Source organism: Dama dama, chromosome 32 (genome assembly GCF_033118175.1).
Source record: "Dama dama isolate Ldn47 chromosome 32, ASM3311817v1, whole genome shotgun sequence".
NCBI classification, from domain to species: domain Eukaryota; kingdom Metazoa; phylum Chordata; class Mammalia; order Artiodactyla; family Cervidae; genus Dama; species Dama dama.
This window is the reverse complement of record NC_083712.1, coordinates 35,976,369-36,048,457: the sequence shown is the minus strand read 5'-3', so window position 1 is coordinate 36,048,457 and position 72,089 is coordinate 35,976,369. Positions and strand designations below refer to the sequence as shown.

General features: G+C 38.0%; 1 pseudogene; it reads left to right on the top strand.

Annotated features, from left to right (window-relative positions):
- Positions 1-12,772: 12,772 nt before the first annotated feature.
- Positions 12,773-68,726, top strand: LOC133050538 (mediator of RNA polymerase II transcription subunit 6-like; annotated as a pseudogene).
- The last annotated feature ends 3,363 nt before the right edge of the window (positions 68,727-72,089 follow it).

Sequence of the window (72,089 nt, the reverse complement as noted above, 5' to 3'; positions counted from 1 at the left end):
GTATTCTGTTCCCAAATAGAAATGAGTCATACTTCACATGAAACTAATAATTCGAGGACTTCCCCAGTAGTCCAGTGGTTAAGACTCCATGCTTCCAATGCAGGGGGCTCAGGTTCAGTCCCTGGTCGAGGAACTAAGATTGTATATGCTGCATTAAATAAATAGTATTATAAAAGGGTTATTTAAAATCAGTAATTTGTTAATTTTCTTAGGCTTTATAAGTTGGCTTTCAAAGAATTACATTACTGTATAGTATGTCTTTCTCTCATGTAATTGGAGAAACGGTACCTGCATATAACCATAGGTAAGTGGTTTCTAGAAACAATATAACAATGTTTCTAAAGGTGTATTATTAATATGATTATAATATTGTATGCCATAAACGTTTTATAATGATTCTTTCATTACTGTTTGAGGTAGGTTACCATGAAGCAATTGTATCAATTGTATTGATAATACTACGTTACCCTAGAGTAGTCATATTGCTGCTTCTTTATTATCAATGCATGAATAATTAGAGCTGCAAATATATATGAATTTCTTTTTCATATTATTGTTTCCATTTTTGATGTCTAATGTAAGTAGTGTATATATAACATACTCTACAGTGTTCTATGTGAGACAACATTGCCTGGGATAAATCATAATGGAAAAGAATATCAAAAAAGAATGTATATGTGCATAAAACTGAGTCACTTTGCTGAACGGTAGAGATTGGCACAACATTGCAAATCAACTATACTTCAGTTTAAAAAAAGACAGTACTGATGTAGGCACTAACAGACCATCCCACAAGCAGAATATGAAACGTATGATTATTGATAAATATAGTACAGAACTGTAAATGTGGGGCTTCCCTTGTGGCTCAGCTGGTAAATATATTTTTTCTTATGATTTTCTTAGCAACACTTTTTTTTATTTTTAGTTTTTATTGTAAGAATACAGCATATAATGTATGTAACATACAAAACATGGTGTTAACCAACCATTTATCATATTGATAAAGCTTCCAACCAACAGTAGTTTATTAGTAGTTAAGTTTTGAGGGAGTCCAAAGATATTCATAAATTTTCAACCATTGGAGGTTTGGCCCCCTTAACTACTGTATTGTTCAAGGATCAAGTATACATCAAAAATAACATGAATTAAATAAAATTCATTCAAAAGTCAGAGTTTGTCAGACTGAACTAAAAAAACACAATCCAACTATATGCTATCACACTTCAGATTAAAAGGTAGAGGTAGGTGAATGTAAAAAGGCAGAAAAATTATTTCATGCAGTCAGTAATCACAGAAAGAAGTGGCTATACTAATATGAAACAAAATAGACTTTAAAATAAGAATTGTAGCAAGAGATAAATAGGGATGTTTGTAATGATAAGAGGATCAACCCAGAAAGCTAGAACAGTTATAAACATGTTGGCACTGAATTACAAAGCATCAAAATACATGAAGCAGAAGTCTCACAGAAATGAAGGGAAAGGAACTTCCCTGGTGGTCCAGTGCTTAAGACTCTGTGCTCCCAAAGCAGGGGGTGCAGGTTTGATCCCTGATCAGGGAACTAAGATTCCACGTGCTGTGCATTGCAGCAAAAAAAAAAAAAAAAAAAAAAAAGAAAGATGACAATATACAGTCCTAATAGGTGTAAGGAGATACCTCATTATAATTGTGATTTGCATTGCCCTCATGATTAGTGATGTTGAGGATCTCCTTATGTATCTGTTGGTTATTTGTCTGTCTTTGGAAAAATGTTTCTTCAGCTCCTCTAGCAATTTTTTTCTATTGATTTATGTGAGTTCTTTATATATTTAGATATTAACCCCCTTATTTGAAATATGCTTTGCAAACATTTTCTCCCACTTTTTATACTGGTGACTTCTATGGCATATGAATTATATATATATGAATAAAACTGTTTTAAAAAAAGAAAAAATATATTTTAAAATGGTAAAAAGAGTTAATACTGATCTTGATGAAAATTTAGTTCTAATCTTTAAGACTGTATAAAAATGTATTTTAAAAAGTAAAAATCCTTAAAAATGACACAACAACTATAATTTATTCCAACTATTCCACCTTATATGTATTGCTTTGAACCTATCCACTATATGGATCTTCTATTTTAAATGACCTCTGCATTATTGCTTTAAATAGCTGGTACCCCACAGTGAACATAATGATCATGGTGAAATAGGACTCTCCGTTTTCTTGTCCAAGGCAGTAATAGAATTCTAAGCTAACTGACAACTACATCCCAATTTATGGCCATGAAGCTTAAACTACAATGGAGTCAGAAACAATTGCGGTAAACCGAAGACCTTGAATGGACATAACCATCGTACCAGAACACCCCATTCATCACTACATCTTTTGTCTATCACTTTTCGCCTAGCTTATCATCTCTCTAACTGAAACGTCTGTTGTCTCTGTATATCTTTAAATACTTTAAAAGTGATACAAAATAAAACTCAAGCAGAAAGCCCCTCAAACCATATTAGGATGTTAAATAGCTACTCAGTTTGTAATTAAGCCCACCTCTAACTATGGTTTCATGTATGGAATTGGTCGGGGGGCGGGGGTGTGCAGCTGAAAAACTCTGACAGTTGGGCAAATTTGAAATTGATTGATCATGAAATGAAAGAATAGCAAGGATGCTTTCTGCTATGGAATGAATAGTGTGAAGGGTAAGAGAAGGGACATAGAAAAGGTAAATGAAAAACATGGAAAGAAACATAAAAACATAAATGTTATTCTATTGCAATAAGCTCTCCAGCAGATTCTCAGTCCCTAAACACAAGGGGTAATTAATAACTGTGTTTACAATGCTTTGTACAGTATTTGGCATATCATAGGCTCTCAATCAATATCTTTCAAATGAGTGGCACTTACGCATTCCCAGGGTCTGTAGCTTCTCAGGGTTTTCTCTCCATGGAATTCTCCAGGCAAGAATACTGGAGTGGACACCCATTCCCTTCTCCAGGGGATCGTCCTTACCCAGGGGTCGAACCTGGGTCTCCTGCATTGCAGATTCTTTACTATCTGAGCCACCAGGGATGCCCCAGGCTCTCAATGAATATCTTTCAAATGAATGCAGTAATGGTGGCTTTGGCTTGGTAAGAAGCAAGCCATTTTGGAGCTGGAAGGCATCTTAAAGTCTGTCTAGCACAACCCCTTTATTTTATACTCAGAAAATTGGTCTCAGAAAGATGATGTAATTTTTTCAATACTATTAATATCTAGTTACAGTTATTTTTATCAAAATACAGTTGACATCCTATAATATTATGATAAATTTCAGTTCAGTTCAGTTCAGTTCAGTCACTCAGTCATGTCTGACTCTTTGTGACCCCATGAACTGCAGCACACCAGGCCTCCCTGTCCATCACCAACTCCTGGAGTTTACTCAAACTCATGTCCATTGAGTTGGTGAAGCCATCCAACCATCTCATCCTCTGTCATCCCCTTCTCCTCCTGCCTTCAATCTTTCCCAGCATCAGGGTCTTTTCAAATGAGTCAACTCTTTGCATCAGGTGGCCAAACTATTGGAGTTTCAGCTTCAACATCAGTCCTTCCAATGAACACCCAGGACTGATCTCCTTTAGAATGGACTGGTTGGATCTCCTTGCAGTCCAAGGGACTCTCAAGAGTCTTCTCCAACACCACAGTTCAAAAGCATCAATTCTTCAGCACTCAGCTTTCTTTATGATCCAACTCTCACATCCATACATGACTACTGGAAAAACCATAGCCTTGACTAGACGGACCTTAGTTGACAAAGTAATGTCTCTGCTTTTTAATATGCTGTCTAGGTTGGTCATAACTTTCCTTCCAAGGAGTAAGCATCAAATTTAGATGTACTTAAATCTACTTCTGGTGATGTTAAAAGCAAACAAACTTCATAAAATCTTTGGCTCCAGAGATGGATCAGCTGTTCATCAACAAGTATTAGAAGAATTTAAATTTAATATGTGATAATTGAAAAAGGGTCTCCTTAAATTTTGAATTGATTCAGCTCAAAATGAACAAATCAGGATGTGAAACCTGTCTTTCAGATGAAAGACCTGAGCAATTTGAATTAAAAGAGGCTTTCAAGGAATATTTTTGCTAATAAAAAATAAGGATGGGGAAGGAGATAAGTTATTTGTACCATTCTGCACAAGAAGAGGAATTAACACAGTTAATTTATTAGATGTTATAACATTAAGTGTGGATAAATACTGTTTGATAGCAGTTATATGAGATATCTATAATAGTCTAATTCTTAGAGTCAGAAACTATATAGGCAGATGCCAGGGGCTGAAGGGTGGAGAGGGGTCATGGGGACAGAGTTTCAATTTAGGAAGGTGAAAAATTTGGGAGATGGGTGATGGTGAAAGTTATACAACGATGTGAATGTACTTAGTGAACTGTATAGTTAAATATGGTTAAAATAGTATATTTTATGTTGTGTGACTCTTACCATAATTAAAAAAACATTAAAAAGTTAACAGTGTTATAGAAAATCAGTAGAGGTTGGAAAGAAAGCATTTTTGGCAATTGTGACTCAGTATGGTACCAGTTAGGGTCTTTATTGTAAGTTCCAAAACATACTTTCCATGTGTGTACCCATTTTATCTCTCCCTGCCATAAACCAGCTATGTGTTGTTAGTCAGACAACTAAATATTTAAACTTCAGGATCTCTATCCGAAAATTGGGGAAAATAAAGATAGCTCCTAACTAGGGCTAAATGTGATAATCCATGTGAAATTCTTCTATTTTTTTAGGGCTCACTTTAGATAACAATGTGAATAATAAGCAGCAAGGCAAAAGCAACATACTTTTCTGGGAGAAATGTGTGCACAGACTCTGGTGACCTACAGCCTTGGGTCCTTTGCTTTTCTTTTCTACCAGGGACTGTAGATAAATCATTTCATATCTTTGAACTTCAGTTTTGGGGTTTGTTTTTTTTTTTTTTTTTGGTAAGATAATTGAGTTTGGTAATGACTACTTCTCAAATTCTCTGTAAAAACTGAGAAATACATATAAAAGAAAATAGGATTTGGTTATTCTTTGTGTGTGTCACTGGCATTCTGGCACCCTATTTGTGCCTCTGCCTGATCCTAGCAGCCCCGCTTCTTTCTGGTGGATCAATGTGTGACTTATTCCCAAATGACCTTCCTCTTAGGATATCAGTCAAACCTCTTCAAGTATATGGACTTGAAACACTCTAACACGTTATTCCTCCCCTAAGATACATGTTTTAATGGCAATCCTTAAAAACCTAAAAGCCTTAAAAACCAAAAGAAATCAATGTTTAATGGTGGAATCTGAAACATTATGACAGGGGAGAAGAGCTAAAAGGAATTTTAGATTTCACAGAGTGCAACCAATTCATCTTATGGATGAGAAAACTTAGGAGAGAGAAATGACAGGTCACACCCAGTAGACCCTGGTTTTCAGACTCATAACAGGCTAGTCTGCTTGAAGTCACAAGTGCCCTGTGGGAAAGCTTAGGAGCTCCCTCACCATCAGCAATAAAGATTTCCTGTCCTTTCTACCCAACACTCACATCCAACAGCAGCTGAATCAGCTTCCAGGACCCAGAGCTGGTATTCTCTTCCAGGCATTTCATCCTAAAGTACATTAAAACTTTGCATCTAGAAGTGGTGAGGAAAATGGTGAATCCCTTACTTGGAGGATACAGATGAGTCAAGAACTGTTGAACAATTATGCTGTTATTCACAGAGCATTCTGTTACAAGAGGGCATAAATTGTCTTTATATTTATTTCACATCATGCAGAAGCAGCAGCTAAGCCTTAAAAACATAGATGAGAAAACCAGAATGTAACAACTTGTTTATTCCTGTATCTTTTCCCTCCCCCCCCATCCCAAGTTAGCTCATACAGAGGTCGAAGAAAGGACTATCTTCACTTCAAATACAAGCCTTATGTCTGAGTCGGAAACTTGGATTTTAGTTTCTAATGGAGAGAGAGAAAGTAAAAGACACCAGAATCCCACCAGGCAGCTGTGTTTTCTTGGGCTGATATCGAAAACCACTGAATGTATATGATGCAAGAGACCTATAAAATCCTACGCCTTGACCTAATTTGAACTTTGAAGTCATAGATGGCCTCTAGCTCTGTCTCTCAAGTTGTCATCTCTCAGGTCTTGCTTGTTGCTTTAGGTGCTGAGGGATATTGCCAGCCAAAAAAAATGCACAAATGTCAGAGTTGCAAGTTAAGTGTTATTTGGGGCAAGTGAGAACTATAGCTCGGGAGACAGCATCTCAGATAGCTCTGAGAGACTGCTCCAAAGAGGTGGGGGGCAGGCAGGGAAGGTCAGTATGTATGTGATTTTGGTGAAGGGGAAGTGCATGCAATCAAGCACATGTCTTTTTGCAGAAGGTTCTGCTAGTCACAAGGAGCAGAAGTTACTATGAACGATTTTAGTGCTTTTCCAGATATGAGGAGATAAAAGAATTGAGCTCATAAAATCAGCTCCTGAAAATTTCTAACTATCTGAAGACCCGTTCTGCTAGTTTTTCCCAGAGCACAGAGTGTCTCATTCCTGATTTCCACCTTGAACTCCTTTCAGAGGATGTTGAAGGTCAGCAGCTGTAGCAGCTCCTGATTTAGTCCTTGAGGAGGTAGACGGCAAGTGCCAATTTGTAGTTGACAATATCAGTTTGATCCTTTTTAAATAACAAAGAAATCCTGGGAACCAATTGAAGGGATGGATTCTAAACAAGCAGATAAACAGCAATAATGACAACAAAAAACCCAGAAAGGTAGAAGACAGAAATTAACTAAGAGAATAAAGTATTTAAAACTGTAAGATTGAGTAGGGGATGGGACAGATAGGATAGAACCATAGAAACATTAAAAAGAAAGTGGGGGGATCCTATTTCAGAGACATCAAGAAAAAAAAGTAAAGATATCGAGAGAAAACTGTAATAAAATTGTCCAAGGAAGATCAGAGACAGGCAAACAAAGGGCATTAAATAAAAAAGAATTTGCATGAAAAGGGATTAAAAAGAAGTGAAAAAATTACAAAGTAAAAGATCTAATAAAGATTACTGGAAAATGAATGAACACAGCAACAGGAAGCGTTCTGCAAGGAACAAGAAATACATTACAGCACTGGGAGAGGAACACATCAGAGAGACACAGCAGAGTGAGGAAAATAAAAAGAGGAAAAATAATTTAAAGTTCAGCCCACAGAGGAGCTGAGAAGATGGAGATAAAAAGGATAAAAGATGCGAGTAAGTGACAGATATTATTACAATACACAGAAGGCATAAGAGATCTATTCAAAGCATAAAAGAGGGGAGGTAGGTGACAGACACAGGCGTGAAAAGAAATGCATGCAGCACATAGGCAGAGCTTTAAAAAACAAAAAATCTACTGAGGAAAGCGTTCCCAGCTTTACATAACATTGACATAATGATAAAAGTATTTTCAAAACTGCAATTAAGAGTTTATTCATGCATAAAGGCAGCAACTGCAATATTAGAAAAGTCATGGACCCTTATATCTTCATAAACATCTAGAGAGCCAACTGACTGCACATGAAATTTAACAGATTTCTATCACCTGAAGCAAGTATCTTGGAAGTTTGCATTTAAGTATCAAAGGAAAATGGTGTTGAACTTTTTCTTCATACACATGACATGAATTTCAGGACATTTGGAAAAACAAGACTGAGTTCTTAGTGTAGGGCTCTTAACAATGTGGAGATTTTCTTCCTCTGTACCCTTCCTCCAACTTGAAGACCCAGTTGAAAATAGAAGAAGAATCGCTTACTTCCTAGCATCTGGGTAACCGTAGGTACCTAGGTGTCAATACCCAGGTGCCCAGGGTCTCCCACTGGTGTCCTTTATTTTGTACATACCTGAATAAGTGCAACCTTCATACATATATCACAACTGGGTCTTTAATAGTGACTGATAGATATCCAGAGCGGGGAAGAGACAATAAACCACAGATTCAACAGATTTGAGGATCCTTACAATCCTTAAACAAAATGGAAACAGGAAATCATACCCATGTGCTCAGAATGAAACTGTTAAAATGCAGTTTTATTTATTTCTGAAGTATCTAGAAACAATTATTACCTTCAAAATAATAAGAATTAAAGTGAAATGTCACTCTTTAGCCAGACAATGAAAGAAATTAATGTTTTTGTCATTAATATGTCAAATATATGATAATTTTTAAAATATTTTTTCAAACCATAATTCAAAATGATAGATGTACCCCAGTGTTCACTGTAGCACTATTTACAGTAGCAGAACATGTAAACAACTTAAATGTCCACGGGTGGATGAAAGGATAGAGATGTGTGTGTCCTTGGAAGAAAAACTATGATTAACCTAGAGAACATATTGGAAAGCAGAGACATTACTTTGCTGACAAAGGTCCTTATAGTCAAAGCTATGGTTTTTCCAGTAGTCATATATGAATGTGAGAGTTGGACCATAAAGAAAGCTGAACCCCAAAGAATTGATGCTTTGGAACTGCGGTGTTGGAGAAGACTCTTGAGAATCCCTTGGACAACAAGGAGATCCCATCAGTCCATCCTAAAGGAAGTCAACCCTGAATATTCATTGGAAGGACTGATGTTGAAGCTGAAACTCCAATACTTTGGCCACCTGATGCAAAGAACTGACTCATTGGAATAAACCCTGATGCTGGGAAGGGTTGAAGGCAGCAGGAGAAGGGTATGGCAGAGGATGAGATGGTTGGATGGCATCACCAACTGCATGGACATGAGTTTGAGTAAGCTCCTGGAGTTGGTGAAGGACAGGGAAGCCTGGCATGCAGTAGTCCATGGTTTCGCAAAAAGTCGGACACAACTGAGTGACTGAACTGAACTGTGTATATGTGTGTGTGTGTATATATATATATATATGCATATGGATATGTGTACACACACACACGATGGAGTATTACTCAGCCATAAAAAAGCACAACCTAATGCTATTTGAAGGCTTCCCTGGTGGCTCAGATTGTAAAGAATCTGCCTGTAGTGCAGGAGACCCAGGTTTGATCCCTGGGTCAGAAAAACCCCCTGGAGAAGTATTCTTGCCTGGAGAATCCCCATGGGCAGAGGAACATGGCAGGCTGCTGTCCATGGGGTCACAAAGAGTCAGACACAACTGAGTAGCTAAGTACACGATGCCATTTGCAGCAACATGGACCACATAGACTCTCATACCGAGAGGAGTCAGAGAAAGATGGACATCATATGACATCATTCATGTGTAGAATCTAAAATGATGGTACAAGTGAACTGATTTATAAAACAGAGATAGAGTCACAGATGTAGAAAATGAGTTTGTGGTTGCCAAGCAGGGTTGGGGTGGGGGGCGGGAATGCTCCCTCATTGGGTCATTGCTTTTAGACAGATGGATTCTCTTCCACCTGAACTGTGGTGGGGTTGCAGTGGGGTGGGGTTCTCCTCATCCTACCCCCTGGATGACTCTATCATGAGATTTCATTTATAGCACCATATAATACTAGAAAGGACCTGAGGATATAGAATACATGCTTATTTCACAGGTGTGGAGGTCAAGATCAACAGCGGCGATGTGACTATCTTAGTTTAACACTAATACATAAGAACACTGACTGGTCTGCAAGTTGTCCAGGAGGAGCACATGTTAAATATTTTATTATGTTTAGATTGGGTAAAAAATAATTTCTTGAAACCCCCATAAAAGAAGAAGGGAGTTTTACACAAAAATGAATCAACTGTGGAGTACTTAGCTACATAGGAAAATCAAACATTTTATTGCATTAGGCGAGGCTCCCAATTTTTCTTGGTTTTCAGTGTCCTTGATGGCTCAGTAATTTTTCACAGCACTCTTGGATAAAAAGAAGTTGTTCATTAAGAAGATGGGTCCAAACAACTTAGTAAGTATTTATGTCTTAAAAACTTATTAGTTGTCTGAAGAAAACACACACACACATATAAATGATAAGATATATGCTTATTTAATTCTTAACTCCAATACTGAAGGACAGGATGTGTGTACCTCTTGGGCACTACATGACTTCCCAAACCTTGGAATCAGATTGTATATTGCAATTATCATTTCCTGTTCCATGTCAATTTTCACACCATGTTTGCTTTTTTATCACAAGCACCAAAATAAAAGATATATGATATATGCCATTGAAAGGAAGACAGCATGATTTAGTGTTGAAGCTCTGAACTAGTAGTTAACACAGGATCCAATAAAAGTCAACTATTATCATGTTTACCTTGAAAAATTTAAATATCCCACTGGAGTGTCTGTGGGGCACCTTGGCACAAAGATTGGGATCCACAGTTCAAAATTTTTGTTTTGACCTTAGAGGACTATCTTTATTCATGGTAATCAAGGGAAAGAGTTTAAACCTTCAAAACAAAATCAGAACTAGTTCCCTGCTACAGTAGAATATTTTATGCAAAAAAGCTCTTTCTTCTTTCTGTCTTTTAAGTTGCATAACAATTTCCTAACGAGCCTGCAGAGTTGTCTTCACACTGCATTTAGCTCAGATCTGGGAAAAAAACCTCCAAAGTCATCCACTTAGTTGCAAACCATTCAGTGCATATTTGGAATTTGTTTTCTTTGCTTTGATGATATTTCAAAGAAGGAGGCAAGAAAGTATAGCCTATAAAATAAAGAACAATTTCAACTGAATTTGCTGTAATAATCTAATGCACGTCCATAGTAGTAGTGTATCATTGGAGTAATTTTCCTTCTAATGCCTGATCCTCAGGGCACCATATGAGGCAGGCAAAGGCATCATCAGTATTTCAGTTTGGCCTCCCGTGCTCATTTAATACTGGTAGTAAAGAATCGAAGCATTAATTGATAAATCAAAATGCTTTGCTGAGTACTTTCCTTTATCAGCATTATGCCTCAAACTTTGGAATTCAAGAGAAGTATAAAACATGTTTCCTCCCCTCCAAAGAAGAATTTAAGCTAACTGTTGTGAAAGAAGGTACACACACACATAGAACAATTAATGAGTTCTTACAGGAGACAATGACAGACAATGGGTTTACAGAACAATTAAAGTGGAGAACAACATATAATAACCTAGCAGATGTGCAGTGCTGCCAATAAATACAAAGTGAGTTAAACCACAGAGAGGTCAATGTGTCTGCAGTCCTCTGGGGGTTTTATCCTCAGTATAAGGTCACCAGTTGAGAATCTCAAAGACACTCCACCTTCAGTTACCTAATTTATATCTGGAATAATTAGGAAGGCTGAAATGATGATTAAGAGCATCTTTTTAGTTTCAGTTTTGATATTGTCATTAATAGGTAACCTGTAGACAAAGTTGACTGTTGTACAATCTTCACGTGGCAATTAAGAGATTCTGACTCTTAGAAAAATAGAATCCGATAGAAGAATTCTCTGTTATCTACTAAATATGTGTCCAGAGTTTAACATAGCTAAACTGGGGGCAGGATTTTTTTTTTTCCTAATGGAAGATGAAAAATATGAGTGAAAGGTGGGTAAAAGAGAAATCCTGGAATCAGAAGCTACTCCAGCCACACTTAGGAGAAATATCACCTCTCGAAGACCAGAGACAAATACGGTAGAGCAGACAATGAACTGGTTCAGGTACACTATCGTTGGAAGGCAGAGGCCTCACCACTGGACTGCTTGGGAAGTCTCCAGCTATACTTTCAGATGCAACTTGTACCAGTCCCCAGGTGGGAAAGTAGACAGCATGCAGCTGAAGTGTAAGTGAGATGACAGATTTTGGACTCAGCATTAAGTGTCTATGTGGATTAGGGAGGGTACAAGGTCCATAGGCTCATCATGTAATGACAGACAATGCTGTCATTACACACCCCAAACACCTTCCCATCAAATACTCTGAGGTGAGTGGGCATCTTTTTTCACCTCTCAAATGTCATTTTTTCTACAGTTGGGTACACTGTGTCCATTTTTTTTCTTATTCCATATTCTCTTCCTTGGCTATATCACCAACTCCTACGTCTTTCTATCTAAAATTTAAATACTAAAAGAGACAAACACCAACTTTTACCTTTAACCTGCCATCCCAGACTCTGGATATTTGACACCTCTGTCTGGAAACTCAGGTTCAATAAGACAAATTTGAAATGATTGTTTTCCCTAAGTCTGACCCTCTCTGTACACCTGTGTATTTCCACTCGTAGGAAATAAGCATTTTCTTCCCAGTCTCCCCATCAGAAATTCTGGAGTCATTTCTGACTCCTCCCTCTTGCTTATGGCCATGTCCAGTCTGTCTTCCCTGATCATTTCTTTTACTTTTTCTCTATTTCTTCTTTCCGTCCTTCCTTCCCCCCTTGAGTGCACAAGGTAAGGCCATCCAATAACCCCCTGATCACAGTCACAGTGGAAGCTGCTGCTGGGGGAGGGTGCACCCAGGGGGGCTTTCAGCACTGTGGAAGTGGAGAATCCACGCAGAAGGTGGTGCTAACTGTAAAAGGGGATTGAAGCGCCTCTCATCACTGATGAGAACCAACTGCGCAGCCCAGGGAACTCTCCTCAGTGCTCGGTGGTGACCGGAACGGGCAGGTCGGGGAAGAGGGGATACATGTGCACGTGGGGCTGATTCGCTTCGCTGTGCAGCAGAAACTAACACATTGTAAAGCTACTGTCCTCCTGTAAAAGCAAAACGATCAAGTGCCGCTCATCACATCGGAAGCACTGAGAGTGTAGACCCCACAAAAAGAACGTGAGGGCCAGAGGAAACGCAGAGAACTGAGCGTTCCATTTACCAATCAGAGAGTTACAACGTCCCATGGCGGCTCCCAGGGCTTTGGTGGTTATGTTAGAAGAAAGTAACACGTTCCATGCAAATCAAGTGAAGAAAGAGTTGCATCTTAAGAAACTCATCTTAACCAAGTGCATAAGTCCGGCTGGCAGAGGCCTTGATGTAAGAAATTGACTCCCTGCTGCAAGGCCCTAAGAAGAGAGGCAAAAAGACAGAGAGCTCCCAGTAGAGTTCCAGACTGTCGGAGCTGTTCCTGTAGGAACCCCGATTGAACAGCTATTAGTTTCCTGGTTTAAAAAAAAGCATCTGGAAATTGACTAGAAATATAGGATTATGCTCACTTTGTATTATTCCTTTCTATATCACCATTGCAGAATGTGGGATTATTTGTTTCTTGAAACATTTTCTCAGCTTCATAAAATCATAGAGTGCAGAGCCCCTCCTGGAGGAGGACGTAGAGGAATATTGGACATGATGAAAATGTATATTTTTATGAGGGTGGTGGTTACATAGGTGTGTACTCATGTGAATTAATTGCTGCACATTTGGGATTTGTATGTTTAATATAATTTGAGAATACATTTTTAAAAAGATTACTCCCTCTAGATATTGAATGTACAGCTAGTTAGTGTGACTTATTAGAACTTACCTATTAGAGTTAAGATTCTGGGGCTCAAATGTACTAGACAAAGTTCTCCTCTCCAATAATCACTTCAGCATTAGGAGGTTCTTGCTGCAGAAGCCTATTTCTGTCTGTGTGTGCAACAGACTGCCACATACACATGAGAAAAAGCCACGATACAGCCCCACAAGTCTCTAGTTTACATTTGCCTGTGCCCAGGCTGTCAGCATTTATTGAGGGCGGGAAGTAGTCGTTTTTCAAAAAGCCTTTTATTTATATTGGGGTATAGCCAATTAACAAAGTTGCAATGGTTTCAGGTGAAAAGCGAAGGGACTCAGCCATCCATGCACAAGTATCCATTCTCCCCTACATGCCTCTCCCATCCAGGCTGCCGCCTAGCCTTGGGCAGAGTTCCCTGTGCTACACAGTAGGTCCTTGTTGGTTATCCATTTTAAATATAGCCGTGTGTACATGTCCATCCCAAACTTTCAACATCTCATCAGGCTCCCTCCTTTCACCCTGGCCACCTTTCTCTTTCTCTGTCTCTCTGGCCTTGGCCCCTAGGAGAGTCCACACACTTGTGCTTCCGGTTAAGTTGGTGCTACACACACCTTCAAGTCCCAGCAAGCACAGGCAGCCTCTAGGGCCCTTGACTCCTCATGCAAAGCCCTTCACACTTCGTGATGGCGCTTCCTTTTTCCTAGAAATTACTTTTCTCTTTCTATTGCTCTGCTGAGGCCAGCTCAAGGCCAGAGAACACTGAGTGTGCTGATGACAGATTGGATGAGAGAGAAGGTTGGAAGGAGGAATGGCGAAGAAGATGAACTAAGTTCCAAAACAGTGACTTTAATTGCTTTTGCCTGTAAAATAGTGTGGGAGGACAGCTAGGGTAAAAATGAACGAAGCGCTATGCATTACTGAAACCAGCCCAGCAGCCTCTAATAATGGGATCTTTCATGATTTGAATTATTTCAGATTCCTCCATTAACACCCCCAAATTATAATGTTACATTGCATCAATGTTTGTTGCGGTTTTATCATGATAACAACTAACATATTGTACCTACAAGCACCAATGAGTCTCCAGACAGTTCCAGAAAGAAACATAAACTCTAATATATACACTAATTAGAGAAAACCCTTCTGTCTCAACCAGATCTAGAGAAGGAGTAAAAATGTACTATAACTGTGTTAAATTTAATATAGTTGGCAAAAGTGTTAGTTGCTCAGGCTCCACTGTTCATGGAATTCTCCAGGCAAGAATACTGGAGTGGGTTGCCATGCGCTTCTCCAGGAGATCTTCCTGACCCAGGGATCAAACCCACATCTCCCACATAGCAGGCAGATTCTTTACCGTCTGAGCCATCAGGGAAGCCCCAGTAGTTGGTAAGGAAGGTGTAAATGCGAAATAACACCAATACTCATTTAAAAAAAAAAAGAAAAATATGTAGTGCCCACTTTCCATGGATAGTAATGGGACATTTTAGGAATTATCTGGCGGTAGATGTAGAAGTTGCTGCAGAGGGAACTCTTGGGATGTCTTGGATTTGGGTAGCAGAGTTGTTTCTGGTTCTCTTTCTGATGAGCTGACACAAAGTGGCCTTGGAGCAGTGAGCAAAGCATGAGCTTTGGATTTAGAGTGACCAGGCTGGCTGTATTTCTCAGCCTCACTCTTCTCTAGACCACTGAATTTAGAAATGTCACTTGGACATTGTGCTAGATGCTAATCATAGGGTGATGGACATAAAAAATGACATTCCTACTGTTGTAAAAGGGTTTTCCAGGTGGCGCTAGTGATAAAGAATCCACCTGCCAACGCAGGAGACAAAAGAGATGCAGGTTTGATCCCTGGGTCAGGAAGATCCCCTGGAGGAGGAAATGGCAGTCCACTCCAGTATTCTTGCCTGGAGAATCCCATGGACAGAGGAGCCTGGCAAGTCACAGTCCATGGGGTCGCAAAGAGTCAGACATGAATAAGCATCTGAGCAGCTCTTGTAAAACTTACACGCTGATAGTTAGGAAATAGACATCGAACAAAGAAATAAAAAGACAAACAAAATAATATTAAACAATGCTAATTATCAGAAAATAAAACTAAGAATTAGGATAGAAAATGAGGCAGATGTTGCTATTCCTCTGTATCCTAAATATTTGGAAAAGTCTTCTGCAGTCACTGTTTATGCTCATGAATTTTCAGCGAATGATGTAGTTACCTTCCAGAGACCCTATGGAAATTTTATGGAAACATCAATAGTTTCTACCTCTCCCTGGACTCATTTCCCTTATTTACAAAATACTATCAAACACTGGTAGCTCATCTATGACTCATTTCCTGACATTTAATTATTGTTCACTAAATCATTCTCCCAAATAAAGAAAAATCGTGTAAAGGGATTTTAGAAATATTTTCTCATGATTTACTTAGTTTATTGGTAATAACACAGAATCCCTCAGTAAATAAAAGAAACCGGAAAACACACTTGAGAATGGGAAAAGGATAAAAACAAAAATAATTACAGCTACAATTTATTGATCACCTATTAAAGTCAAGGTTTATTTGAGGTTGCGATATATTTGTTCTGAGTTGTACAATAGCCTTCCAAAGGAAGCACCATGCCTAAATGAGGAAACATATTGAGACAATTTTGTGGTTAGCCCAGTTCCACACAGTGGGCAGTTTTCAGGTTTGTATCCTCCTGGATGACAAATACATGCTGTTTTTTTTCCACATCAGCCACTGATTCTTCAGTTCTCTGGCATCCTCTGGGTGTCTAGCAGTTCAGTTCAATTCTGATACTTTCAGAGTTAGCTCAGACCCTGCATCACACCAGACAGCCCTGTTTCAGACACAGCAGCCACAAACAGTTTACCCAGGCTACCCTAGGTGGCGCTAGTGGTAAAGAACCCACCTGTCAATGAAGGAGATCTCTGAGATGGGAGTTCGATCCCTGGGTGGGGAAGATCCCCTGTAGAAGGAAATGGCAACCCACTCCAGTATTCTTACCTGGAGAACCCCATGAACAGAGAATCCTGGTAGGCTATAGTCCGTGGGTTTGCAAAGAGTTGGACACAACTAAAGTGACTTAGCACAGGCTACTGCATATCTCGTTTGAGCATTCTTTGGCATTGCCTTTCTTTGGGATTGGAATGAAAACTGACCTTTTCTAGTCCTGTGGCCACTGCTGACTTTTCCAAATTTACTGACGTATTGAGTGCAGCACTTTCACAGCATCATCTTTTAGGATTGGAAATAGCTCAACTGGAATTCCATCACCTCTACTAGCTTTGTTTGTAGTGATGCTTCCTAAGGCCCACTTGACTTCACATCTCAGGATGTCTGGCTCTAGGTGAGTGATCACACCATCATGATTATCTGGGTCATGAAGATCTTTTTTTGTACAGTTCTTCTGGGTATTCTTGCTACCTCTTCTTAATATCTTCTGCTTCTGAAAGAGATGGGAATACCAGACCACCTGACCTGCCTCTTGAGAAACCTGTATGCAGGTCAGGAAGTAACAGTTAGAACTGGACATGGACCAACAGACTGGTTCCAAATAGGAAAAGGAGTACGTCAAGGCTGTATATTGTCACCCTGCTTATTTAACTTATATGCAGAGTACATCATGAGAAACGCTGGGCTGGAGGAAGCTCAAGCTGGAATCAAGATTGCCAGGAGAAATAACAATAACCTCAGATATGCAGATAACACTACCCTTATGGCAGAAAGTGAAGAAGAACTAAAGAGCCTCTTGATGAAAGTGAAAGAGGAGAGTGAAAAAGTTGGCTTAAAGCTCAACATTCAGAAAACTAAGATCATGGCATCTGGTCCTATCACTTCATTGCAAATAGATGGGGAAACAGTGACTGACTTTATTTTGTGGGGCTCCAGAATCACTGCAGATGGTGATTGCAGTCATGAAATTAAAAGACGCTTACTCCTTGGAAGGAAAGTTATGACCAACCTAATTAAAAAGCAGAAACATTACTTTGTCAACAAAGTAGTCAAGGCTATGGTTTTTCCAGTAGTCATGTATGGATGTGAGAGTTGGATCATAAAGAAAGCTGAGCACCGAAGAATAGATGCTTTTGAACTGTGGTGTTGGAGAAGACTCTTGAGAGTCCCTTGGACTGCAAGGAGATCCAACCAGTCCATTCTAAAGGAGATCAGTCCTGGGTGTTCATTGGAAGGACTGATGTTGAAGCTGAAACTCTAATATTTGGCCATCTGATGCGAAGAGCTGACTCATTTGAAAAGACCTTGATGCTGGGAAAGATTGAGGGCAGGAGGAGAAGGGGACGACAGAGGGAGAGATGGTTGGATGGTATCACGTACTCAATGAACGTGAGTTTGGGCGGACTCCGGGAGTTGGTGATGGACAGGGAGGCCTGACGTGCTGCGGTTCATGGGGTCGCAAAGAGTCAGACATGACTGAGCGACTGAACTGAACTGAACCACATATCTCTGCTCCACTGACTGCAATGTGGGGTTCCCCATGACCACCCCTCAGGCTCAAGACTTTGCTAGAAGGAGTCATAGAACTGAGGAAAACACTTTAATTGTTATTACATTTTTATTATGAAAGATGTAATACAACTCAAAAGTAGTCATGTGAAAGAAATGCATAGGCCAATATGGGGCGGTGGGGGTGGAGGAGGGCTGCCCTGTCCTTGACGAATGAGCCATCCTCCCAGAACCTCAATGTGCTCACCAGCCTGAAGGCTTCTGATCCTGGTCATTTAAGGGCTTTTTATGGAGGTCTCATCATGCAGAGGAAGAGATGGCTGGTTAGCATCACCAACTCAATGGACACAAATTTGAGCAAATGCCAGAAGATAGTGGAGGACAGAGGAGCCTGGTGTGCTGCAGTTCCATGGGGTCACAGAAAGTCAGACTGACTTAGCAATTGAATAACAGCATTATGTAGGTGTGATTGATTAGATTATTGGCCATTGGTGATTGAACTCAGTCTTCAGCTCCTCTTCCCTTCTCAGAAACTAGGAGGTGGGGCAGAAAGTTTCTCTAAACAAGGTTTGTTTTTTCTGGTAACCAGCTCCATCCTGAAACTATCTTGGAGCCCCCTGGGAAGAGTCGGTCTCATTAGCATAAACCCTGGTATCTTTGAAAGGTGCTTCTTATGAATAACAAAAGATGCTTCTATTCCTCTAATGACTCAGGAGGTTCCAGAGGTTTTAGGATTAGGGGATTTTTGCCAGTAACCTGAAATAAAAACCACATCTATATTCCCTATCATGCCCAGTGGTGGAGGTGGAACTAAAGAGGAATGCTTCTTCCACACTCTTTCCTTTGCATTGCAGAAGTCTTCAAAAGGCATCTTTCACACCTAAGTGTGGTGCTGTGCCTACTCCAATTACAAAAAAAGAGATTTACAAACTAGTTGGAAGAAGCTTATTAATCACCTCAGGCAAGGTCCATACAAGTAGCAAAACTCAGTGCTAATGAAGAAGGAATTCATAGGGCCTGGACTCCATCTCAGGCCTGTCTGTGCTGATTGTGCTCGGCCACCTCTCCAGTGGACTCTGAACTCTCTGCTTAGTGCCTGTGAAAACGACAATGGAAGGATAAGACCCCGTCCGGACAGGGGAACCTTGAAGATCATATCCAGGTTACTCATCACCTAAGAAAAAACAGACACTAATCACCCCTGCCTCCAGACACTATTTATCAGAATGTAAGCACAGGCTTATCGGTTATTAACTATTTGGAATGTAACTGCGGGCTTATTGATTATTGACTGTTTGGACACGTACACATGGGGTAGTTGGTGGGTTTAGACACGTACACATGGGGTATAAAAGATTTTCACAAATGCTGGACGGGGTCCTTGGCTAAGAGGAGACTCTGCCTTGGGCCCGCCGGCGTAATAAATTGCACTCCACTATCTGCATTGTCCTTCTGAGTGAGTCTGTTTCCCGGAAAGCATGGCTATAGCACTTAAAACAACATTTATTTTCTTATAGTTTCTATGGGTCAGGACTCCCACACGGCTTAGATGGGTCCTATGTTCAGGGACTTTTCAGCCTGTGATCAGGATGAAGTCAGATCAAATGAAGTCAGCATTTGTTTTCTTCATCTGTGTCTCCATTTCTGCTTTGCAAATAGGTTCATCTGTGTTGTTTTTGTAGATTCTACATATATGTGTTATTATACAAAGTTGTTTTTTTTTTTTTTTTTTCTGACTTACTTCACTTTGTATGACAGTCTCCACTTTTATGAGGTACCTAGAATAGTCAAATTCGTAGAGTCAGAAGGTGCATTGGTAAATGCCTGGGGGTGGGGGTGGGGAGTAGTGGGGGGTGGGATTAGTGTTTAAAGGGATCAGAGTTTCAGTCCAGGAAAGTGAAAAATGTGGGAGGTGGATAATGGTGAGAGTTGCACAGCAACGTGAATGTATTTAGTGCCACTGAGCTGTACAGTTAAATATGGTTAAAATAGTATGTTTTATATTGTGTGACTTTTACTACAATAAAAAAATTTTAAAAAGAAAAGAAAAAAAAAGATGACATCTGGTTCAGCGGTCATTGCAAAGATCCACTGGCGAGGGTCCTCTGATGCTAATTCACCCGGGTGTTGCAGCGAGACTGCAGCCTCTGATTTCATTGGCTGTTGCCTGGAGACCACTCCGAGGCCCCGCCCATGGGGACCTCTCCATAGGGACGCTCTCAACACCACGGCTTTCTTCATCAGAGAAAGAGAGAAGAGCCAGAGAGTGTAAGCAAATGGAGGTAACCGTGTTTCATAACCTAATCTCAGAAGTCATTTTGCCACTTTTGTTGTACTGTATTTGTTAGAAGGAAGTTACGTGGTTCCGCCCACACTCACTACCAGGAAGCCGAGATCATCAGGGGTCGGTCACCTTAGACGTCTGCCGACTGCATCATCCAATTTATGGCCAGGAATTCTGTAGAACTTGATGTGCCATTTTCATTTCCAGACAAAGACAAAGGGGCACGAAGAGAAAGTGTTAGGAAGGTAAAATCAGTAAGACTTCAGGGTGCAAACTGACTTTTCTGCTTCCACACATCCCGCCTACTCAGCTGATAATAAGGCAAAATGTGCCCAGAAATGCCGACCTGACACCATTTGAAAACTTTTCCTTTTCTCCTCAGTTGAAGTCAAATAAGTGAAAATCTCCAACATACTCTCCAAATGCCTCTCAGAGTGGTGGAATTTCACTGATTTCAAAAATCAGTTTGTACAATCATTTTAAGGTTGTATGCTTTTTTTGTATCGTGTGCTCACCCTATAGTGAATTTTGAGATTTTTAATGAGAAATTCATCTCAAATATTCATCCCCTCACTACTCTTTTCAAAAAGTCAACTGAGGGACTTCCCTGGTGATCCATTGCTCCCAATGCAAGGGACCCTGGGTTCCATTCCTGGTCGGGGAACTAGAGCCTACATGCTGCAACTAAGAGTCTGCATACTGCAACTAAAGATGCTGTGTGCTGCAACTAAGACCCAGCACAGCCACATAAATAAAAAAATAGTGAACTGAATTCTCTCTGCCATTGCCTGAAGAAGAGGGAACATTATTCCAGGACTTCAGTGGATACCCCTATGCCTTCCCAAGGTAGGCATACAATGTAGAGCTTTCCATCTCATCCACAGAATCAAACGTCCTGTAGCTGATGTAATTCCACCCTTTTCCACCTGACTTTGATCTTTGCCTCTTTATTTTCCCCATTCTGAGCCCCAAAAGTAAAACAAAACTGACAGAGATATCACTTTAGTATGTGGGAAAGCAATTAAACACAGTTCTAAGCTTGTGTCATTTTCCTTTAGCAATATGGCATTGTAGTTAAATCTGGAAATCTAGTGAGAGAGAAAAGTGATGGAGGGACAGGATCTTGGAGGTTATCAATTCATTGTCCAGTGTTTCTCCAAAGTCCCCTTGAAAGTAAAAAGTGAAAGTGAAGTCACTCAGTCGTGTCCGACTCTTTGCAACCCCATGGACTACAGCCTCCCAGGCTCCTCCATCCATGGGATTTTCCAGGCAAGAATACTGGAGTGGGTTGCCATTTCCTTCTCCAGGAGATCTTCTCAACTCAGGGATTGAACCCGGGTCTCCTGCACTGTAGGCAGATGCTTTACCATCTGAGCCACCAGGGAAATCCATAAGAAAGTCTCCTTAATATTGTTGAAAAACTTCTATTTCTAACCCCTCCAGGTGAGTGAGATAAGGAAGGTGGAGAGTCTGAACAAAGGAATGGTATATTCAACTAACATTGTACTTATATTCATCTGGCTGCTGTGGGAAGAATGGACTGTTTGAGCACAAAGGTCAAGGCAGAGAAAGATGCCATTTCTGTGGGTCCAGGTGAGAGACAATGGTGGCAGCCTCCATGGAGATGATGAAAAGTGGTATAATTCTTGATGTACTTTGAAGACACAGACAAGATATGCAGGAAAACCTGCTGTAGATTGTGAGAAAAAGAGAGGGATCAGGATGACGTCTCAGGTTTTCTGGCTGAGCCTCCAGATTTGTGGAGTACCATCAGCTGGGAGCAGAAGCCATGGATGGAGCAGATAGAGGTGAAGACTGGAGTTTGTGTTTGGACTTGACTTCCGTTAGACACCTATGTAGGGATGCCAATACACAGGGGTTTGTTTTAAATACGAAAGAGAAACTAGTAGGGTTAAAGTGAGAGGATGAGTGGAGGAACAGTGGATAAATACTCTCTTCATGCGTGCTCATCTTTCTGGTTCTTCAGCTTTAGATATAACTCTGTACCACCTCAGCAGCCTTTGTAATAAATCTTGAAAAAATTAATCTACTTCGCCACCTCATTTATAAATGTAGAAACATGTTGTTGTTCAGTCACTAAGTCATGTCTGACTCTTTGTATCCCTGTGGACTGTAGCCCGCCAGGCTTCCCTGTCCTTCACTATCTCCCCGAGTGTGCTCAAACTCATGTCCTTTGAATTGGTGAGGCTATCCAACCATCTCATCCTCTGTCACCCTCTTCTCCTCCTACCCTCAGTTGTCCCCAGCATCAGAGTCTTTTCCAATGAGTTGGCTCTTCGCATCAGGTGGCCAAACTATTAGAGCTTCACCTTCAGTCTTTCCAGTGAGTATTCAAGGTTGATTTCCTTTAGGATTGACTGGTTTGAGCTCCTCACTGTCCAAGGAGAAACATGGGTTCCCCGTATTTACATAGAAGCAACTAGCAGATGATTTCATATTCAAATAGTAACAGAATCTGGGCTTAAACCCTGACCTCTTGACCCCCAGTTCACTGTTTTTTCCAGCTATCAACGGTGATGCTTTGGGTTCTTGAGAACTTTCTTATTCCCAAGACATGGGCTTTTCTTGGATCAGTTAGATTTTAAAAATCCTTAAAATTTCCACAGAAGTATTACTATCTTCTTTTCCCCCCCATATATCCACTTTTTTTTTTTTTAAAGATTCGTTTCTCATATTTGCTGTTACAGAGAATCAAGTATAGTTTTCTGGGCTCAACATCAGGTTCTTATAAGTTATTTATTGTATATATAGCAGTGTGTGTATGTCAGTCCCAGTCTCCCAATTTAATCCCTCCCCCACGTTATCCTCTGGTAACCATAAATTTGTTTTCTACATCCATGACTCTACTTCTGTTTTGTAAATAAGTTCGTTTAAAGTATCACCACATTCTAATTTGTCCCAGTAGCAATCTTTAAAAAATGAAAATAAAAAAGCTAACAAAAACAAAATAAAAACCAAAGAACAAACACACTGCTGTCACCATCATTTCTCATAAGCCAGCAGACACTGACAGGAAGAAACTGGAAAGGATTTAATCTTGGAATGAAGGATAGTGCTTCTCCAGAAAGGACAGTTGGCAACTTGACACTGGAGCTCCTACATCCACATCTGTGCTTGTGTATTTGTATGCCCCTTGTTTTTCTTAATTTCCTGATTTATGCAGTGTCATAAAAATTTCAGCACAAAATAACTTTACCTGCAGGGTTTTCTAAGCCATTGTGTTCTACCAAAGGGCATGTGAAAAAAGTAAGATTGATAGAAAATGTCTTTATATCTTCGTGAATGCTTTCCTATTTATCTTACCCACTCACCTTCTTTTGGTAGATCCAAATCATTTTATCTCTGAAGAGGAAACAGCTGCGCCTCTCTTGACAGCCAAGCTGGCTGCAGAAGACAGAATGTTTGTTTTAAGAAGAGAACAAGTGATGCTCCATTCCTCTGTAAACTCAAAAGGGCACATTACCATCATTCTCCTGACGTTAAAAGGTCTCCCAATCTCTTATACTCAATATCATGCTTATCTGTTATTGTTTAGTTCAATTTAATTTATTTGGGTTCCGAAGAATTCAATCACCGTTTGTTGCATGCCGGTGAGATGTCAGACACTATACAAAACATCAGAGGTTCAAACATAGATGCCTTCTAGAAATAGCTTCCATTACAGTAAATCTGGCAAGGTGCTAAAAGAGCTCAGATAAGTATGAATGAAGTGTTTTAGGAGCGTAGACAGAAAACAGCTAATGTTGGTGTGAGGCTATGAGAAGCATAATATCAGAGAAGGTTGCAGAGGGGAAGGTATTGCTGAGTTAGGGTTTGAAAGGTAAGTCAGTGTTTATTACGTAGAAACACCTGTCAGGGCAAAGGAAAAGCATGAGCAAAGGGGGATCAGTGGTAAAGAATCTGCCTGCAATGCAGGAGACACAGGAGATATGGGTTCAGTTCCTGGGTCGGGAAGGTCCCCTGGAGAGGGAAATGGCAACCCACTCCAGTATTCTTGCCTGAGAAATCCCGTGGACAGAAGAGCCTAGTGGGCTACAGTCCATGGGCTTGGAAAGAGTTGCACATGACTTAGCAACTAAAACAGCAACAGCAAGATAGAGACTTAAAATGACACATGTGGGAGAAAAGAATCATCTGGTTTGTCATGAAGTGGCTGGAAAGGAGACTTGGTCTCTGATTGTGAAGGTATGTCCCTGTCATGCAAAGAATTTGAGCCTCATCCTTCAGAATTTTTAATTCAGAAATTTTAAGCATACAACCTGATTACTTTAGAAAATTCACTCTAGTGGCCAAGGGTATGTGGATTTGAGGGGACCAGCAAAGGGTCTTCTGCTGCTTCATGTTAGCAGAAGACCAGCTAACACGTTGCTAAAATAATTTGATCAAGAGATGAGAGGGTTCTGGGAAGTTTGAGGGGAAGGGACAGTTAGGGAGTTTGGAATCAGCATACACGCACTGCTGTATTTAAAATGAATTACCAACAGGGACCTACTGTATAATTCAGGAAACTCTGCTCAATGTTATGTGGCAGCCTGGAGGGGAGGGGAGTTTGGGGGAGAATGGATACATGTAGATGTATGGCAGTCACTTTCCTGTCCACCTGAATCTATCACAACATTGTTAGTCGGCTATACTCCAATACAAAATAAAAAGTTTAAAAAAAGAGAGATGGGAGGCTTCTGAAGTAGGCAGTGTGGATACAAAGGAGGATGAAGATTCAAGATGTGTGGTGGTCTGACCTACAGAGAGTTGCCGTAAGGGTCCCATCATCCTGCCCTTTCGACACAACCGTCATTCGTTTGAAAGTAGTGGTATTAATTTTGGTAAAGCAAAGCACCCTAGTAAAAAGAAAAATATGGTAACCACCTCAGGCCACATCCTGGAATCACCATGATGGGCAGTAAAAGCCATCCATAGCCAGGCGCTAAGTCGAACTCCATAGAAATTCTTAACAGCAGTAATAAAAATAATGCAGCCCTCTAGAAAGCTAGAAATGTATCTGAACACACAGATTTTTATCAGTCCTACAAACTTTCCGACAGGCTCCCACATCTGAGTGTCTGAGCGGTGATGGGACATGTGAGTAAACATAGTGTCATCAAGGTGAGGAATGGGTCTGGGGTTTTGTGTTTCACCCTGAGGTTTATTGGCTTCCCCGGTGGCTCAGACGGTAAAGATCCTCCTGCAATGCGGGAGACCTGGGTTTGACCCCTGGGTTGGGAAGATCCCCTGGAGGAGAGCGTGGCAACTCATTCCAGTATTCTTGCCTGAGAATCCACATGGACAGAGGAGGCTGGCGGACTGCAGTCCCTGGCGTCACAAAGAGTCAGACACGTCTGAGCGACTAAGCAGTAAGGAATTTGATGTACTTGATTTTCTTTAGACTGTTGGCTCTGGAAAGGCCAGAAATTCTGTCTAAATTCTAGCCTTACTTCCAAGCCCTCATTATATCTATAAACTTGCGTGCTTGCTCAGCTGCTTCAGTCACGTCCAAATCTTTGCAGCCCCATGGACTGTAGTACGCCAGGATCCTCTGTCCATGGGATTTTCCTAGCAAGAATACTGGAGTGGGTTGCCAAGCCCTCCTCCAGGGGATCTTCCCGACCCAGGGATTTAACTCGTGTCTCCTATGTCTCCTGCATTGCAAGTGGATTCTTTCCCGCTCAGCCACTGGGGAAGCCCCTGTGAGTATGAGTTGCCACCATCTTCTCAAGCCACATGCAGAATCTGGAGCTGATCTAGGATCAGTGTCCCGAATTCAGTATTTTTCCACTGAACCCTGCTCTTTTCAAGGAATTCTAGCTCTTATGTCTCTAATGCTCAATGATTTAGTTCCTATTTTAATGCTAATTCCACTGCCTCTGTCTTCATCCTTCATCTCAGACTGTGTCCTGCAAATTCTGTCCTTAATTTAGTTATGCTCCCTTAGGGTAGCATTGTTGTTTTTCCTTGGCTTTTTCCTCCCTCATCTTTAGTTTTTCTATTTCGTTTGATATTTTGTGTTCAGGGGACCTGCTTTCTTCTCCAGCCCAGAAGCACTTTTCTTATATAGTGTTTATTACTTTACAAACACAGGATCAGAGAAAACCCTTCAATATTCTGCTAAGTTAACAAGTCAGTCCCTTATGGAGCAATCTTTCTCTGGCCCTGTTATTACCCAAAGGTTTTATGTCACACCTGCCATCCCCTGTTCTCTTTTTCTGCAGATTTCTCATAATTGGAGGTTTTGGTCCCAGTAAAAAAAACCCAGGCAGTTTGATATTTCACTTTCCCTATAACATGAGACTAGGTTTCACTCATTCATTCAGTCAGTAATTTGAGTGCCAACTATGTGTTGGGCATTGTTCTACATCCATGGGATATACAGCTGAACAAAATAGGTATGATGTTTATTTGCTAGCAGAAAAGATAAAAATCAAACAAATAATGGCACAAATATATAATTCCAGTTTGAGAAAAGTATTATGGAGTGTAATCAACATGTATAGGAGGATAATTTGTTTGCCATGTGGGTTATAAGACAAAGAGGAAAGGTCAAAAAAAAGGTTTGTGAGAAAGCAATGTTCAAGCAGAAACCAAAGGAATGGTTCACATGATGGGAAGACAAGTAGGAACATTCCAGGCCAAAGGAATGTTGTGTGTGAAGACTCTGTCCACGGCATAATCTGGTGGTATTTGAAGACCTTTAAGGCCAATGTGGCTGGAACCAGGCGTAAGATGTTAATGAACTTGTCAGGACTTGGATTGTCCAGGACCTTGGTCAACGTAGTGAAGCTTTTGAGATTTTACTCCAAGTTCAACGGAAAGTCTACTGAGGCTTGTAAGCAGGAAAACAATGAGATCAGTCTTTCTTTTTAGGAAAATTACTAATTTCTTCATGGAGCATGAATGAGAGAGAAAAAGAGTTATGTAGAATAGTGAGGAGAAAAGTTAGAAAGCTTTTGTCCGAGTTTTGTCAGTGGATAATGGTGGCTCTGGCAAAGAAGAGCCACTTCATTGCGGGATGAGAGAGACACTCCCCTTGTCTGTAGAAATAGTGCCCACTGGACTTTTGCTGAAAGATGCCACACTTCTTTTTCCCCTTCTTCCCTTTCTCCTTCTCCTCCTCCTCTTTCTCCCCCTTGTCCTCTCCCCCTGCCCCTTCTCCTCCCGCTTCTTCATCTCATTTTTTGTCTCCTTCTTCTCCCTCCTCCCCTCCTCTCCTATCCTCTTTCTTCTTCTTGCTTCTTCCAACATTGGGAACTATTTCCTTTTAGACTTTGAGCCCATTCTAACTATACAATCTGAGACAGCGCACATGACATTTAACTAATGCTCTGAATGCAGTAAGGCCATTAACGATTATGTGATAAAGGCAGTGTCTTGTATTGCTCTGATTCTCCTTGTTCCATCCACAATTTGAATTTTGTTTTCAAATTTGCTTTTTGAATTTACCATTAGAAATGCATGCCTTTTCCCCCCTCAAACAATAAAATAAACAACACACATTTAAAATGACAGACAAATGCACCAAATGCAATGGAGGTTTTCCAAATGGAACTTGAGATGTTGGTGCTAAAGTGAAAGCTGTTTCAGAATAATTTGTAATGCAGAAGTATTTTAGAGCTGGGAGACAGTTTAGAGATCATGTATACAATATTCTATTTTTAAATATGAAGAAAGTAAAGTCCAAAGGAAGCGAGAGACCTGGCCCAGTTCACACAGCCAGAAAAAGCAAAATCTAGAGTAAATATAGATGTCTTGACTCCTGGGCTAGTATTTAAGTATTTTATTATTGTTGTTAGTCACTCAGTCGTGTCCAGCTCCTTGTGACCCCATGGACTGTAGCCCACCAGGCTCCTCTGTCCATGGGATTCTCCAGGCAAGAATACTGGAGTTGGTTGCCATTTCCTTCTCCAATTTAAATATTTAGGTAACTATAATTCATTGGGTTTTTTTTTTTTTTTTTGCATCTTTTTATTTTTCCTTCCAATCTCTAGCTTTTCCACAAACTGTCACTGTCTTTCAACCACTGTGATTTCCACTGCAAAAATCCAATAAGATAAGGAAAGTAATCTTGTTGGATGATATTACAGACTAATAGCTTTTCCCATTTTCAATTGAATTGAAACAGTAATTTTCCTACTCCAAGCCCAGTATTGTATTTGTACAACCATTTTTGACCATAAAGAAGGTTCACTCAGCTGATTAGGATCGGCTTATAATTTCTCCTGTCATCTATTATTATTTACACCAAAGGAAATCATCCTTAGTTTCCTGTTCACTCCTCTTATTGCGCAAGCTGATAGAAATATCATACTTATAAGTCAATGAGAATTCAATTACACCCATTTAAAGACTGGTATTAAAAACTTAATGGACTATTTTCTCTCTCTCATTCTGGAAATTCAGCTCATTTCCCACAGGATAATTGAATGTGCTTTGTTGATATTTGACAAATGGCCTCTGTTCTAACCTTTGAACTTTACCCTTTCACCATTCATAACCAATCTACACTTTGGTATTTCATCATTGAAATGTTTGAAGGCACATCTTTGTCTTGTTTTTAATCCATAATTGCTAGTTTTCTTTTTTATTGGCAGTGTACCCAAAACTATAAAGACTCATATATTGTTAGTCTGAGGTCCTTGTTGCTTAGAAACTGAGGCCCTCAATTGCCAGAACCATCAGTTAGGACTGTGTGCATTTTGCTGTATAGTACAAGCCAATCCACAGCTTCAGGTGGAGGTTATGATCCTCACATGTTGCCTTTACTCATAAGCTGGGAAGAGAAAGCTTAGATTCTTGCCCCCTGCTCAGTCTTAGAAGTGTTTTGACTGGCTGTTACAGCCACAGAGTGGGAAACACTAGCACAGGTAATTTTTTGTGTGTGAGAGTCTAGGCAGCCTTTGCTGCAACTGAACTGTTCAATACTAAGCTCTGCATCTCCAGCAAACCAATCCAAACTATACACTCATCCCACAGTTCACTCAAGTTTGGATAAAAATCACTCCATATATTCATCCCAAGGGTTTGGAACTCTTTTTCTTACAAAATACATACAATGGCTAGTTAAAGCGCCATCATGAATTTGAGAAAGGTTAGTTGGGACTTAGAACTGTAGGTGTTGGTGTGATACATGAAAATAGTGGAAAGGATCCCAAACAGCCCTCACCTCTCAATCCAGCCTCTGTTCCCAGTTCCTTTCTGCTGCCTTGCTAGAGAGGGATCCCAACAGCAAGTCCTATTTGATTTATTTATTTGGATGTGCCATTCTTAGTTGTGGCACATGGCATCTAGTTCCCTGACCAGGGGTCTTAATTCCCTGCTTTGGAAGCCTGAATTCATAGCCACTAGACCACCAGGGACATCCCTGAAGCAAGTCATATTGATCAGCAGCGATAGAGCCTCACCGGCTTTCTTTCTCAGTTTCTATGACTTGGTCACCAGTGTTGGTTTCCTGCAGATAACAATGGAGAAGAGAAGGCAAGTATCTGTGGGCTTAAAAAAAGAGAGAATGAGTGTTGGAGAGTGTGCAGGGAAGAATAGATATATTAAAATGAGGGAGAATAACTGCTTTCTTATGTCTGTAGACAGATACGCTGACCATGATTATTCTTTTAAAATGTAATGAAATAAAGTGATTTCCTTATGGTTTTTCTTCGAGCCCTTTTATGCTCACAAAACTTCTACCCCTCTAGAATTATTGTAGCTCTGATATAATTACATCTGGAGATACCTGTGTAAGTCTTCTAGTTTTTGTTTTTGTTTTTTTTTTTGGTTTTTACATTTTCTTAGATTCAAGGACTATACATATGATACTCTGATTGCATTTTTTAAAAGAAACAAAATGCCCACTGCTATATAGTGAATATGGTGATACCCATTCCTCCTCCTTTCTTTTAAAATCTGAATTACTTCAATTTAGGAAAAAAGATGCTATGACTTAAAAAAAAAGTAGACTCCAAATAGGAAATCAAATTGCTTTATTCTTTCCATTTTTTGTTTTCCACAGCTAAGTTTTAAGGACACCATAATGGAGACAAATGTAAACTGGGTGTGATTCTTCAGAATCATATACAAAATCAAATATAACTTTTATTCAAATTAATAAAAATTAGTTACAATTTGTCCAAGTCTTGAGAGGTACTTAACCTCTGAAACCAATGGGGTAACTTTCCCTGAGGGACAAATCTTTACTTAATGTGATCTCAGTCTCCATTGCAATTGATTTCTGTGTTTCTGAGATTGGTATCAATGTGAAGCATCTGAAAATAGAAAGGCAGAATATCATTTCCATCCCTGTCTTATCATAAAATCCCACCCACTGAGTGGATAAATAGATGAATCAGATCTAGAAATCACAGGTTGGGCTAGCAGCAGGGTTATTTATAGGAGCTGTTTATCTCTTTTCCTTTTTTCCTTGTGAAAAATATATTCACTATTTGTAATACCTTAAGTACCAAGACTGTATCTGGGACTAAGGGATTGGAAAAAACCTATGTACCATAACGATACCTTAAGTTTCCCATCAGTAAATGTTGTTGACTTTCCATAAATTATGGGTCCCTAAGGCAACATCTATTCAGCAGCACAGTGTCACCTTGACAGTTCAAAATATTAAGCAAATGAGGATAGTCACAGAGAAAGCCCATACCTCTCATGTTCATCCTTAGTGTCTATTTCACTGAAACCTGGAAGGTTTTCCCCCCAACCTCTTATTTCAACTGTGCTTCACCTCATGTTTTTCCTGAAGCAGTAAAAGCTGTGTAAGAATGCTTTTGAATCATTTGAGAATATTTCCTAGTGACAATGCAGTTGCCAATTTTGGAGCCATTCATTGAGGGGCTCCTGCCTTGGTGATCCACTACTTTAAATGTAAATGAACATTTATAGCTCTTACTATGTATTTAGAGCTTTCCTGGTGGCTCAGACAGTAAAGAATACGCCTGCAATGCCGGAGACCTGGTTCAATCCCTGGGTTCGGAAGACTCCCTGGAAAAGGGAATGGCTACCCATTCTCGTATTCTTGCCTGGAGAGTTCCATGGACAGAGGATCCTGGCGGGATATAGTCCACATCACAAAGACTTTTGTGCTAAGTGAGGTTTATTGTCTCATTTAACCTGTGTAGGCAATTTTGAGACATAAATATGTTATTTGCATTGTAATGATGAGAAAATGGATGGTGAGAAAATATATGATCCCCTCCAAATTCACCTAATCATTAAGTGGAGGGTTGTATAACTGTATAAGTAAGTGGAGGATTGTATAATCATTAAGTGGAGGATTTGAAGTTAGGTAACCTGGACATGAAATTACAGCATGTTTACTATTGTTTCTCATCTTATTTTCTATGATTTAAGGTTCTTTAAAATAATAAAGAACTAAATTAAAGATAAATCATGGTCTATTTGTTTTATTTTGTTTATTAATCAATGACTATTTTACTCATTTTTTCTTCCAGTGGTGATGATATAAGGAAATAGTGATCCGTTATCTTTAAGTGTAGAGTAAGAAGGTAGGAAATTTCCACTCTATATAAATAAGAGCACCTATTATGGTGAGTAAGTCTTTTTCTCCTTTCTTCCCCTCCCTTCCCAGTCCTTCCTTCCTTCTTCCTGTGGCACTAAAAATCTCATCATTGCCAAGATTTAAACTCTCATTCAGATTGGGTGATTCCACTATGAGAATAACAGATGGTAATGTCTGACCTATTTTACTGAGAATTTCCAATAAGCTCTCAACTCAGAATATTATTACAATAATATATGTAAATAAGGATACAGATCACATTAATGGGTCTGTGTATGTACACAGTTTACAATGGAAGGGCAGGAGTGTGTGCCATGTACCACTTTTGAAATGGAATGTTTAATTACCCATAGGTCAAGATTAGAGAGAATGTTATTGAAATAAACAACAATTTGATATCATTGTTTAAATATTTTATTAACTATTTAATAGGGTTTGGAGAGTAAGGATAGACAACTTTGCTGTGTAATTACCAAATAACTCTGAAGATTAAGTACAAGAAAAAGCTTGCAAAACTCTCAGAGGGGTTCACATTTGCATGGGGGAAATAATTTTATTATTTATGCTATGATTTGCTTTCTTTTACAAAGTGGAGTAATTTTCTTTAATTTTTCTACAGATAATATTGCCTAAAAGAACTTAAGAGAAATAATTTAGAGACATAAACCTTTCAGCTGAGATCATTAATGTAACTTTAACCACAGTTAATGTGACTCCAAATACCTTAACTGTTCTGTATCATTTTCTGTTTTATATTGTGAAAGGCCTTTAAAAGTCTCAATTAAGTATCCAATTATCTTGAATTAATGCAGTAGCAGGAATCACTGCATTTAATTCATTTTATTTTTTAATAAATTGAATATTTCAATATTGGATGAATTTCCCTAGAGTCACTGGGAAGCCATCATCCAAATTCATGAATCATATTACATGCCCCTTCCCTGTATTTAGGAAAATGAGAGTTTCTGTGGCATCCTGCAAGTTTCTCCTATCCAAGAGAATCCCACTGAACAGATAAAAATACGATTTTATACTAATCTATCATTTCACTTATTTTTTTTAATTTCTTGAACCATACAGCAAATTCCCGTTGGCCATCTATTTTACATATGGTAATGTCAGTTTCCATGTTACTCTTTCCATACATCTCACCCTCTCCTCCCCTCTCCCCGTGTCCAGAAGTATATTCTCTATGTCTGTTTCTTCATTATCATTTCACTTTTTAAAAGAAACATCTTGCCTTTATTAATGTTTTCAAACACTAATCACAGCTCTGAAAGTTCGAGCACATAGGTTAGGTCTAGAAAAGAACTTCTGTGCAGATGTGAAATGAAACCGAATAGGATGCTACCTTGAAAATAAAATTCAGTCCAATGATATCACTGCATTAGGCAGGCAGAGTCCTGACATGATTTACCGAATGTCGCCTTCTTAATCAGAGACAAGTTCCAGCCTAGAGCATCCCTCTTAAGCTCTCTGACTTCTTCCTGTCTTTGCCGCCTGTTTCCTGTTCATTGTTCATCAGCAATCACTTCTTTCTTTTGTCCTTTAATAACTCCTGTTTCATTCTGTCTCTCATCCAGCTTTAAATGATTTAACTATTTAAAGAAGACTCATCCCTCAGACTTGCTTGCCTTTTGTCGTAGACACTGATGCCTTTGTTTTCTCTTTGGAGCTGAGGGCAGTCAGAACCTTATTACAGTTCCCAAAGAGTCCCTTGAAGCATATGGCATGGTATAGTAAATTAGTTGGCCTGGTTACTTTTGTGGTCGCCGAGAATGAAGTGTTCATTGAGAGCAAGACTCCTGGCGAAAACGGAGGCCATACATTCATGTTCTCTTGTCAGTTCGGGCTGAGCTCTTTTTTGGTATGGCTGGGTTCCTGATGTCCCACCAGCAGTAACCAACCTGAAGGCTTCATGGGGAACCACAACTTCTAGGGAGCAGTCACGCCCCTGACGACAGGGTGCTTAAACTGACCCCTTCCATCACAAAGAGGGTACCATTTGTTCTCACAATCTAGGCAGCTGACCTCTGGAGCGAGGGAAATTTTTTTCAGGAAAGTTCCTGGGCGTGTATATATATATATATTGAGCTAGCATTTGTTTGGAAGCCCAGGCTAACAATGCCATTTCACATTGTTCCATGTTCACTATGTAAGATTACTGATAATGATCCTGGGGTCAGAATAAACCTCTCTCCTGAATGAACTTATGGTTGCTGTGGGGAGGATGGAGGGGGTGGGTGGGTGGGACAGTTAGGGAATTTGGGATGGACATTTACACACTGCTATATTTAAAATGGATAACCAACAAGGACCTACTGTAAAGCAAAAGATAAATAAATGAATAAACCATTCTCTTCTCCACTGTATCTGCTATCTTTGCCTTGGGACATGTTCTCTTTTAAGACAAACAATAGTAGAATTTGGTGGACTTTCATGGTATCATGATGGCAAGCCATTATTAGATTTTCTAGGTCAAGTGACAGCTGCTTTGGCTTTAACACAAAAAAGTATATTTCTGTGTTACATGTTTAAATGGGAATTTACCAAAAGTGTGTACGTGTTTTGCTTTCTCATTTAGCTAACTCACTGCTAACTGGACATCTAGGATGCAATTCAAATAGCTAATCCTTTCTATACCTCCTCTAAAACAAATTCATCTTACTATACATACAAATATATTTTCAAAGGTCTGGTCCCCCTTTAATCATCAAAGCTAAAAGATCTTGATCTTTTCTTTTATCTGGCACCAAATTAATTATAAAAGCTGTATGTTAATATTAATATTGTTTCACTGTAGATCAATAGCTTTTATTACCTTTGAATCAAACATTTCCATTTTATGACAAAATTTCACAGTACAATTCAGAAAATCCAGGCTGATAAGTTTAGGTAAGGATTTAAATGGAAGTATTTTATCTTTTAATCATTCAACCAAGCTCCAGTTCAGGAGCATAATCTGCTTAAACTGCAGGAGTCCTCACATCAACAGGAATCAAATGAAAGGAAGGTTTATGACATTTTTCTGTCATTTTCACCAGTAATGCTCCTTGATGGATTGCTGAGATTCACGGGACTGGGAAGAGTTACTGCCTACCAGCCATTCAGTCAAATCCAGTATGCTTTAGTACAATTCCAATATTACCCTCTTCCTTCATGGCTGCATGACAGCAAGTGTGAGTTATCCATGAATCCATCATATTGTTCTCTTTGAAGTAGAAGAAAAAGAAAGGAAATACCCTATTAGTTAAACGCAGTCTGGCGTGCAACCTTACCCAGTTTCAAGAGGAGCAATATCTGATTTAACAGTCCAGGTGGTTTTTCTTGGATGGTTCTAGGCTTTAGGGGTGATAGCAAAAGTATCACTTTTGATACTTTTTTTTAAAGTGATACTTTTTTAAAAAAGTGATAGCAAAAAGATGGCTGTGCTTCCTTTTCTAGCACCACACCCTCAGAACAACAGAGATGGACTCAGATCCTGGATTTCTAGGCTTTCTCCTTGATGGATGCTATTTCAGAGGAGGGTAGAGGGAGAAGATGGAGGTTGCCACTCTTGTTGGAAACACTTTCTTGTCTACTTCTTATAGACAGGTCTACATGTAATGGATAAATGATCACACCAGAAAGTCCTCATTATAAACCCCTCATGGTGCTAACAGCCTCAGCAGTAAGTTGCCAAAGAATTGCCTCTTGGGAATCCATTAAGCAGAGTTTGGGGTACGGACATGTCTTGAGGCTTTAGATGGACCAATGCTAAGAATAATTCCAAGTGTGAGTCAATGGCCGGCACGTATGGGTCATGAAACCATGAAAAGATTAAGGAAACACAATCTTCTATCTTACTCTCTTATCCACCTTTTTTGTGGGCTTTTCTATCCTTGAGTTTATTCCTTTTCTTGTTTGTCTTACACTTGGTTTAGTTCCCCTTTTATTTATCCTTTTTACCCGTCTCATGAAAATCTTACTAAAAATCATTTTCCATTAAAATCTTACTCGTATGTTTTTCTTTTGATGGTGACAAAGAATGCGGGTGGTACAAAGAGCTTTTGGCTCACTGAAAATCACACAGCCAGAAACGAAATTTTCAAAAAAAGAAACAAATTTGAGAATTGCTGCTCCTGCCTTAGTATTTGAAAACTCTCTCTTTAGACTCGTTTCTAAAAGCTTATGGTTTTGGAAACTGAATGAATTAGTTGCCATGTTCAAGTTGTGAATCTGTCACTTTAAACAGAAAAACTACAACAATGGGTGCATAGATGACAGCATGTAAAGATTACAATGGTTTCCAGTAATTCTTTGGTGTTTGATTCAGCCTCTCAGGTAAGAGTGAAGGTAGACTTCACATACAAACAATACATCTTGTATGCTTCTATACAGAGCAACATATTCCATTTTAAGTTTCAAATCTTCCTCATGAAACAGATATTTGTGGCCTATTCTGTGAAAAAAACAAGAGAACATATTCTCTGATTCTTGGGGTCAGAGACATCACACTATTCTGGGAAAAGAATATTAGGCAGGAAATGCATATGTATGTATATGTGCTCAGTTGTATCCAGCTCTTTGCTACCTCAAGGACTGTAGCCCACCAGGCAGGCTCCTTTGTCCATGGAGTTTTCCAGGCAAGGATACTGGAGTGGGTAGCCATCTTCTACTCCAGGCAGGAACATTTTTTTAAATTTTTATTTGATATTAATGTATAGTATCAATGATTAACAATGTTATGTTAGTTTCAGATGTACAGCAAGGTGAATCGGTTGTACATATCCAAATTCTTTTCCCATTTAGGCTATCACAGAATATTGAGCAGAATTCCCTGTGCTAAACAGTAGGTTCTTGTTGCTTGTCTATTTTAAGTATAAGAGTGTGTACATGTCCATCCCAAACTGCAAATCTGTCCCCACCGCCTTTACCCCTTGGGAACCATAAGTTTGTTCTCTAAGTCTGTGAGTCTGTAAATAAGTTCATTTGTATCATTTTTTTTTTTTTTTTTTTTAAGATTCTGCATATAAGCGATCTCATTGGTATTTGTTTTTTTCTGACTTCCCTTAGTATGGTAATCTCCAGATCCATCCATATTGCTGCAAGTGGTCTTATTTCATTCTTATTAAAGGTTCTTATATACATTTCTTTTAATGTATCTATGTACCACATAGGAAGTGTATTCTTAATGTGCTAGATTGAATATCCAACTGCCACTCATGAAACCATTTCATTGGCTTAAATAGCAGATTTTCCATTAACTAATTGCTGAAAACAGTACAGTTCATCTTTTTGGCCTTAATTCTCTCATTCATGAAAGGCATTGATCAGACTAAACCATCATTTGAATTCCTTGGGGATCTAACATTCTGACTTTAAGGACAAACTGGTGTGTATCGCCAAGACAGTGTAATTTCATTACTCTCTCTGCTTGGCATAGACTGACTAATCAAACTCTTTTTGCTAACATTTTGACTATCCATCAATACCATAGTTAATGCTAGGTTTTACTCGGTTACATTCCGATCTTTAGTTGGGCTGTGTTCCTGGCCTGGGATTAGAGTTAAAAGGGAGTGATCACAGAAGAGGAAACATCAGAACTTTTGAGCATTAAACCTGAACTACATTCTGGCTAGACAGAGATGCATAAATCTCAGAATAATTAGAGTAGGGCTTCCATAAATTTTATTATTCAAGAAAAACCTGAGAGCCCAAGGTCAGCTATCCCATTTAAGGTCATTATGTAATTGAGTGGTAGGGCCAAGATTTAAGACACAACTGCTTAATTCCAACACCCAGCCTATTGCACCCCCAGCCGCTAACTCATTAGATGGCTCTACTGCTGCCTATGGGGGTCTTGGCATGGTCAGTTCCAGATTGAAGACTGTTCTACATCTGTTTAAAGACACAGAATGAAGATTAATATTCTTCCTGAGGTATATCTGTAACTTCCACTCAATCTACTCATTTTTTAGTAGATTGCCACTGTTTCTGAAATAATCACATTATTTTAATAATCACATCTTAGGGTCTGTTGTTATACAAAATCTACCCTTATAAAAGGCAACAAACAAACGAGACAAAGCAAACAAAAATCCACTGCTCACATTAGAGAAAACCAGATTCTAACTGCTCATAACTCTCACCATTGGAAAAGTTTGTTTTTAAGATGACAGCTTCTCAACCCAAACAAACCATACCTTGTTTTCTCCTAAACTTTCAAAGAATTATTTTGGTTTTTCTCTCCCTCTCCCCCTCTGTGTGTGTGTTTGAAGGAAATATGGTGGAATCTTGACTGGATTTCTGGCAGGTGCAAACTTCTAATGAGCTAACTTTGCATGGCCAGATAACAGCAAAGTCAAACTTTAGACTTCCCTACTCTTGTTTCACTGCAGGTTCCACTCCCTTTCATCTTTCAGCAAAGACACCAAAGACTCACATCCAGGGGGTTAGTTCACATTAAGGGTTTGTAGAGGGAAGCTTGTTTATATGCCACATAAAACTATTTGCCTCTCAGCAACAAAGGAAAGCCACCATATTGAGGTCACTCTAATTACTCATCTGTATGCAAGAAACAGTCTTCTAAAGGAACCCTTTCCACCCCCTTTTTAATTATGATTTGTTCTCTAACACTTAAGAGATTAAATTGAAGGTGTCGAATCAAGGTAGAGAAATGACAGCCTTTAAAGTGCATTGGGCCAGTGCTTAAGCAAAATATGATGACTCAAATCATGGTAAACAATTTGAAAAAAAAAAAAAACACAACTATTATCATATTTTGTTTAAGCACTAGCTCAGAAATGAGCTAAGAATTTACGGAAATAGTATAACCACTTTTTTAAAGGCTGGTTTAAAACCACACTTTTCTTATACCATCCAGTATAACAAAGAGTGAAGAAACAGACTTTTTTCATGAATTATGAAAGGCAACTTGAAGCTACAGAGGAGTTGCAATAAATTTAGAATGGTATATAGCGAATTTCAGGGAGACTGATGTTTAGAAAACAAACCATAATTGTAGAATACTAATAATTATTATTGATAGTAAAAGCTACTATACATGCAAAGTTTTATGATTATGAAGCTTCTTAAATTGCATTATTTCATATCTTGCTTTTGGCAACTGTGGAAGTCAATTGTAACTGTAATCTTTTTATCTTTTTTTTTCCCCAATAAAGGCATTAAAAGCCTCTCTCACACATGACTTGACATTTAATGTCTAATATCTGTAAGATTCTGTGACAATTCCATATGTGAGTAAGTAAAAGTATATGACAATATAAACTACTTTGTTTAAAATTTCCTTTTTCTTTTTTATGGATAAATATATTTCCCTCCTAAGGAAATGAGTTACATAAACAGGACTTCTAGTAGAAAGGTTAAATTACCGAATAGAAAGAACATTATTTAATTAGTGTTTTAAAATACTTGAAAACACTCATTGACTATACTGAAATTGGTGAATGAATTTAAAATCATACTAGTTGAGTGATCAAAGTAGTTGTTTTAGACTTGGACGTTTTAGGAATTCTATTCATATGTAGCATTATTTGCTTAAATATCAGTTAGGGATCACTTTGCATCCATGATGATGGGCCAAAGAAATATCACTTTGAGTACCAACAATCCTCCAAAAAAAAAAAAAAAGAAAATTGAGCAAACTATTCCATTTACTCTAATCACCAGATTGTTTTTTTGTTTGTTTGAGTGATATAGTATTTTTAGCGTGCCTTTATAACAAAAAACAAAGCAAATCTCCATTTTATTCAAAATCTTTTTTCCTTTTTATTTTTTTAATTTATTTATTATTTTTTTCATTTATTTTTATTAGTTGGAGGCTAATTACTTTACAATATTGTAGTGGTTTTTGCCATACATTGACATGAATCAGCCATGGATTTACATTCTTTTTTCCTTTTTAAAAATTGGTACAGAGATTTTCCTTACAGGCCTTACCTCACACATGTCTCAGTTCAGTTCAGTCAGTCAGTCGTGTCTGACTCTTGCAACCTCATGGACTGCAGCACACCAGGCCTCCCTGTCCATCACCAACTCCTGGAGTTTACTCAAACTCATGTCCATTGCGTTGGTGATTCCATCCAACCATCTCATCCTCTGTCGTCCCCTTCTCCTCCCACCTTCAATCTTTCCCAGCATCAGGGTCTTTTCCACTGAGTCAGTTCTTCGCATCAGGTGGCCAAAGTATTGGCGTTTCAGCTTCAGCATCAGTCCTTCCGATGAACACCCAAGACTGATCTTCTTTAGGATGGACTGGTTGGATCTCCTTGCAGTCCAAGGAACTCTCAAGAGTCTTCTCCAACACCACAGTTCAAAAGCATCAATTCTTTGGCACTCAGCTTTCTTTATGGTCCAACTCTCACATCCATACATGACTACTGCAAAAACCATAGCTTTGACTAGACAGACATTTGTTGGCAAAGTAATGTCTTTGCTTTTTAATAGGCTGTCTAGCCTCTCCCATTATCAAATCCCCCACCAGAGTGGTATACTTGTTATAATTGATAAACATACATTTATACATCACCATCACCAAAAATCCATAACTGGCATCAAAGTCTTGGTGCTGTACATTCTGTGGTTTGGGACAAGTGTATAATGACACGAACCCATCATTATAGTATCGTAGAGTAGCTTCATTGCCCTAAATTTTCTCTGTTCTTTCCACCCTCCTCCCTAACTCTTGGAATCTTCTTTATTTTAATTGAAATTTTTATTTTGAGATTATCATAAATTCTCATAAATTTGTAAGGAAAAATACAGAGAGATTGCTTGTATCTTTTGCCCTGGCCCTTCCCTGATAACAACTTGCAAAACTGTAGTACCATATCATAAGCACAGTATTGACATTGATATAATAAAATTATCTACATGTCAATCACCACCAAAAGACTATCTTATGTTATTTTCTATAAGCACACTCACTGTCCTCCCTTCTCACTCCTTCCTTAACCCCTGAAACCAGCTCCTCTATTCTTAATTTCTACAGATTTGTCATTTCAAGACCAGTATATACATGGAATCATACACTATGCGAGCATTTTGAATTGGCTTTCTCTCATTCACCCTAATTCTCTGGAGATTCATACAGGTTTTCATGTGTATCAATAGCTTATTTCTTTTTCTTGTTCTTATTCCATAGCATGAATGTGCCACAATTTAACATTCACCCATTACTGAAGGAGATTTGGGTTGTTTTGATTTTTTTGGCTATTATGAATAAAAATGCTATATACATCTTTGGATAGGATTTTTTGTAAACATGTTACTGAGTGCAAGCACATACTGTTTTATTACAACCAGCCAATAAGTTGAGAGATGAGGTCTTGGGGCAAAGAATAGCAACTTTATTCAAAAAGCCAGAAGATGGAGAAGATGGAAGGCTAGTGTCCGAAAGAATCGTTACTAGAGTTAGAATTCAGGCTTCTTTTATACTAAAAGGGGAGGAGATAAAACTGGTTGCTGCAAACTTCCTCATACCTGTCAGACCCCAGAGGGGATGTGATAATCCTTTGTTCTTGCCTCTGTCCACATAGGTCTAATCACAACCTTGCCATAAGCCTCCAACAAAACAAACATTATTCTCAGTTATGCAACTTTTTATATCTGTATGAATGAAAAGTGTTATACCTTTAAAGGTCAAGCCTGGGAGGCAGAGCCTTAAGAACCATGTTTATTTCAGGCTTTAGGTAACGTTCTTTTACAAAAGGTGTAGAGTCAGCATGACTCAACAGACAACAGAGCACAGTGTTAGAACTGAAGGAAAAGATCCGATATGGAGTCAGGTCTATTCTTCTCTATTACACACATGTCTTTGTCTCTCTGGTTCAAAGCCCAGGAGTGCAACTGCTGAGTCATATAGTAGTTGTATGTCATTTATTTTTTTTTTAAAGAAACAACCAGCTGTTTTCCAAAGGGGCTGTACAAGTTTACATCTCCACTAGTGTCATTTTACATCCCTATCAGCAACATAGGCATGATCTGGTTTCTTCACATTTTACTAGCATTTAGAGTTGTCACTGTTTTTAATTTTAGTCATTCTGATTTGCAAGGATACCTTTTTATACTTTTAACTAGCTTTTGCCTAATAGCTAAGGATGTTGAAAATTGTCCTGTGTGCTTATGTCAGATCTGAATTCTCGTGGGAGATAAATTAATTTTGCTCTTTTCTAGTTAGACATTTTGTTTTATTCTTTTTTTTTTTTTTGCTGTTGAGTTTTGGGGAAAATATATAAAATATGTTCTCGCTACTAGTGCTTTGTCAGATAAGTGGTTTGCAAATACCTTCTCCTATCGCTAGCTAGTCTTGTCATACTCTGATGAGAATCTTTCACAGAACAAACAGTTTAAATGATGATCAAGTCCAATTTACCTTTTTGTTTTTCTTTTATGAATTTTGTTCTTCTTTATGACCTACGCTACTTTCTGAAAACAAACATGTTGGATAATTAATCATTTTACTAAAAGTAGAAGTCTCTATGGTGTAGTGTATCTTAGAAGAAAGCAGACAAAAATAGCCTAAATTCTGTATGTGTTTCTTTCTTAATCTAAAAACATAAACAAACTATTGAGCTTTAGTAAATGCATCAATTGTCTATTCATATAGATTATAAAACCTTAAATTTTTATTGATAAATTTGTATTATAAAAGTTAGAGTTACATGACTGCATTATGAAGATTTCTACTCAGAGTTTCTTTTCATTTTGTGTATCTGTCGTTTAGTCAAATTTTGATACATTGACCTTTTGTACTGTTCACATTTTCTTGATGGGGAGGTCTTTCCATATACCACTTTGCTGCAGTTGAGTCTTGTTGGATAAATGTTTTTAAAATAAACAATTTGACCATGTAAACAATACTAACCATGGGCATTCAAGAATAAATATCAACCAAAGCTGAAGAGCAGAGTGGATATATAATGCATCAACATTCCTTTTTGTGTCATAAAATCTCTGCTAATTGACAGATTCTGAGACTATTTCTATTGGCATGAAATAACCATACTATATTTGTTTATTTTTCCTACTTAATCAGTATGTATCTTTATAGATGATGCTCAATTGTGTTGACTCCACAGCGATATGGAAAATGATGTTACATTAAAACTTTAACATTCTAATCCTTGTTTAATTGCCTAGTTTATAGAGAAACCAGTTAGACCTAAAGACTAGTTATTAGGCACAGGCCACTAGTTAGTTCAGTTAATAGCAGGATTTGGTAAAATAGAAAGGAAGATAGGAGCTAGTAGTGGTGGGAATAGAGTAAATATATTTAAGATTTTCTTGGAAAAGAATTGCCTTGGGGAGAAACTTTTAACAGTTTACATTGTTCCAATCCTGTACTTGCTAACCTTTCTTTAATTATATTTCTTTCAATGTAGCAGTGGCTTAAAAATGGGCAACCACATATGACCCAGCAATCCCACTCCTGGGCATACACACTGAGGAAACCAGATCTGAAAGAGACACGTGCACCCCAATGTTCATCGCAGCGCTGTTTATTATAGCCAGGACATGGAAGCAACCTAGATGCCCATCAGCAAACGAACGGATAAGGGAGCTGTGGTACATATACACCATGGAATATTACTCAGCCATTAAAAAGAATTCATTTGAATCAATTCTAATGAGATGGATGAAACTGGAGCCCATTATACAGAGTGAAGTAAGCCAGAAAGATAAAGAACATTACAGCATACTAACACATATATATGGAATTTAGAAAGATGGTAATGATAACCCTATATGCAAAATAGAAAAAGAGACACAGAAGTACAGAACAGACTTTTGAACTCTGTGGGAGAAGGTGAGGGTGGGATGTTTCGAGAGAACAGCATGTATATTATCTATAGTGAAACAGATCACCAGCCCAGGCTGGATGCATGAGACAAGTGCTCGGGCCTGGTGCACTGGGAAGACCCAGAGGAATCGGGTGGAGAGGGAGGTGGGAGGGGGGATCGGGATGGGGAATACATGTAACTCCATGGCTGATTCATGTCAATGTATGACAAAACCCACTGAAATGTTGTGAAGAAATTAGCCTCCAACTGATAAAAAAAAAAAAAAGGGGCAACCAGGTGTAGATACATTTTGATGTGCCAAACAGTAACACATTATCTTGGTAGGGACTCAAAAGAAAGTCCTGTGATGTAACACAGGGACAGTAAATGCATGTCACACTACTTACCATGCTTAATGGAAGATATTTTTTTGTTCATCAAAGCACTCTCCAACATTAACCTTCAAAAGCCTTCTTATTATATTGTTCCCAGAAGACAAATTCAATTAACTGAAGTTACTAGTTGACATAAACATCCTGCTTTTGCTAAAAAAAAAAAATGTTAAGGATGAATTGAAAATTATAGTTTTATAGACAAAGATCAACTTTGACCTAGATCTCTAACAAAGTTGAGGCTAAACCATCAGAAACAGAATCAGGAAGCTCACAGTAGAATCATTGTGAAGAATGAGCCTCAACAATGGTACTGCCTTGGCTCAGGAGCAGCTAGGACTTGGTATGATGTGAGCAAAGATGAAATTAGGAGTAATAAAAGTGAAATCCTGGAGCCAAGACCTGAGATGATAGGAGCATTGGCGCTTAATCTTTATATTTAGACCGAAGCCATCAATACAGAAAACTTCAAAGATGCCAGAGATTTTCTTTTCTTTTAAAAGCAAGTTTTTTTTTTTCTTTATATTAATTTTTATTGCAGTATAGTTGCTTCACAATGTTATGCTTCTACTGAGCGACAAATCGAATCAGCTATACATACACATGTATCCCCTCCCCTCTGGATTTCCTTCCCATTCAGGTTACGACAGTGCATTAAGTAGAGTTCCCTCTGCTATACGGTATGTTCTCCCTAGTTGTCTATTCTATGTTGTTGTTGTTTAGTTGTGAAGTTGCGTCTGACTCTTTCCCACCCCAAGGACTGTAGCCTGCCAGGCTCTTCTGTCAATGGGATTCTCCAGGCAAGAATACTGGAGTGTGTTGCCATTTTCTTCTCAACCCAGGGATTAAACCCACATCTCCCGCATTGGCAGACAGATTCACTACCACTGAGCCACCTGGGAAGCCCTATCTATTTTATACATAGTATAAATAGGGTATGTGTCAATTCCATCTCCCAATACCTTACATCCCCATCTTCCCTGTTCTTTCCCTATATTTCTCTCTTTGGGAAATCCAAAGACCCCAGAGTTTTAGGGACTATTCTGACTTGCCATACCAGTGACATCATTCTCTAATGCCCAGGAGCTCTGGGATATTTGCTGGGACACACAAAGTTCCGTCTAGTCAAGGCCATGGTTTTTCCAGTAGTCATGTAAGGATGTGAGAGTTGGACTATAAAGAAAGCTGAGCACCGAAAAATTGATGCTTTTGAACTGTGGTGTTGGAGAAGATTCTTGAGAGTCCCTTGGACTGCAAGGGGATCCAACCAGTTCATCCTAAAGGAGATCAGTCCTGGGTCTGATTGGAAGGACTGATGTTGAAGCTGAAACTCCAATACTTTGGCCACCTGATGTGAAGAGCCGACTCATTTGAAAAGACCCTGATGCTGGGAAAGATTGAAGGAGGAGAAGGGGACGACAGAGGATGAGATGGTTGGATGGCATCACTGATGCGATGGACATGAGTTTCAGTAAACTCCAGGAGTTGGTGATGGACACGGAGGCCTGGCGTGCTGCAGTTCATGGGGTTGCAGAGAATCAGACATGACTGAGCGACTGAACTGAACTGAACAGATTGGTAGCACACCTGGGGCTACAGAACATTCTCTGGAATATGCAGAGGGCAGTCTCCCAGAATCATTGATTCCATCTGGTAAGGAGCCTTCTTCATGGGACCTCTTCAATTCCCTCTTATAATCTTCACATGATGAAATACAAACATGGTTTGGAGAGATGAGAGATAGATAACTTTTTTACATACATTTAGTGTTATATGGCTGCTTTGATTAAACTCGAAAGCATTTTTACAAATCATGGCATAATTCCTACCCTTTGAATGGCTATAGCACCAGAGTCATGTTCACAGTTTATAGTTGTATACAAATATCTGTGATAGTAGGTAGGTGCTTTTTCATTACTGCTTTTTTAAATGAAACTAGTTATTTTCCAGTTGGCTAGTTTCACAAGTGATAGCTCTCTCTAGACAAATTCTTGCTGTGGTCATCAGTCAGAAACACAGAAATACTATAATTTTATATAATCCTTTCTCACCTTCTCCAGCCCCACCCAACGTCCCCTTCTCATTTTTTTTTTGTCCTTTTGGGCATAAAGCAATTACTTCAACTCCACCTATCTACCTTGTTTGATCAATACAGGAAAAGGGGAAAATAAAATTTTAATTTGGCTAGAAAGATTAGTGCCTTTCCTACCTATCAGCAGGGAATAGAAGGGGAATGTTGTCATCAAGGTTAAATTTACTGCTATGTGCTTGTGTGTGTGTGTGTATTTGTAAGTGTGTGTGTTGTGTATAATTTTATAAAGTTGAGTTACTTTCAACAGTGTCAGTTTATTTCAAAGTATTGAGTAACATGTAATTGGTAAGAGGTGAAAATCCTTTTCCATAAGCAACTTTAGTTATTGGAAACAAACTATATTTTACTTTGGATCACTCATGAATCAAACATAATTTGAAAAAAAATAATTTAAAACATTTCTGGTGGGAACAGGTGGGTTAACTCTGATCCTTATGCTGTACATTGCTTGGGTGCCATCAACATAGTCTTCTCACTTGACAACAAGTCTACAACACTTGCCATTTTCTGTTTCCCAATTAATTCAAAAGTGCCTTTTCTAAAATAAAAGTGTTTCTTTCCGATCACTGCCTTTCAAATATTTGAAAAATTCCTGTGAATAAGCAGAATTTAAATAAAGTCAGATAGTGTGAAGACTGCCTGAACAAAACAGTTATTCACAGAGTGCCATGAGTTTAAACTGGGACTCTTACAAATCAAACTTCTTATAGTTGAGGTGGCTAATATTCCACACATTCCTTTCCACGACATGAAATTGTCTTACTGTAGACATTTATGTTTACAAAAAGTGGTGGAGGTGTTATAAAATTAGCAAGTTAGAATTAAATTTCTAGACAGTTTTGGGAAATTAGTTTTACTGTTTTTTGCTTCTAATTGCTTAATTTACATATCATCTCAACTCTCATTCCATCCTCATGAGTTGGACTAAGAATGACAATGTGGCTGAAGTGAACCCTCCTTGAACTAAGTATTGGGAAATGTGAGTTCTCCTGCTTACTGTGGCATCAGCAGCCTTTGGGACAGTCACTTCAAAAACTTGAACCTTAGATTTCTTATCTGGACAACGTGAAAATTGAATTTGATATCCTCTGAAGTCATTGAAGATTTTGATTCATTGCCTCCAAGAGTGAGATCCAGAGTTCGTTAATTTTTTTAAAGCTTCTGAAAAGTTCTTATCCATAGCTGAGTGTGGAACAACTGATGCAGAATTCTTTCTGTTTCTTACATTTGATGATTTATGATTCAAGCTTTTGGAAAGTAAATGCTTAGTGTGGCAGACTAAATTGTGTGCCCCAACATTTGTATGTTGAAAACCTAACTTCCCTTCTGACTGTTTTTGGAACTAGGTTCTGCAAAGGAGGTGATTAACATTACCACAACACTCCAAACTAGAGACTTTATTCAGATTTTAGCATTTTCCCATCCTTAGCCCTATTCCTGTTCCAGGATCCAAGGCAGGCACCATGTTGCATTTTAGCTGTCATGTCTCATGTATCCCTAGTTACCTCCAATCTGACACCATTTTCTCAGTCTTTCCTGGTTATCTATGATACGATGCCCTCAAGAAGTACTGGTCAATAATTTTGTAGAATGTCCATCAATTTGGATTTGTTTGATGTTCTTTCATGATTAAAGTGGACTTAATGGCTTTTAGGAAGAATACCACAAAGATGAAATGCCATTCTCCTTACATCATATCAGGAAGTTCATGACAGCCACATGACTTATCATTGATAATGTTAATGTTTGTTAAGATAGTGTTTGCCTGGTTTCTGCACTGTAGTTACTTTTATCCCCCATTCCATATTCTGGTTGTTAAAAATGCATAATTAAACACAGTATACATTCAAAGGGAGAGCAATTAAGCTCCCCTTTCAGGAAGAAAGAGTAGCAGTGAATTTGTAGCTGTCTGATTCAATTGCCACAATAATTAATAAGCAATTTGGGGGAGTTACTCTGGGACTGGGCAAATGTTGCTTTGTTACTTTTACCCAGTGATTTTAGCATTCATTGGTGGGTATTAGCTGAAATACTTTTAACTGGTGTTCTAATTGTGATCTTCAACTTCTCTCATTATTTTTGCGTTTATTATTGGGAAATAATATGAAAAGAAGATTTGTTCCTTCTCCTCTATTTACTTGCATAATTACTTATTTATATTAGTAATACATTTGTTGACACATTTTACTCTTTGAACTTCCCCATTGGCTCAGTTGTAAAGAGTCCACTTGCAATCCAAGAAGCACAGCTTTGATCCCTGGGTTGGGAAGATCCCCTGGAGAAGAAAATGGCAACCCACTCCAGTATTCTTGCCTGGGAAATCACATGGACAGAGGAGCCTGGCAGGCTATAGTCCATGGGGTCGCAAAAGAATCAGAGACAATTTGGCGACTAAATAACAACAACATTTTATTCTTTGAGTTTTATTACAGTACTACCTTTATTAGGCAACAGGACTTAGGATGGATACACCAAATGGATTCTTCCTCAGAGTTTCCAAAAGGGAGCAGTCTTGCTGACAACTTGATTTAGGATGTCCAGACTCCAGCAGTGTGAGATAATAAATTCCTGTTGCTTTTAGCCACCAAGTGTGTAATTTACTATGGCAGCCCCAGGAAACTAATATAGTAATTAGAATATACACTGAATTAGGTGAATTAGATAAGATGATATTAAATCTTATGTAAGAATAAATTACCAAGAACAACAAATAGTATTATGAAAAAGTAGTTTACATGCCTTATCAGGTGGTAGAAAGTATTATAAAGTACTTGCCATTAAATAATTACAAAATAATTATGACTATGACTCAGGTATTTTTCAAAGTACATGAATGTAAAATAGACCCAGAATATATGAAAAATTAATATATAACTCAGATCCTAATTGGATTCAGAGACAAAAGGCAAATTAATTCACAAATAGTACTGGCGCACTCATCTCACACGCTAGTAAAGTAATGCTCAAAATTCTCCAAGCTAGGCTTCAGCAATACCTGAACCATGAACTTCCAGATGTTCAAGCTGGTTTTAGAAAAGGCAGAGGAACAAGAGATCAAATTGCCAACATCTGTTGGATCATCGAAAAAGCAAAAGAGTTCCAGAAAAATGTCTATTTCTGCTTTATTGACTATGCCAAAGCCTTTGTCTGTGTGGATCACAAAAAACTGTGGAAAATTCTGAAAGAGATGGGAATACCAGACCACCTGACCTGCCTCTTGAGAAACCTATATGCAGGTCAGGAAGCAACAGTTAGAACTGGACATGAACAACAGACTGGTTCCAAATAGGAAAAGGAGTACGTCAAGGCTGTATACTGTCACCCTGCTTAATTAACTTATATGCAGAGTACATCATAAGAAATGCTGGGCTGGAGGAAGCACAAGCTGGAATCAAGATTGCTGGGAGAAATATCAATAACCTCAGATATGCAGATGACACCACCCTTATGGCAGAAAGTGAAGAGGAACTAAAGAGCCTCTTGGTGAAAGTGAAAGAGGAGAGTGAAAAAGTTGGCTTAAAGCTCAACATTCAGAAAACTAAGATCATGGCATCCGGTCCCATCACTTCATGGGAAATAGATGGGGAAACAGTGGAAACAGTGGCTGACTTTATTATTTTGGGCTCCAAAATTACTGCAGATGGTGATTGCAGATATGAAATTAAAAGACACTTACTCCTTGGAAGAAAAGTGATGACCAACCTAGACAGCATATTAAAAAGCAGAGACATTACTTTGTCAACAAAGGTCCATCTAGTCAAGGCTATGGTTTTTCCAGTAGTCATGTATGGATGTGAGAGTTGGACTGTGAAGAAAGCTGAGCACTGAAAAATTGATGCTTTTGAACTGTGGTGTTGGAGAAGACTCTTGAGAGTCCCTTGGACTGCAAGGAGATCCAACAAGTCCATCCTAAAGGAGATCCGTCCTGGGTGTTCATTGGAAGGACTGATGCTGAAGCTGAAACTCCAATACTTTGGCCACCTGATGTGAAGAGCTTACTCATTTGCAAAGACCCTGATGCTGGGAAAGATTGAGGGCATGAGGAGAAGGGGACGACAGAGGGTGAGATAGTTGGATGGCATCACCGACTCAGTTGGCATGAGTTTGGGTAAACTCCAGGAGTTGGTGATGGACAGGGAGGCCTGGTGTGCTGCGGTTCATGGGGTCGCAAAGAGTCAGACACGACTGAGTGACTGAAGTGAACTGAACTGAATACTGGCGCAGCAGATTTTCATCAAGAGAAAATGATAGCTGGACTGTTATCAAACCTACTCCAGAAATTAAATCCAGACATAGTAAAGATTGAAATGTTTTAAAAATTCTTGAAGTAAAGAACTCTGACACTGCATTTAATATCTATGACCTTGGGAGAAACAAGACCAAAATTCCAGCAGCTGTTAAAAAATATTGACACACTTGATCATATAAAAATTAAAAACAAACACAAATTTCTATACAGAAGTAGCCACTTTGAAACAAAGCCAACAAATAAATATTTAGGGAAATGATGTTTGTAAAGCTCATTGTTCGTAAAATGTTAATATATGTAATCTAATACAATATAATATATATAATTAATGGTTTTCATTTTAATAGGGGACAAAATGCTCTAATAGAAAAATGAGTAATTCAAGGAAAGGGATATTTTAAAAGCTGACAGATTTATTAAAGTTGTTCATATTCTCAGATAGAAAAATGCAAGAACAAGTCATAAGAATATGCTAGTGTGTAACCATTAAACTGGATAAGAAAGGGGGAGAACTATTGCTGACGTCAATAAAGGGAAATTTTAAAGGCTAACTGGAAACTTACCAAGAGATATCTGTTTATGAACAGAATTAGGGCCTTCTCTGGTTGTTCATGGAGTTAAGACTCTGCACTTCGAGTGCAGGGGGCCCAGATTCGATCCCTGGTCAGGGAACTAGATCCCACATATCACAGCTAAAATTTCCACATGCTACAAGTAAGACCTGGCACAACCAAAGAAGTTAAAAAATAAAAACAAAAGTAAATTATCATTTGACTCAGACATATCACCTTTAAAATATCTCACATATACGTAAAACCTCCTGTTTATGAAGGAGGTCTTTGTTTCAACACGTTGACAGTGATTACACACTGGGGAAAAGTGAATATATATTTTCATTGTGAGTGAAGTAGCTTATTATTTAATAGTATGCCATAATTTTAATAGAATATAGTAGAAATATGACTGTGGACTTGAGTGACTTGCCATTATATATGATCAGCATTCTGTTTAAAACCACAGTGACACATGTTTATGAGTGAGAAGAAAAATATGGAAGATGTGTTTTTTTAGAAATCATTTGAGATAGGGTTTTAGGTGATGCTGGAAAAGAAGAGAAAGAGACTAGAAGGAAGACAAGCAAACATGAAAATAGAGAAATAAGAACTACATTAAGAAGAAACATGGATTTCTTTTATTCAGTAATTATGTGAAGTGAAAGTGTTAGTCCTGACTCCTTGTGACCCCGTGGACTGTAACTTGCCAGGCTCCTCTGTCCTTGGAATTCTCCAGGTAAGAAGACTGGAGTGGGTAGCCCTTCCCTTCTCCAAGGAATCTTCCTGACCCAGAGATCAAACCAGGTCTTCTGCTTTGCAGGCAGATTCTTTACCATATGAGCCACCAGGGAACAATGTGGTTATGTGTATAGTATATTCAATTTGTTTAAATTCCACAAGTAAACCCTAATGCTCTCAGATGTGTGTATAGGTGTGTATGTATTCTATCAGTAAAAAGAAATTCATGGAAAGAAAAAGAGGTTGTTAGGGGAGTGGGTAAATAGTAGTAAATAATTTGTTTTGTCTTCATACATTTTGCATTGTTTGTTATATGAAGGAGTTCAGAACATACTACTGCAAAATGTTTTTCCTTGGCAAACTGAATATCGTAAGCTGAAGGAATCTGAGAAACAGCAGAAGCAGAAAGGTCATGCTGACCTCCCCACCTTTCTCACCCTTCTTCCCTGAAATGGTCATCTATCTTTCATGCGCAATTTACCTGTCCAGTACTAGAAGGAAAAAAGTCATTCTTATTACCAGAAACTGGAAATTTAGGGCTGAGAAAGCTTTACAAATAAACCTTGTTAAACTAATCCGTATCTTCCTAATTTATTCCTTCACCATTTACTACCCTCTCCCAAACTCTTTTGTCTCGTTAATTCTTCACAAATGTATTGCTTCTTCATCTAAATGCTATAAAAGATTCCCATTCTGGTGACCTTTTCATTCTCTTGAGAAGGCCCCCATGTGCATGTAAAAAGTTAACAAAATTTGTACGCTTTTCCCTTAGTCTGTCTTTGTCACTTGACTTTCAGATGCAGCCAAAGACCCTAAGGGGTTGAGAAAAGCTTTTTCCCATTTCTACATTATGCACATATTACAATGAAAATGAAGGGAAAAATAATCTCAAAAAAAAGAATTATTTTGATTACATAAAAATGTTTAAATTGCTGGCACAAAATGCTAAAAAGCCACCAAGAAAATATAAAGAAATATTTACTTCAGATAAGAAAATTTTTAATTCTTAATATTTAGGGAGTCAAACTGAACATGAAAAACAATTGGAAAGAGATAAGCCAAGAAATAGATTAACCATTATGAAATTTCTGAATTTTCAGAAAAGAAGAAATATCTAGATATTCAGATTTACTATAAATCAGAATAATAAATATTATAACTGCAAAGTTATTGCTTGTCACCTTTCTAATTAGCAAAGTTTAAAAACTATATTGGTGAAAGCACAGCATGAAAAACACTACATTATTCTGCTGATGAAAGTGTAAATTAGTAGATATTTTTGGAAAAACATTTGACAATCCATTTTAAGTAATATAAAATATTAATGTTCAATGATCAAAAGATTTTAAGTTTAGAAATACATCTTAAGAAAAAACAGTTTAAAGAAGAGTATGAATAAAGAAATTGAAGAATTATATAACATTTTGAATAATTATAAACAAAAATGTCAATATTAACTTAGGGGTAAGAAAATAATTTGTATCCAACAGTAGAATTGGATGTGGTATGATCCATAGTAATAGGTTACTGGTTTTAATGACATTAAAAGATGCTTATAATAAAATTATAAGCATGTAAATAAGGTAAACTTTCATATATTATTTTGATTTCATTTACAGATTATTTAAGATTACTGAAAATAAAGATGCTACTGTATCATTAGAGCTAGAAATGGAATGTTCTGTTGTATAAACTTGTAAATATTCTGTTTTTTCATACTGAACATTTATTGATTTTATGGAAGTGAAAGGTGAAAGTTAGTCGCACAGTTGTGTTTGACTGTTTGGGATCCCATGGATTGTAGCCTGCCTGACTCCTCTGTTCATAAAATTCTCCAGGCAAGGGGGTACTGGAGTGGGTTTTAATTTCCAAAAGTAAAGAACACCTGCTTGGATATGTGTTTGCTTTCTGATGATATTTACTTGTGTTAATGTCATTTTGAAATAACCAGAGTAGATTGATGCAACTATTGTTAGTTTCTGAGTTTAGCAATTCAATATATATTGGATATAACTGCACCTAGAATTCCCAGGTCAAATTTCATGTTCTTTTCCTTCTCCTACACTCAACACTGTGTTGGTTGAATAAGAAATTGATCTTTTGTATGTCTTATATGGTAATTGACATCTTTATTCTGACATGTTTGTCTGTTTTTGGCTATAGGTTAAATCACTGCTCCTAAGAGGAGGAGAATTTCTTCTGAAAAATGGAGTCTTTCTAAATATCAGTCATTCAAGCAGGAGGTAAGTTTTGTTTTGTTTTGTTTTTAAATAAGTTCTTGACTTATTAGCAAAGAAACTGATCAGTTCTTTTACACTAGGTAAAGACAGATATTGGATGCTATTTATAAATAAGAATTCAGAACTGTTCAAACTCAAAGGAACTTTACATAACTTTAAAAATTAATTACTTAGTTCATGGGCCCTTGGTCGAGGGCCACCATGCTATAGATAAAGAGAGAATGTCTTTAAATGGGTGAATTATATGGTGTGTGAATTACATTTCAATAAAGATTTTCAAAACAAAATGTGTAACTTTTTAACCAGGACAAGGAAACTTAATTTGACAATGGAGATAAAGAAAAAAATTATACAGAAAACATGAAAAAATAATGGCAGAAATAAATTTTAATATTGCATAAGTGGAATCACTTAAAAGCACTACTTCTCAGGTTAAACTTGAAAATGTGGTAGTATGTTCTCTATAAAATTATACTTAAAAATACATAAATAAAGGTTGAAGACTAACTCAAAAGAATGTATGAAGTCCAAATGGTGGAGGAGAATATGCTATAAATGTTACATCTCTCAAAATTAAGAACCAAAAATATCATAATAGGCAATGAATGAATAAATGAATAAAGTGCAAAACTAAAACATTTCTAGAAAAAACAGGAGAAAATATAGGTGACCTTAGGTCTGGTTATACATTTTTAGATATAACATCAGAAGTATGAATCATGAAAACAAAAGTTGATAAGGTGGACTTATTAAAAGTAGACCAAAAAATTGCTTTGTAAAAGACAAGGTTAAATGAATGAAAAGGAAAGGAAAAGGTGAAAATAATTGCAGAGTCCTCATATCTTATAGAGGGCTTGTATCCAAAATATGTGAAGAACTTTTAGAATTCAGCAATAAGAAAATAAACAATCCAGATTAAAAATGGGCATAAGAGATTGCTCACCCAAGAAGATAAACAAATTATAAACAAGCACATGAAAAGATGTTCAGCATCTTGTATCACTGTTGTTGTTTAGTCAGTGAGTTGTGTCTCACTCTTTTGTGACCCCATGGAACGTAGCCTGCCAGGTTCCTCTTCCTTGGGATTTCCTAGGTAAGAATACTGGAGTGGGTTGCCATTTCCTTCTCCAGGGGATCTTCCTGACCTAGGGATTCAACCTGTATCTTGTGCATTGGTAGGTGAATTCTTTACCATTGAACCACCAGAAAAGCGGCCCTGAGTCCTTAGGGTTTTACAAATTAAAGCAACAATGAAATATAATGAAAAACTATTACCTTGGTACTAAAAAAACCCCCTGCCATTATAAATTGCTGGCGTGCATGTATATTAGTAGGAACTCTCTTCATTGCTGATGAGAATAAAAAATGGTACAGCTACTTTGAAAGACAGTTTGACTCTTTCTATTTGTCTACTTTCTTTTTTAAATGTTGATGTATTTACTTTTGGCTGTGCCTGGTCTTCATTGCTGCGTGGGCTTTTATCTAGTTGTGGTGAGCTGGGGCTACTCCATAGCGTGGTGTGCGAGCTTCTCATTGCAGGGGCTTCTCTTGTTGCGGAGCTCAGGCTGTGGGCTGCCCAGGCTTCAGTACTTGAGGGATGTGGGCTCAATAGTTGCAGTTCCTGGGCTCTGGAGCACAGACGCAGTAGTTATGGCATACAGGCTTAGGTGCGCAGCGGCATGTGGGATCTTCCCATATCAGAGATCCTGTATCCCTAGGTGCATTCTTTACCACTGAGCCACCAGGGAAGCCCATTTGACCATTTCTTACAGAGATAAACATAGCTTTTCCTTATGAATCAGTAACCACTCATCTAGATCTTCACATAATTGACTTGAAAATGTAGGCTCACACAAAACTCTGTAGCAACTGTATTCTGTAATTTTTTGTCTGCACTGTGTGGCATGTAGGATCTTAGTTCCCCAGTCTGGGACTGAACCCAAGCCCCCTGCAGTGGAAGCACAGATTATTAACCTCTGGACCACCAGGGAAGTCCGTGGCAACTTTATGCATAATTGAAAAAAATCTCTAAGCAACCAGGATGTGCTTCAATAGATTGAATTAATAAACAAACATTGGGGCATCCATACCACAGTATTCAGGAATGAAAAGAAATTAGGCATTCCACCATCAATAGCCATTAAAAAATATTAAATATATATTGTATCTGTTTAAAACATGAAGCCTTGAAAAAAGTTAATGGACAGATGACAGTATATGTTGTAGATAATATAATGTTCTATAAATCAACATGAAGAAAGGCACCTCAATAGAATAAGTGGTCAAAATATAAAAATACGTGATGAGGCAATTCACATAAGAGTAAACCCAAATGGCTACCATGTTTACAAATATCCAATTTCATTCACAATAAAAAAAAAATGTAAGTGAAACCAACAGTGAAAAATTACTTTATGCTGAAAAGTTTGATGCTCTCGAGCAGGCAGTGATGAATGGCTGCTGGAACCCTTCTACACTGCCAGTGGGAATGCAGACTCTTACCTCCATCAAACAATGTGGGAGAGCATGCTAGTAGTTTTTACTGAAGTAAACATACACAGTACTGGCCGTCCAGTACTGTGTACCACCCCTGTCTGAACCTTACAGAGATTTTTCATAGATACATGAAGAGACACGTGTGAGGATGTTCCTCACAGTGTTATTCAGAGAGCCGAGCTTTTGGAAAAGGGAACTTGGCCATCCAGCACAGGAAAAGTATATGTATAAAGGGCAGTGGATGCAAACAAGGGTGCTAAGCACCTGTTAGAAGAAACAGAGTATATTTAGCAGCATGACAGATCTTAAAATTCAAGTGTTGGGTGAGAAAAAAGAAGAAACAGAATGCTATTAGGTAAATAAAGATTTCATGCGCACAAAATAGCAATTTTTAGTTTGCAAGAATACATAATTCATACTATCTTGGTTTGAGAACCTAGCAAAACAGAGCCAGAAGTGAGTTGTCAGTCCTAATTATTTACTGGAAGGTACAAGTTCAGGGAAAACAGAAGTGAGGTGGAGAAGAATAAGATGCTAAAGCAGAGTGATGCGTTACTGCTGTGGCCACGGCTGTATGGTGAGCTACGAAAAGATTCAGCTTGTCTCTCCTATGTCTTGTGCACATGTTTGGCCATGTGAGGTATTTCTGCACAGATTCTGTGGAAGAATAATGCTTTAGAAAAGTCAACAGAAGGTTGGAATAAAGAGGGAATTTGTTGATCTCGTCTCCTGTCTCCATTGGTCAAAATCCTTGCCACAGGGAAATAATTCCACTTCAATTTAAGGTTGAGAAAGGTAGTTGGCTCTTTAGGAAGTCAGACCCTGGTGGCACGTTGTGGAGTGGTGGGAGAATTTAAAAATCCCAAGCTTCAGATGAAGGATGCATATGGACACTCATGGGTTCCTGGTTCCAGCCATGGCCGAGGTAGAGCAAGTAGGCAAGATCCAAGAAAACTGATTGTGAAAACTGATTGTGAAGACTGTCATATATGACACACATATAGTAAAAAAGGTACACATGAAACGTATTAAAATGTTTGTCTCTGCTGGGAGAACAGAAAAGAAAAATGTGGATAAAAAGGAATAAATAAAACAAGAGAGTACTTGCTGGGTGTAAGGATGACAATGGGTCATGAATCAGAGTTTAATTAACTTCACTTCTTTACCTAAATTCAAAAAGAAAAGGTGACGGAGAAAGTTCAGTAGACTGTATCATAATATCAGCAAATAAGTGGGGCGTGCATGCATGTTCAGTCACGTCCAACTCTGCCACCCCATGGACTGTAGTCTGCCAGGCTCCTCTGTCCATGGGATTCTCCAGGCAAGAATACTGGGGTGGGTAGGTATTTCCTCCTCCAGGGGATCTTCTTGACCCATAGATGGAACCTGCATTTCCTGCATTGGCAGGTGGATTTTTTTTTTTTTTTTTTAACCATTGAGCCACCTGGGAAGCCCAAATAAGTGGGGCATGAGATCCTAAATCTCTTTACCTGTTCAATTATTGGACAAGCACAAGATTGGGTATTGTGGTTGAAGATAAATCATTTCCCCCCCTTTTTAATGGAGAAAATTAAATCAATATTGGTTTTGTTTAATTAAAACTGTGAATAAAAATGGGATAAAAGTAACATTTCCTATGTTACAAATATTATCAAGAGTACTGAGAAGGGCCAAGCAGGATTTGTGTGTATCCATAAATCCAAATGGAGAGGAATTATTTGCTAACGCCTTGCCAAAGGTGGAGCTTCCCAGGTGGCTCAGAGGTAAAGAATCCACTGCCAATGCAAGAGACACAAAAGACATGGGTTTAATCCCTGGGTCAGGATCCCCTGTGTTTAATTTAGAAAAGTGTTATTTATTAAGTACAAATCCTGGAGGTCTTGAGTCAGCAAAATGCTATCTCTGTGAAAGAGAAATGCTGAATATTTGAGGAAACAGTGCTTGTGTCCCTTTCAAATTCCCATGTTGAAGCCCTAACTCCCAGTGTGATGGTATTAGGAGGTGGGGCCCTTGGGAGGTGATTAGATTTAGGTGAGATCACGAGGGTGGGGCTTCCCAGGACGGTATTAGCACCTTTCTAAGAAGAGGAAGAGACATTAGTGATTTTTCTCTCTGCCAAGTGAGGATACTGTGAGATGTTTGTGCCAACCAGGAAGAAAGCCTCATCAAGAACTGAACCTTCCAGTACCTTGATTTGGACTTCTCAGAACTGTGAAACATCAGTTCCTGTTGTCTAAGCCTCCCAGTCTATGATGCTTTGTTACAGGAACCCGAGGAACAGACTAAGACAATGTGTTAGGTCCCTTTTGCCTGGGAATTACAGAAACGACTCCAACAAGCTTTAATTCTTTGAGAAGAGAATAGACATTTCCTTCATACCTTACAAGTTGAGAGGTGCAGTTAGTCTCGTTGCCGAACATAATCTCAAGCACTGTCAGGAGTTTAGTGTCTGGCTTCATGCTCTCTGCATTTTCACTTTCTTGTCATAGCTTCTGTCATCGTGCTGACTCTCTCTCCAGTTTTGCTTTGCCAGCACTCTGAACTTCTAACTGTACAGTAGCACAGCATAAAAGTTGAAAGAGAAAGCTGCAGCTCTGTCTCAAGTTGAGGAAATTCCAGAGAAGAGCTCTGAGTGATCAGAATCTCAGCTTTGTAGCCACAGAGTGGGGCTTGAGGCATGTGAGAATGAAATAGAATGAGTGAGGAGTGAAAACAAGTCTTCAAATGAAGATTAGGGCAATATAACCAGGAGGCAGAAATAAAAGCTGGTCAGAGGTTTAAAAAAAAGAAATTAAGATTTCCTAGTGTTTGCAAATACTTAACAAATATTAATTTGGGGGATTTTAAAATAAGAAATTAAAGTTCCAGGGATTTCTTGAGAAGTCTCCAAATGAAATTATAATTAAAGATATATGTTATAATTCCCATAACATATATCTTTCATAATAATAAATGATTATAATAATAAAAAATTAATCATTTTTCTGTTATAGAAATCTATGATAGAAAGTTTTGGAGTTTTTCTATTAAAATATACAGTATTAACAGATGAATGATTTGTTATCAACATTTTGTTGAGATTATAAGTTTCAATATCATGTACACATGATCAGTATCTGATTAGTATATTTTGTGATAGATGGGAAGATGATTATAAAATGCCTACTAGAAGTCATTTTACAAATTGAAAAATAACATCACAAAAATTTGTCACGCTCAAAATGAAGTTTTAAAACGTCTAAAACATTGATTGCCATATCCTTTAGTTTTGATCTTGACAAAAATTCTAGATGTAGAAAAATGCCTTCCAGTTTGCAGTAAAATTGGTTGAAATACCAAGTATCTAAAACACATTTATTTTGGGCATTTGAATATAAATTGTTTTATATAAACAAAAAAGTTTGTTTTTGTTTAATGATTAAGGTAAGTATTTTGTGTGCTTGCCGATTTTGATATTGATATTGGTTTTTGCTAATTCATATGTTAGATCAAATTTCCATTTTATGTGCACATCTTTTCTTTTCATTTCTTCTGCTAATGGGTTATAAAGAAGAATCAAATATAGCCAACATACAAAACTGGAGAATGCCAGTGGTCGTTTTTACATGATATGCAAACACAGCAGCATTAATATATTTCAGCAAAGATAACATCTCTACACATGATCGTGTGTCAAGGTAGTTAATTTAAGGTTTCTTTTGCAACCAAACTCATTATTTCTTGGAATCCTATTTCTTGGATTAGTATGAAGTATCCTTTGAGTATGAGCTTGCTAATATGTATTTTATTTGCAAGAAATAATGCATTGCTGTTAGCAGCAGACAGGGTCTCAGTACACACCAGTAACATACCAGTGGCTACAAGTGAGAGGGACTGAGGGGGACCGATTACATCATGAACACATTCCTTTCCTAAGTAGTTCTTATCCTGGTTTCAAGAAATGTTGGTCATAAACTTCCACTTCTCCTGCAGCCTGTTTTTTGTTTTTTGTTTTTTTTACTGTGCTTCAACTTGACCTGTGTGTATTCTTTCAAAGCACGAACATTTCTGTGTTGATAGTTAAGCTTTAATTCTCTCAGGAGAGTTATAATTTCCTATTTCCTTATTTCTCAATTCATTTTTTCTCAGAACTCAGGATTAGGAAGAACATAAATTTTCTAAGAGATCCCCAGGTGAATACACTAAGTTTTTCTGAATCCCTTAAATGCCTCATCTCAAAAAAAAAAAAAAAAATTGTTTGATTCTGAAAGATGCGATGACTTTTGACATTACCAAGGGAGACTGTGTTCACAAAACAACCTCATAGCTGGTTGTTCATCCTTTCTCTTCCACTAATAACCTGTCCCTTCAATCCCAATTGCTATCAGTGAGGGAAAGAGCTGCTCTTTAGGGCAACTTAAGCTCAAAAGGAAATTTTATTCAATGCATGGATCTCTTCATCCTAGAGATAAAATAATGTCTATTTTATATTGTATATTAAAACTGATTTTGATAAAACAGCACACATTTGATCATTGACTTCTGTAAGTTATGAAAATACAAGAAAAATAGATCTAAGAGCAAGTATAAAATTTTAAAAGTAATAAAATATCTACTGTTGTTGTGTTGTTTTTATTTAGTCGCTAAGTCATGTTCGACTCTTTGTGACCCCATGCACAGTAGCTTGCCAGGCTCCTCTGTCTGTGGATTTCCCAGGCAAGAATACTAAAGGGTATTGCCATTTCCTTCTCCAGGGGATCTTCCTGGCCCAGGGGTCAAACCCATGTTTCCTGCTTAGCAGGCTGTTTCTTTACCACTGAACCACCTAGGAAGCTCAAAATATCTATTAGTGTCTCCTTATCTTTTATTTTGTTTCTTCTTTTATATTAAAGGATGCCACAATCTAAATGCTTGACTGAAACAGTTCTTCTAACTTGTTATTTAACATTTTTATTATTTAACATTTATTATATATTTTTTAACATTTTTTTCAGTTATTTCAATCAGTCCTTTCTTCAAGCAATAATTAAATTGTTAATACAATGTTTGTTCTACAGTTCAGCTAATCTGCGTTTTGTGCTTGATTTGTGTCTGGACTTCCAAATTGTACATGCTCTGTGATAATTTTCTTTTCGGTTCAAAACAAATAGATGTTTTCAAAAGATCTTTCTCCTTTCCAAATTCAGATCTGGAGCTCTACAAACCAAAATCAGGATATGGTTACCTGGGTAACTGGGATTCCATGCAGGATTCTCTTGCATCTATATTCTTGATTTTTTTTTTTTTCTTAGTCAATAGTTAATTCCTTTAAAAAAAATCATTTTTTGGAGCATGGGCATTCCCAATAGCCCAAATGCTTTACAATTCTCATTCCATAGTTCAACCTCTGTGCTTTCCTCCCATGGAGTTATATTGGTGTCCAGAACACAGACCAAAGAGACACAGTGCTACAGCAGAGTGAAAGGTTATAAAATCAATCAACAAGCTGTGGGGAAAGGTCAGTAATATTACAATTATTAAAAAGTACATTTTCTTTGGGGATCAGAAATAAAGATCCTCAATGAAGAACTAATGAAGCTGAAGTTTGTTCTTCTCTGTTTACACGTTCCAGGTACTCTCTGACCTTCAGAAATTGTACATTGTCTCAGATCCTGCACGGCAATTTTAATTTTCTTGAATTGCAGCAGAGCTATGCCCCTGTTCTGTTTGTCCGTATACTTAGATTTATTAAAGTCGCGTGTTTCAAATATGTCTTTCCCTTCTCTTGGTTCTGCAATTTTCAGGTGGTTGTAAACACTTTTTAAAAATAAATGAAAACAAGTAAAATGCTGAGCTTGGCTCTTAATCTCCTTTTTTTCTAGAGTTTTTATCTGAGATCAGTTACTAGCAACTGGAAAGGTGCATAGAAATGTGGGTCCAAAATGACCAATGATTATGTCTATCTGCCTGAGAGAGGTTTTAGAGATTGAACTGAAGGATCTGGAGGAGTACTTGGCATATTTCAGCATTATTTTCCTCTAGTATTTTTTGGACCATATAGTTTAAGATTTTTATATCAAGCTTTAGAGAGTGTAATATATTTTTCCAACTGTTACAGCAAACATAATTTAAAATAAATAAAAAGACTATGGAGTACAAGTTTGAAAATCCTGCATGTAAGTGTTCAGTATCATCATATTGATTAGCATTGCATACACAAAGCCAGAAGAAATCTTCCTAGCTTACCAACTCAAAGATGAAATTTTCCAGTAGATAGTTCATGAAGGTAGGACAGAACAGAAACAATTCTAGTATGTATGTTCTGTAAAAGACAAGATAGCATAGTGAAACGCACTTTTTAAATACACTGGTAAGTAATAGAGAAATCAAGTATTTTGAGCCCAGTTCTTCCCTACATACAACAGCAGAATATACCAGTATGTTTTTTTTTTTTTTCTAAATTATCAGATTTTTATGAGAACCACTGAAAGACCCTGATCCTAGAGAAGCAAGAAAAAAAAAATGGGGATAGACATGTACGCACTGTGGTATGTGAAACGGACAACCAACAAGGACCTGCCGTGGAGCACAGGGAACTTTTCTCAAAGTTATGGGGCTGTCTGGGTGGGAGGGGAGTCTGGGGCAGAATGGATAAATGCACTTGTTATGGTTGAATCCCTCTGCTGTCTACCTGAAGCTATCACAACACTGTCAATCCGCTATACTCCGAAACAAAATTGAAAAGTTAAAAAAAAAATTGAGGTGAACCCTGCTATTGTTCCAGCTTGCTGACTTATAGCACAAGGAGGAGGAATCGTAGACTCTAGTGGATTCCTCAGATTGAAAAAGCAGAGTTAAAAATCCAGTGAGACAGAAAGACAGATAACAGGACAAAGTACCAGAGGAGGGAGGGCTACACAGACAAAAAGCGAATAGGGTCCCTCTCACGTATGCAGCCGAACACTAGGCACCCCCCTCAGGTACCTATGCCATACATGTGAGGAAAACACTCAAAGTCAGGGAAAGAGCCAGAAGTGCTTTAGAGGAGAGCAGGCTTTGGTGCCAACACTGCTCCACAATCAGACTGAAAAGCATCATAGTTCATGGGGCATTGGCTAATACACTCAGAAGCGTTTTGCTTTAGTAATGAAATAGAAAGACGCTTACTCCTTGGAAGAAAAGTTATGACCAACCTAGACAGCATATTAAAAAGCAGAGACGTTACTTTGCCAGGAAAGGTCCTTCTAGTCAAGGCTATGGTTTTTCCAGTAGTCGTCTATGGATGTGAGAGTTGGACTATAAAGAAAGCTGAGCAACGAAGAATTAATGCTTTTGAACCATAGTGCTGGAGAAGACTCTTGAGATCCAAGAGTCTTGGACTGCAAGGAGATCCAACCAGTCCATCCTAAAGGAAATCAGTCCTGACTGTTCATTGGAAGGACTGATGTTGAAGCTAAAACTCTAATAATTTGGTCACCTGATGCGAAGAGCTGACTCACTTGAAAAGACCCTGATGCTGGGAAATATTGAAGGCAGGAGGAGAAGGGGACGACAGAGGATGACATGGCTGGATGGCATCACCGACTCAATGGACATGGGTTTGGGTAGACTCTGGCAGTTGGTGATGGACAGGGAGGCCTGGCATGCCACAGTCCATGGGGTCACAATGAATTGGACAGGAATGAATGACTGAACTAAACTGACTGACTGAGCTGAATGGAATAAAATTTGAACGTGGAAATGCCTAGTAAGGGCTTCCCTGGTACCTCAGTGGTAAAGAATCTGCCAGCGGAGTTGGGTTCGATCTCTGGGTTGGGAAGATCCCCTGGAGTAGGAAGTGGTAACCTACTCCAGTGTTCTTGCCTGGAAAATCCCATGGTCAGAGGAGCCTGGTGGGCTACAGCCCATGGGGTCACAGGACTTCACAACTAAGCAACAACAATGCCTAGTAAGATAGATGGGAAAGGAAAAATTACTTTTTTCCCAGTAGTTTAAGAACAAAGCTCAACCATCCTTTAAGGAATATAAACAGATCCAGCTCTCAACAAGAGGAAATTCATGAAATATGGCATCAATTAAAAACTGATACATGTATAGAAACAGGAATATCCAAATTATTAAAAAGGAAAATCAATCATCAGAACTCACCCTGAACTCTTGCATAAGCTAGAAATAGCAGAAAGACATATTCAGACAATTATTATAACTGTACCCTGTATGCTCAAAAAATTAAGTCGAAACATGACAATATTGATACTTTTAGAAAGACTAAAATTGAACTTGAGAGGTGAAAACTAAAATATGTGAGGTGAAAAATATACTGAACAGAATTAATGGTGTGGTCAGTACAAGATTACAACTTGGTAATTTTATCCCCATCTATTTAACTTTTCTAGTTATGGGTTTCTTTAAGTTCATGTCAAAGTCTAAGATGACTGCTTTGAATTTGGGGCCAAAAGAAGAATAAAAGGTAAAATGGCAAAACAACACTTGCAGACAAGTCAGCTTCCTTTAAGATTACCCACAAGTGTCACAAAACTTTTCTCCTTATATCTCATTGTCCAGAACTTAAAAAAAAAAAAAGGTTACCCATGTTTGCACAGCAGGCAAGAAAACTTAATATTTTATTCCAAGTGAACAGCAAAATGTGTAGCTGACAATTAGAGAAATAAAAGTGAGCTTTACAGATTTAAGAAAAAATAGAATTAGTGCTTCAATAGAACTAATATTTTAGTTGAACTTCTTAGTGTTTTGGGGAGATATCAATTTGTAGTATAGATTAAAGTTGAAAGGTCAAATGTAATGAGAAATAAATAGATTGTTGCCTTTTTAGATTAGAGAGAAAAGCCTTAAATTACTTGATTCAGTGATTCATGAATAGTAGGCATTCAGTTAATATTTGATGAATGAATGAATAATTTCCTATAAAACATATTCTTACTAAGCATTAAGAATTTCATTAGTGTCAATCATGATAGGCTCATGTTTTTGTGCAAAACCTTTCACTTGGGATCCTCTAGCGTGGTTGCAAAAGATCTGGAGACTACAAAGCACATTTCTGTTAATAAAGTTTTTCTATTTGAAATAATTCAAAGGAAACTCATATATTTGGTTTAATGAAAAATATCATATTTATGTTTGTCATTCTCTGCTTTTCGTCTCCTCTTGAAAGCAAAATTCAGTTTGAACAGTATTAATTCAGCCACAACATGGCATTTCCCTGATAAACTTGAACTGAAGCAGAGAACATAAAAGGCTCAAGGTACATTTTTATATAATAGGACACTGTTCCTTGGTTTGCAAATCTTCCTGACTTAGTGATGGTACCTCTCACAATTCCCCAGACCTTACAGGCAAGTCTTAGGAATTCAGTTCTGAGAAGCAACAGTCTAGTGCATATATTTTTCTTTTGACAAATCCTTGCTCAGAGGATTTCTGAGCAAGTCTCAGAGGGATTTGTCATAATACACTTGTTCCTCTTGGGTAGGTCAGTTGTGTAAGAAACTATTCCAAAGGATAACTGCGGGACATAGTTGAGAATACTCTAGCAGCAAAGACTTCAGTTTGATAGAATGCTATCAATTAAATGAGACTCACTTAAATGTAAAAATTAACAGAAATGTATTACAAAATCCACTTCATTGACCCATTGGCAATCCAAAGATCACTCAATAAGCATCTAAAATTATTATTTTTCATTAAGCTGGTTTTCCCTTTCAAAGAGCTTTCTAAGAAAATCAGTAACTTTTCTTATCTGTCCTTTCTATGTGCATCTTGGTATTTCAAAACAACAGGGATGTTTTGGAACATCACTAAATGTTTCAAGACATCCACCTATTTTAAGTGATATTCTTTTGCTCATTTTACATTCCTCACTTAGTGTAGTTTGTAGACAGAAGTCAGCATTTGGACCCAGAGAGTTGTGAGACTGTGCCAGTAACTAAGCTATTAGTTGTCAGCTTCAAACTCACTCTTTGTAATGCTGGGGCTCGGACTCCGCCATCTGCATTCAGTTTCTCCAGCTTCTTTCTTTTAGCCCCTGATCATCTGGAAAGAGACTCAAAAGCAGGAAGAGGGAGGACATACTTCTTCTCAATCACAACTTTCTTCTGTTTTTTTTTTTTTTTTTTTGCTCCCAGTCTTAACACTGTCATTCCAGCAATGCTTCACTACAACAGGAACAATTTGTTTATAGCAGCAATTAACTACAGTTTGAAGGGTTTTCTGCTTTTAACTATACTTCTGTTAATAGAACCAGCCTCATGACCCTTCAAGTAATTTAGCACCTGCCAGCTGATGTCCTTCACAGAGGTCTGTCCCCTAGCCCCTAAGGTCTCTCTTTGAACTAATAGACAACAATCCCCACTGATAAGACCTACTACTTAACGTAAGTTCAGCTCTCAGGAGTTCTCCACCAAGTGTCTTAATTTTAATAATTCCAACCTTTTCCATTTTCCCCCAGTGACTAAGGCTTGTGGCTGTGTCCTGTAGCTGTTCATCATATAAAACCTTAGTGTTGCCTTTCAAATTTTCAGATTTTCAATACTTGGTCAATAATTGCTTATCTTAAATTCTCTGTTAAAATAACCGATATGATTTCTTTCTTATGACTGCATTCTAGTTAACATGCTTTGTGATCACCAAACTTAGAATAATTGCCATATTTATGACTAAAGTGTTATCTAAGGCTAATTTTTTCAAAACATTGATTTGGCACCTAATAGAGGTACACGTGTTGTGCTGGGCACTGCAAAGAATTCAGAGAATCATTAGCTATAACTTCAGCTGCAAGTGTTTAGGCAATTTTAAATTATAGAACCTGGATATGTATGTAATAACTATAATACATTAAGTACTTTGTGAGTGTTATGAAGAATGAGCTTTAGAAAAGCTCAGAGAAGGAAATTAATGTCTTTGGAAATCAGAATATATCTGAAGAATTTTAATAAGGCTAAATGATAGTAGATGAAACTTAAAAGATGTTTATAAGGGAAACTAAAAATATGGTTGATAGACATGGGGAAAAATAACAGGAACTGGGGAGAATATCAGAAGAGTTCGCATAAATGCATCGATATTTGGTAGGAACAGAGACTTTGTAAAACATCGTAGTGGGAAATAAAATTCACAGGGAAGTTTAGCGTGAGATAGTAGATCTTCACTGACTGTTTGAGGATTTGAGGGTTTCTCCTACAAGTAACACAGAACAATGACTGGAAGGAAGAAACAAAAATAAAATATTTTAAATTCATCATACCATGGATGTAATAGCATAAAACTATTTGAAGGTAGATTGCAATGAGTTAAAGCTATACACTGTAACTGTTCAAGAAATCACTGAAAAAAGAAAAAAATAATAGAGCTAATGAACCTATGGCAGAGGCAAAAAATGGAAAAATCAAATTTGGGTCTAAAACAGATATAAAATTAAAAATGAAATAGCATATGAGATTAATAGAAAGCAATAATATGAAAAGTTTAAATCCAACTGTGCCAATAAACACATTTTAAAATAAATTGAATATGTCTACCAATTAAAAGACACAAATAATCTATTGGAAGTAAAAGCTCCAGTTATATGCTGTCAACCAGAACAAATTAATTACAAATTGCAGATAGAGTTAAAGGAAAAGTATAGATAAAAAGGAATGCTACACCATGCTTTTATTTATCAAAGAAAATTGGAGTGGCTATATATTTGAAAAGTAGATTTCAGAACAAAGAATTTTATAAGGAATAAAAAGAATCATTTCACAGTAATAAGGAATTGATTCATAGAGTATAATGATCTCAAATGTTTATGCAGCTAATAATATCATTTCAGTATATACAATGTAGACTCTGATAGAACATCAAGGAGAAATACATGAAAATTCTGCACTTTTGTCAATAATAAATAGAACACTATTGACCACTTTGACTTAATCAACATTTATAGGACTCTTCACCCCAAGATAGCAGCATATATATTTTCTTCAAGAATACATGAAACGTTTTTCGGAGTTATAGCGGCGGTGGATATCCGAGTCAGATGGTTGGAGTGGAATACATCCTTTTACATGCTCAAGAGCCCATTCTTTTTATCGTTCGGAAGCAACGGCAGCAGTCCCCTACTCGAGTTATCCCACTGGCTGATGACTATGTTATTGCTGGAGTGATCTATCAGGACCAGACTTGGGGTCAGGTATAAACTCTAGAGTGCTTACCGCAGTGCGTGGCTTTCAGTCAGCTTTTGATGAAGCCATGTCATACTGTCGATATCACCCTTCCAAAGGGTATTGGTGGCACTTCAAAGACCACGAAGAGCAAGATAAAGTCGAACCTAACGTCAAAAGGAAAGAAGAACCAAGCCCTATTTTCCAGAGACAGCGTGTGGACTCCTAGATCTTAGACAGAAATTTCCACCCAAATTTGTGCAGCCAAAGTCTGGAGAAATGCCTGTCCCCGTGGATCAGACAAAGAAAGAGGCAGAACCTCTACCAGAGACTGTAAAATCTGAGGAGAAGGAGACTGCAAAGAATGTGCAACAGACCGTGGGCCCTAAAGGCCCACCTGGAAAACGAATGAGGCTTCAGTGAGTGCTGGAGAGGAGAGAAGCTGGCAAGACCCCTCTTGTCCACATTTTACCTCATTACTGTGACAGGCTCTTGAGCTTTAAAATTCTTTGTCACCATCATTTGTGTAGAATGTGCTTATTCTTTAAGAAAGGATGTAAGGATGCTCATGCTTTCAATGTAAATATTTTTAATGTATCTTTTGTAACCTTTTCCCTTCTGGACTTAAGCAGCTTCCTGTCTCACATGTTTACTGCTATATATGTTTAAAAACAAAATAAAGATATTTGTATATTAAAAAAAAGAATACATGGAACATTTACCAAGATATACCATAAATTTGAAGATATGAAACATGTTCCTATTTGTTTAAAAGAGTTGAACTCAAAGAAAATAGATTTTCTGAGTACAAAAAACTAAGCTAAATATGAAGAACACAAAATATTTGAAAAATCTTTAGATTTTTGGAAATGGTAAACATATCTTGAAATAATTTATGCATCAAAGATAAATCATAAAACTGGAAACTTTTTTGAATGGATGCAAAATTAAAACATGATAATAAATTAAAAGTGAAGTTGCTCAGTGGTGTCCGACTCTTTGCGACCCTATGGACTATAGCCTACCAGGCTCCTTGGTCCATGGGATTTTCCAGGCAAGAATACTGTGTGGGTTGCCATTTCCTTCTCTAGTGGATCTTCCCAACCCAGGGATTGAACCTGGGTCTCCCGCATTGTAGGCAGATGCTTTACTATAGGTTACAAAATGTCAAGATGATTCAATGGAAGAATGGTAATCTTTTAAATAAGAATAGGATTATTTTGATACCCATTTTAAAAAATGATGGAAATTCTTACCTCATACTACATATAAAAAGTAATTTAAAATGGATCATAGATGCAGTGCATGAGTTACAAAAGAACTTCAAGAAGTTTAAAAAAAAGAGGAGAAAATATCAATCATAATGATCTTGAATTAGGCAAAGAATTCTTAAATAGGAAATAAGAACCAGGAGACAGAGAAAGAAAATTTATAAACTGAACTTCAGTAAAATTTAAAACTCACTGTTCCAAAGACTATGTGAAGAAATTGAAAAGGCATACCAAAGAAGACATTATTTCAGCAACAAGAAAATATTTGTAAGAATGCTGAAGTTGGACTTGTGTCTTGAATGTAAACTCTATCAATTCAGTTTTAAAACTTAACACTAGATTTTAAATGACACAACCAAGTAAATGGAAGGGTCACAAATAGCATGAAAAATTGTTCAAAATCATTAGCAGTGGGGGGAAATGCAAATCAAAACCACAGTGATACTACCATACATTCTTTTGATTGGCTGAAAATGTTGATAGTAGCTTAATTTCTAAAAGTCACAAACTGGAAATAGTACAAATATAATGCATTGGTAAATGGATAAATTGTGTTACTTTCTTACAGTAGAATTCAGTCGATCAGTCGTGTCCAACTCTTTGCGACCCCATGGACTATAGCACGCCATGCTTCCCTGTCCATCACCGACTCCCAAAGCTTGCTCAAACTCATGTCCATTGAGTCTGTGATGCCATCCAACTGTGTCTTTGTCATCCCGTTCTCCTCCTGCCTTCAATCTTTTCCAGCATCAGGGTCTTTTCCAATAGTCAGTTCTTCACATCAGGTAGCCAAAGTATTGGAGTTTCATCTTCAGCATCAGTCCTTCCAATGAATATTCAGTACTGATTTCCACCACCATTGACTGGTTGGATCTTCTTGCAGTCCAAGGGACTCTCAAGAGTCTTCTCCAACACCAGAGTTCAAAAGCATCAATTCTTCAGCGCTCAGCTTTCTTTGTAGTCCAACTCTCACATCCATACATGACTACTGGAAAAATCATAGCTTTGACTGGAAGGACCTTTGTTGACAAAGTAATATCTCTGCTTTGTAATACACTCTCTAGGTTGGTCATAGATTTTCTTCCTAGGAGCAAGCCTCTTTCAATTTCATGGCTGCAATCACCATCTGCAGTGATTTTGGAGCCCAAGAAAAGAAAGTCTGTCACTGTTTCTACTTTTTCCCCATCTATTTGCCATGAAGTGATGGGACAGATACCATGATCTTAGTTTTCTGAATGTTGAGTTTTAAGCCTTTTTAACTCTTCTCTTTCAATTTCATCAAGAGGCTCTTTAGTTCTTCTTCACTTTCTGCCATAGGAGTGGTGTCATCTGCACATCTGACGTTGTTAATATTTCTCCCAGCAATCTTGATTCCAGCTTGTGCTTAATCCAGCCTGGCATTTCATATGATGTACTCTGCATATAAGTTAAATCAGCAGGGTGACAATATGCAACCTTGATGTACTCCTTTCCCAATTTGGAACCAGTCCCTTGTCCCATGTCCAGTTCTAACTGTAGCTTCTTGACCTGCATACAGATTTCTCAGGAGGCAGGTAAGATGGTCTGGTATTTCCATCTCTTTAAGAATTTTGCCCAGTTTGTTGTGATCCACACAGTCAAAGGCTTTGGCATAGTCAATAAAGCAAAAGTAGATGTTTTTCTGGGACTCTCTTGCTTTTTTGATGATCCAACAGATGTTGGCAATCTTATCTCTGGTTCCACTGCCTTTTCTAAATCCAGCTTGAACTTCTGGAAGCTCATGGTTCATGTATTGTTGAAGCCTGGCTTGGAGAATTTTGAGCATTACTTTGCTAGTGTGTGAGATGAGTGCAATTGTGCATTGTTTGAACATTCTTTGGCATTGCCTTTCTTTGGGATTGGAATGAAAATGGACCTTTTCCAGTCCTATGGCTGCTGCTGAGTTTTCCAAATTTGCTGGCATATTGAGTGCAGCACTTTCACAGCATTACCTTTTAGGATTTGAAATAGCTCACCTGGAATTCCATCACCTCCACTAGCCTTGTTTTTAATGATACTTCCTAAGGCCCACTTGACTTCACATTCCAGGATGTCTGGCTCTAGGTGAATCACCATAGTGATTACCTGGGTCATGAAGATTTTTGTATAGTCTTCTGTGTATTCTTGTCACCTCTTCTTAATATCTTCTGCTTCTGTTAGGTCCATAGCATTTCTGTCCTATATTGTGCCCATCTTTGCATGAAATGTTTCCTTGGTATCTCTAATTTTCTTGAAGAGATATCTAGTCTTTCCCATTCAATTTTTTCCCTCTATTTCTTTGCATTGATCACTGAGGAATGTTTTCTTATCTCTCCTTGCTATTCTTTAAAACTCTGCATTCAAATGGGTATATCTTTCCTTTTCTCCTTTGCCTTTAGCTTCTCTTCTTTTCTCAGCTATTTATAAGGCCTCCTCAGACAACGATTTTGCATTTTTGCATTTCTTTTTCTTGGGGATGGTCTTGATCTCTGCCTCCTGTATAATGTCATGAACCTCC